Source organism: Pongo abelii, chromosome 12, assembly GCF_028885655.2.
Source record: "Pongo abelii isolate AG06213 chromosome 12, NHGRI_mPonAbe1-v2.0_pri, whole genome shotgun sequence".
NCBI lineage: Eukaryota > Metazoa > Chordata > Mammalia > Primates > Hominidae > Pongo > Pongo abelii.
The window spans coordinates 22,532,638-22,597,656 of NC_071997.2; the positions used below are offsets into that span (position 1 = coordinate 22,532,638).

At 51.3% G+C, this 65,019-nt stretch overlaps 1 protein-coding gene and 1 long non-coding RNA gene across 2 annotated transcripts; one reads left to right on the plus strand and one right to left on the minus strand.

Annotated features, from left to right (window-relative positions):
* The first annotated feature begins 16,584 nt into the window (after nt 1-16,584).
* Nucleotides 16,585-42,978, plus strand: MAL (mal, T cell differentiation protein). The gene is made up of 4 exons (XM_002811633.5): nt 16,585-16,779; nt 36,941-37,108; nt 38,553-38,678; nt 42,361-42,978. The coding sequence occupies exons 1-4, from the start codon at nt 16,687-16,689 to the stop codon at nt 42,433-42,435; spliced, it is 462 nt and encodes a 153-aa protein (XP_002811679.1). The 5' UTR covers nt 16,585-16,686; the 3' UTR covers nt 42,436-42,978.
* Nucleotides 39,192-57,029, minus strand: LOC129057626 (uncharacterized). Its single transcript, XR_008522251.1, has 4 exons — nt 55,329-57,029; nt 43,760-43,883; nt 42,131-42,454; nt 39,192-40,840 (listed from the first exon to the last, which is right to left on the minus strand). It is a non-coding gene; the product is annotated as an uncharacterized LOC129057626 (long non-coding RNA).
* Between the last annotated feature and the right edge of the window lie 7,990 nt (nt 57,030-65,019).

Sequence of the window (65,019 nt, forward strand, 5' to 3'; positions counted from 1 at the left end):
CTCTATAAAGCAGAGTAACCTCTGGTTAACCTTTCCCGTAACAAAAACTTTCTTCAAGGACAACAAAAGGTGCCATGAAGGAGGCCTCCTTTCCAGGGCCGGTCAGAGGAAGCCAGAGTGACCCTAAAGCCCACAGCACTGTGGGCAAAGAAGTGGAATAAAGAATAAAAAGAATAACCATAACTTAAGGCAAGTCTAGTCAAGGTAACACCTGCCTACCCAAGGGGTCACAATCTTTATATATTGCTCCAAAGTTTCATTATCTGGGCAATAATTTCAAAATTCATCACGTATCCCATTATTTAATAAATCTACTCTTCAATTCTTTGTAAGGTTGAACCCTGCTCAGCGCAGGGAGGATTTGCTGTGGGGCTGTGCAGCCTCAGCAGCTGGGCCCTTGCTGGCCAGTCCCTTCCATGGCCCTGCAAGGCGACCTGGCAGTGTGTTCACATAATTATGTGTTGTGTAAATTTCACAGACTGTGAGTATATCAATAACAAGTTTAAAAATGGAATTGCTGAGACCCAGAGGCAACTGAGCTGGTTTGGGGCAGAATCGAACACTGCAGTTAAGACCCTGGACTCTGGGCGGGGCACCATGGCTCACACCTGTAATCCAAGCACTTTGGGAGGTAGAAGCAGGAGGATCACGAGCTCAGGAGTTTGAGACCAGACTGGGCAACATCTGGCAAAACCCCATCTCTACAAAAAAATGCAAAAAACATTGGCCGGCTATGGGAGGTCGAGGCTGCACTGAACCATGATTGCCACTGCACTGTAGCCTGAGTGACATAGTGAGATCCTGCCTCAAAAAAAAAAAAAAAAAAAAAAAAGACAGTGAACTCTGGAGCCCAAAACTGCAAATCCCTCCTCTGCCATTTTCTAACCGTTGTGATTCTAGGCAAGTTGTTCCATCTCTCTGTACCTCTGATTCTTTATCCTTACAGTGGGCACGCCAGCGTGACTGCCCTGGTAGAGCTGATGGGAGCTCATCTACATCAAGACTTGGCCCAGGGACTGCTGCACAAAGACATGAGAGCTCTGAGTGCTGCTGCCACCACTTCCCAGTGGAAATCGGGGGTGTGGGCTCTCTCTTTGGGTCTTAGTCAACTCACGCTGCCATAACCAAATACCACAGGCTGGGTGGCTGAAACAACAGACATTTATGTCTCCCGGGTCTGGGGGCTGGAAGCCTGGAGGCTGGATGGGAAGGCGGCTGGGGCAGCTTACGCAGAGAGAGGAGAGACAGGAGACCCTCCAGGGGTAACGAATGCTGAGGCCGTCCTTTAGTAGCCACTCATATGGGGTGGGCTCAGGACAGGAAAGCCTCCCTTAACCGCTCAACCACCCCACGGGGAAGTACCACCAGGATGCCTGCTTCACACGTGAGCATGAAAGAACTTGCCACAGTCTCCGGATGGTAGAGGGGTCTGGTGTTCATGCCATGTGACCCAGCACCCAGTAGGCCTACTGGAGCTCACTGAGGGCCCATTCCTCAGGCCCTGTTGTCCTTGCCCCCTAAAACACCACTCCCTCCACCTCGAGGTGGCCATTAGAACAGGTTTCCTTTCCAATGCTGCTGGAACCTGCAGAGCTGCAGGAGTGGGGGCCTCGCCTTTCCCTCCTCTCCACTCCATCAGTCCTGCCTTGGGTTCCCTGGGCTCTAGGCCTGGCAGTCTGCTGTGAACAGAGGTCTAGAGGTCCCTGGTGACCAGCAGTACAGCCCAGCACAGGCTGGCGGTGACCTGCCCTACTCCAGCTGCAGAGTGATGAAAGCCCAGATTACATTCCAGGGTCTCTCACTAGGCCATAAAGCCTACAGCCCGTTGGCAGCCCTGCCCCACACACACTGCTGCCTGTGTGCCTCCAGCTCCAGCACTTGGAGCTGTGAGGGCGAGAGGCCCTCCGTGCCTTGGGCTCTGCAGTGGGCAGACGACGCGACGCGGTCATCTGTGACTTTCTCTAAGACCTCAGGCTTGACTCCATGCTGCCATCATTCATTATTAGCTCCATCCTCTTCTTTGCCTCCAGTCTATGGAGAGAGATTTTTTTTTTGTTTTGTTTTTGTTTTTGTTTTTGTTTTGAGACAGAGTCTCGCTCTGTCACCCAGGCTGGAGTGCAGTGGCGCAATCTCGGCTCACTGCAAGCTTCGCCTCCTGGGTTCATGCCATTCTATCGCCTCAGCCTCCCAAGTAGCTGCGACTACAGGCACCCGCCACCACGCCTGGCTAATTTTTGTATTTTTAGTAGAGACGGGGTTTCACCGTGTTAGCCAGGATGGTCTCGATCTCCTGACCTCATGATCCGCCCGCCTCGGCCTCCCAAAGTGCTGGGATTACAGGCATGAGCCACCGCCGAGATTTTTAAAGAGGTTCAGAGTCTGACCCAGAGGCGGGTCATGCAGAGGGGCTGGCATCGGTAGTCAAGGGCTGCTTTGTGCCAGGCACCAGGCACCTCCTTCTCAACTCTTGTGATCCCAATTTACAGATGAGGGGACTGAGGCTCAGGGAAGGGGTAGCAGCCCAGCCTGCCACTGAGGCAACTGCTCAAAGCATTGGATACACAGGATGGTGGCCAGAGGAAAGAGCAGGCTCTGCATTGAAGAAGGAACCTGGGTTCAAATCAGGCTCCACCATTTCTCTGCTGTGTGGGCTTAGGAAAGTCACTTAGCCTCTCTAAGCATCACTTCCTTTGTTTATAAGGAAGGTTGTAAGGTTTAGAGATCACGAGTAAAAAGCCTTTGGCAGTTAATACATGTTGAATAAGTGGCCATGCCCATCCTGTAATCCTCAGAAGGGCAGGTGGGGCTTAGAGGACAGAAGTGGCCATCAGATGACTCTAGCCACCAACCAGAAGCCTGGCAAAGAGCTCCTTGTACCAGCAACCTTGCATGTGAGTCATTGGTCGCAAGGAAGAGCCCCCAAGCCCCAACAAGCTCACGGGTAAGTTATCATTGGCCATGAGATATGCTGCCATCCTTTAGAGGGGCTCCCTACCTTCAGGTGCAGTGGCTTATGGTGGCCCAGGTCATGGGTACCAGCACCTTGTTCTCTTGGTCATCAATCAGCACTTAGATGGGTCTTCAGGTCACCAGTGACAACAACAGAGGGGACGCTCACCTCTTCTAAAGCTTCCTCGTATCTGGCTCCCCAGTGTGGGTCACTGACTCTGACCTCCCCTGCTGCCAGAGTGGCCCAGGACTCACCTCAGTCCTGCTGGTCTCCAGTCCTGCAGACCAGGTGGGACATCCCTCCTGAGAGGCCCACACTCTGGCTCCAGGACTGGCCAGCCCCTCCATAGACTCCTCCTCCTGTTACCCTCCAATGAGACACTGGGGCTTGTTATATTTTTTTGTATAGAATGCACATCAGGCCAGGCACAGTGGCTCATGCCTGTAATTGCAACACTTTGGGAGGCGGAGGTGAGAGGATTGCTTGAGGCCAGGAGTTCAAGACCAGCGTGGGCAACATCATGAGACCCTGTCTCTTCAAAAAAATAAAATAAAATTATCCAGCCATGATGGCATGCACCTGTAGTTTTAGCTATTTGGGAGGCTGAGAAGGAAAAATCACTTGGACCCAGGAGTTCGAGATTGCAGTGAGCCATGATTGTGCACTCCAGCCTGGACAACAGAGCAAGACCCTGTCTCCAAAAAAAAAAAAAAAAAAAGAATGCACACGAGACATCATCACATCTGCACAGAGAAATGCACAAACGCAGAAGAAACCCACATCTGCTCTGTGCTCCTCAGCACCGTGGAGCTAGGGCCACTGATACACACAGGATCACACAGTATGAGCACAGGACCAGGCTACTTCTGAGTGGCAGGAACAGAATCCCAACCCAGAGAGGCCTAAACAATGAGGAACTGAGTGCCACATCCCACATAATGGAAAGGCTGGAGGCACAGCACCCCCAGACTGAGTAATTCAGCAGCTCCACCCTAGTCAGGGCCCGAATCAGCCTCTCTGTTATTTCTGTGGCTTGTCACTCATCTTCTCACAGAGGCTGTGGCAGCTCCAAGCATCATATCTTTACACAATAAGGCCCAAGGACATAAAAAAGCCACGTCCCAGAAGCAGCCCTCTGTGGTGTAAAGCCTAAAACTAATATTATTAATGACATTATGCACTGCCTTGACATCTGGTGAAACCGGGAGGGCCTCGAATGGCCTAACCACAAGTTCCCCCCTGCACACCTCTACCCTCCTTCTCAAGGGGGCCGGTCACAGTTCCTGCTTGTCTCTGCATTTCCATTCCCTATCAGCCCACAGAATTATTCAAACAAGCCAATCACATCACCAGATAGAAACTAGGGCCACCTCATCCTCTTGGTACTGCAAAGTCTGCCTCCCCCAGCCCCTGCCAGGTCCCTCTGCTCCCACCGCAACTCCCATGGGCCCTGCGTCCTCCTCTCCCAGGCTGTGGGCATATAAGGCTTGCAAACTTTTGTCTGTGTCTTCTGTTCAGTGTGACAATGTTGTGTGTTGGGCCATCCCCATAACCCTGGAATGAGAATCCCTCCTTCACCAGCAGGGTGAGTGGGAGGCAATGAAAACACCCTGACCCACAACAGAGCTCTCTGCCTAGGGCAGAAGCTCCCCGAGGAAGGGACGTTGTTCTATCCCGTGTGAATTCCCTGTTCACAAATAGTGCCTAGAGAAGAGCAGGTGCTTGATGCAGACAGAGTAAATGTGCCAGTGGAAACTGAGTAGATCAACTCTATCATTGGCAGGGGCTGTGTAGCATGTCCACACCTGAGCTAACAACTGGCAGGGAGACTGGCATCACCAGGACTGGCCTCGACCTGGGGTCCTTCTGTGGTGTGCAGGGGTGGGCAGGTCCAGGGTGCTGAGGTGCTGCTTCCTCGGGCCTGGAAGAGGCCTCTGCCACCTGAACCAGTTGTAATAAAATTATATATATATATGCTGTCTTGAACCAGTTTTGAGGCCCTGGTTAGACGCCAGTTAGTTTACTTTCCTGAGCAGTTAAGTCTGCATTCCAACCCCTTCCCTTAGGGGGCTGCCACTATGACTATCTCTCCAGACCACCATGTCCCTGCCGTAGCTGCCTGGTGTCAAGTTCCAGACAACCCGGGATGGCTCCCAGCCTCCCGAGCCTGCAAAATTGTGTCAATGAATCAATTCCCAGGGAGCCCATGAAGCCCACCTAAGCCCACCCTGCTTGCCGTGTATGAGCTGCCCAGATAGCCCCAGCGTGCTGGGCTGTTGTCCCTGGGTGAGCCCCCTGCATGGGCCCTGCCTGGCAGCCGGCTCTCTTTTGGAGCTGTAAGTAACCAAAAGCTCCGCCTTTCATCTCTTCCAGAGTGTTTGTGTTGTGTCCACCATCAAAAGAACATTGAAATCTTACAAAACAATTGGCATTGTGAGCAGGATGGCATGGCCGTGACACTGGCCCCTGGACAGCTTCGTCAGGGACTGCCCTTGGCTTGTCATTTTCTCCCAGGCCACTTTGAGAGGGCTTGGGGCAGAACTTGAGCCTGCACTTCAGCCCAGTTGCCTGTTGCTGCATCTGCCGGAGATTGCCAAGTCTCTCCCCATCCAAATGTCCTCAGCGTGGGACTAATCAAAGTGAACAGAGCTAACTGACTAAACTCCAGGACTAGACACCAGCCCAGTAGGCTCACATTAGGGTGAGGGGAGTGATGAGAACCAGAGCAGCTCTTCTCTTCCTGGGGGGAGGCGTTCCAGTGTGTGTGGTGGAGGCCTGTCCTAGGGCTCATTACATCTACAGCGTCAGTGTTTATTATTATTTGGGGCAGAATCCTGGCTTGTCTGTGTCTTTCAAGCAACTCCTGTGAAGGAAGGGGTTGCCAGATTCCCCCCGGTACAGAAGTGAAACCCTGGCCTCATTGCTGATGCTGTTCAGGTGGGGGCTGCAGCCTATGTGTCTCCTTTGTGCTGCACACCTTGCTGCTGTCACCAGCAAACTTCACACTCTCCCGATCCCGCCACCACTCCCATTAGTGCACTCGGAGACTCCTTCCCTGCAGATTCTTTAGCAGCCTCCTCCAGCCTCCCAGAGTCTCTGGACCACTAATGCAGCCATGAGTTGCCTGTGGGCTTCTGTTGAGAAAAAACTGCCCTCCTTGGCTCCACACTGTACACCTTAGAGAAAACATTGCTGGTCACATACTGGGCTCTTCTGAAAATAGAGGCTTTCAGAGCCCCTGAGCCTGTGGGCCTCCCTACAGTTGCCCATTATTCTTTGGATCATGACAACAGCACCCCACAAGCTTGGCACAGCTACCAAGGCCTCCCTGATGCTAGATGGAGCCAAGCCTGCACCCGCTGGTCCATTTCACCTGCGTGAAGTGTGGTCTCCCATGTCCTCAGTCCCTTGTGAGGTCACCCTCCCCCAGACCCCTTAGCTATCTGGAAGCCTCCTGGATTAACTGAGTGAGGCCATCTCTAGACACGAGCTCTTGGGCCAGGGCTCGCAAGGTTTTCGGTGGCTGCTCACCAGACTTGCTTCTGCTTTCCCAGGCAGGAAGAACATGATGATCATGCAGACCACGGTGAAATGGAAATGATACATCAACGCAGGAACAAAGCCATCCACAAAAGAAAGCAGTAAATCTCTCTAAGGCTGTATTCATCAATATGAGTGTAGGAGCAGCTGGAAACCATGAGACACTCATGGCAACAACGCTTGTGATATCGAGGCCTTTCTCAAAATTGCAGAAAGTGTAACCGTGTGTGTGTGCACACTCGCGTATGTGCATGTGTTCAGGCCCAGAAGCTAGACACTGCCTTCCAGACAGATTTCTTAGGGAAATCCAGAATTGGAGCCTCAGAAAACTCTGGTACCAAACTTCTCATTTGTGAATATCAAATTTAGCCAAGCTCAGAAAGTCCCTGAGGACTCTCTTCATTTGTCCACAAGTTACTCAGAAAGTCCAGAAAGCCACTACTGACCTTTGTTAAGAACCACCACCAGGCCCAGGTGCGGGCTCGCACCTGTAATCCCAGCACTTTGGGAGGCCAAGGTGGGCGGATAACTTGAAGTCAGGAGTTCAAGACCAGCCTGGCCAACTGTGAAACCCTGTCTCTATTAAAAGTACAAAAATTAGCCAGGCATGGTGGTGCGTGCCTGTAATCCCAGCTACTGAGGCTGAAGCAGGAGAATCGCTTGAACCTGGGAGGTAGAGGTTGCAGTGAGCAGAGATCACGTCACTGTACTCCAGCCTAGGCAACAGAGAGAGACTGTCTCCAAAAAAAAAAAAAAAAGGAACAAACACCCGCCTGGTATGGTGGCTCACACGTATAATCCCAGCACCTTGGGAAGCCAAGAAGGGAGCATCGCTTGAGCCTAGGAGTTTGAGACCAGCCTGGGCAACATGGCAAAACACTGTCTCTACAAAAAAAAAAAAAAATATACAAAAATTAGACAGGCGTGGCGGCGCATATCTGTACTCCCGACCCCTTCCTCCCCAACACAGAAACATCAGAAAGAACCGAGTCCCTGAATTAGTGCAGCAGGTCCAGGTGCATGGGCAGGACTTCCGTGAACCACGTTCGCTTCCCGGCGATGAAATGGAGCCTCTTGGCTTTAAGCCATCCCTCAGGACCCCTGAACCAGGCCTGACCCCAAGCAGAACGTGCCAGTGGTGAGCCTGCCCTGTCATACTTCTGAGCTGGGTAGGCTCCAGCCCTCCCTCACAGGCCCGAGAGGCCACCGGAGGTGAAACCTTCAGAGCCACCTCAGCAGGTGACTAAGGGCTAATGAGGCCCCGTCAGTGCACCAGGCAGTCCAGTGAGCTGTGGAGGGAGTGAGCCCATGAGAGCTGGGTTCCCACGAAGGCTGGGCTTCCACTGGGGCTGACAGACTTTATTTGCTGATGACAACTCCGGGAGCTTTTTGAATTTGCTTTCCTTCCCTAGCATTGCAAGGCCACAGCGACCCCTTGTAAGAGGTCACGGTGAGGCACTCACATTGTGTCAGCCTTGGGTTTCACTGCAGGCTCAGCTGTCAGCTGTGGGGTTGGCTCACGTGGCCGTCCCATCTTCTGCTGTATAGGAATTCACGGCGCGGTGCCTCCTGCAGTGACCAAAACAAGAACTGCCACTTGCTAGGAGGGTAGGTACAGAAATAGCCTTAGGCCTGGGAGGTGACAGCCTGGAGATGAGGTGGGGATCTGGGTGTGTGTGTGAGAGCCAGAATGTTCCCTAACAGAAGGTGCATTCAAATAGGGGAGAAAACTTTTCTCCTGAGAGTGAAGCTGTGAGACAGGGCATGACACGTGCGGGACAGCGAAGAATCCTGGGGGAGCCCAGGGGGCCTCCATTTATGTCAACACCAGCTGTCATGTCTCGGGGGCTGCCTCATGCCAGACACTGCCAAGGGCACTCACACACATTATCTCGTTTAATCCACAGATAGCCCTGGGAGAGAGATTAGCATCACTATTGTGTAGACAAGGAAACCGAGGCACAGAGAAGTCAAGTAATTTGTCTAAAGTTGCACAGCAAGCAAATAGCAGAAGGGAGAGTTTGTTTGTTTGTTTGTTTGTTTTGAGACAGAGTCTCACTCTATAGCCCAGGCTGGAGTTCAGTGGCATGATCTCGGCTCACTAAAGCCTCCACCAGCCGGGCTCAAGCCATCCTAGAAGGGAGATTTTTAATCCAGGCCCCGAGGTCACTGTAATCTGAGTGCTCTCTGAGGTCTCGCAGAAGGGAGGAATTCTGTCGTACATTCATGATGTGACGAGAGGGAGGATGGTGCCTGTGAAGAAGACAGAGGTGTCGCGCTGACCCTGTGTGCAGCTATCTCTGGGGAAGGCAGTAGGCAGAAGAGAAAGCCAGGGGCCCCAGGTCAGAGGTGTCAGGCACCGAAACAGGCAACCCCTTCTTGGGAAGGAAGGCTAACGCACAGGGCAGCGAGGCCAGCACAGAGGGGCCGCTCACCAGCCCCGGGCCGCCCCGGGACAGCAAACATGCAGCCCTTTCTGCCCAACCCTGCCTCTAGCCCTGCCTCTAGCCCTGCCTCTCAGAGGTTGGGACCATGTGAGGGTGGGGAAAAGAAAGAGGATGTCCCCAGAAATGTGGCATCCGAGGTCTCCTGCCCAGCTCTGCAACACACAGGAGTTCCCGGCCAGGCAGAAGGAGGCGGCCTCCACAGATCAGCAGGCTGGAGCCAAGCTGTGTGTTCCTTTAGTGGGTTTTCAGTGGCAAATTCTACATCCTTTGTCCACGGTTTAACGAAAAAATGACATTTCCTGCCCTCAGCCCAGTGCTTTCTCACCCCCCAATACCATCCTACCATCCTCAAAGAGAGCCGTTGTGAGGAGCGCAGTTTCTGTCCGTCCAGGTGTGCATTTACCTCCGTATCTGCAGACACATTTTATTAGAAGCAAAAAATGGATTACGCTTTAAGCACAGCTCTGCCACTTCCTCTTTTACCTTGAAAGGACGCTGTCCCGGCATCCTCCAGTGTCAGCACATGGACATCCACTGTCCCTTTTCCACCTATGGCAGGGTGTCATCCCACAGCCTGGACACAGGCCTCCTATGCCAAGTGGATTCAATACTTCATGAGAAGGGACCGTTCTTTCCCACATAAAGAGCAAGTGATCAGGCCTGGAGCTGGTGGGGAGAGACTGTCATGTCTCAGAGGACAGGGTAGCGCCAAGATTCTGACCTCTGTGATTTTTTAAGGGGTTTAGGGGAGGTGATGGATCGAGAGGTAATGGGTTCTGGCAAGTGATAGTTTGGAAAGATGGTGGGGTCTGGAAAGAGATAGGCCTGGGGGTTTGGGGGTCTGGGAGGTGATGCAGAGGGGATGGGTCTGAATCCTCCTCACAATGCAATGCCTAGTCCTGCACAGTCAGGGTCGCTCCCAAACAAGCCAGGCTGGTCAGATGAGGGCAGCCCTTCCCTCACAGCTGTGGCTGCCCTCTGCTCCCCAGCCTCTGGTTTCCTACATGCCTCTGAGGTGCACCTCTCTGGGCACCTCCTCATCTATCATCCAGGTGGGGCGGTGGCGAGTCCCCTCCCTTCTTTCCAAGGCTTAGCAGTTCTGAATCATAGACCAAGACCCGGGGCAGCCAAGAGCTTTTCCTTCCTTTTCCTTTGGGCCCTACTGCTTCAAAAACAGGTCTGTTGCCACAACAGGAACGAATGCACCCAAAGGACACACTTTGTGTCATGGGCAGCAAGTTTAGGAAACCAACAGGACAGGCCCTGTGGGGTCTGAGGGTTCCTCAGCTTTCCAGATGCCTGCCTGTGAGCTCATTTTTCCCGCCCTTTCTCCCTGTCCTTCAATAAGCACTCATGGCCCTGCCCATGGGCCAGGCACTGCGCTAAGCACTGGGCACTGAGAAGTGAAGTAGCAATTTCCTACTACGCTCCATGCAAACATTCCATTCTTCTTTTGCAGCAAGTTTTTGCATTCTGCTTTGTTGAGTTTTATGGTTTTGATGTGTTTCTTGATCTCATGCTGTTCCTGATCTCCAAGTCCCCTGGGCCAACTCAGAGACATCTGGGCTGGTCCCTGTGCCCTGTTTCTTCTGGCTGTGCTCCAAGTGCTTGGCCCTGGCCAATCTTTCCAGGGACAGAAGAAACAGTAACCCTCACTGGACCCTGCTTTCTTCCCCTAGAGGAGAACCCACATTGGCCTTGTCAAAGGTCTTGATGGCCCCACCCTGGAGTGCCTACACCTGCACCTCGCAGGCTCCCACATGGGCCTCCCTGTCCAGCCTGGCTCCCTGTGCTCGCACAGCCTGGGTGTGACACTAGGCGAGTGTGTTTGAGGCCGAATGAATGGACAAGTCACCAGCTGGAAAGAGAAGCTCAGAGAAGGAATGAATTCACCTCTCCATGAGTTCTAAAAGATCATGTGCAGAAATGAAAATAGTTGCATTGATTTGGAAGAATCGGGGGCATTAGGACAATGCCATTTTTCTCCGTTTTCTAACTAACGGTGTATTTTTTCCAACAGAAAATAGGAATGCTAAGAAGAAGGGTATCTAGCAGGAGAGCCTCCACTGCCACAGTCTCTCTCCTTGACTATAGGGCCAGGCGGCTTCTCTACAAAGTGGATTCCTGGTCATACACAAGGGAGTGACCTCACTCTAAGAGGGGGGGTGCCTTTGGAGGAAGCCCCAGGTGGAAGTATAAGTTTCAGCAGGAAACGCCTGGGGCCAAGGTCATTGCAGGATGCATCTGCTAAATTCTGTTATTTACTTAACAACCACTCCAGAGTCTAAGAAGGCAGGCAGCAGCTATCTGAGGGGTGTTGTAAGTGAAACCTGAAGGGAGATGTTTTGCACTGGAGCAAACCAGCCTAGCCCCAAACATGCTGAAACTGCATTCCAAAGACCCACTGGCCCAGCCCTGTGGGTCTGATGTTTTGGGCAAGTTGGGCCAAATTCCTGGTGCAACTTGCTGGGCAGGTTGTGAGCTCTCGTGTGGAGGTGCAGGGTCCGGTCCCTCTCTGGGGCAGAGAAGGTGGGCTCCAAACAGGGAAGAAGAGGGATCTTACTCTTGGGGTTCAACAGAGGCAATGGACTAAGTTCAAGGTATGCGGCATACTCTTTGCATTTTGCCTGAGCCCAGCCTGTCCCTGGCCTTTCTGGGTCTGCCCAGGAGCCACCTTCTCACACAGGTCACAGGCCTCCCTGGCCCCAGGACTCACCTGCACTGTCCCCTTGGCCTGGCACCCTCCCTCCCTCTTCCTGCACATCCACATTCCATGCAGCCTCACAGGCCTTCCTCAAGCTCTGATGCAGCATCAGTTCTGTTCTCCTCCCCTTCCAGAACCTGCCCCCATGCCTGTTCCTTCTGCCCTGGACTCCTGTGGTTGTTTACATTCTGCCTCCTCCCTGCTCTATCGCCTTCCTCAGACTTACTGTTAATCTCTGTACGTGCACTTGAAGCCTGCAGTGTGTGGTGCGATGCCAGACCCTCCTCCAGGAGACAGCAAGGGGCCTGGTGTGTGCTGTTCCCGTGTCGGGAAGGCTCTCTCCCTTCACCTGGTAACCGCTGCTCGCCAGTCCAAAGGGCACTTCCTCTCACAAGCTTCCCTATAGGCCAGGCTGGGCCGGTGGTGTACCTGGGCTCCCTGCAGTGTGCTATGCTTGATTGAGATCTGCCTCCCGAGCCTCATGATAAGCTTCAAAGAGGCAGGGGCCCCTCCTCCATGGCATCCCCATCGCCCAGCGCTTACTGAACTTGGGATGAGGCAGGATGCGCTATTGAGTTTACTGTTACATCTGCAGGGCAGGCACAGGGGTACCACCCAAGAGGTGCTCAGAAACAGGGCCCCACTGTGCAGCCTGCCCCCACCCCAACTTTGTTCTAGAACAGTTGGTCCATGTGCCACCTGCTATGATCTGAAAGTCTGTGTCCCTTCCCCAAATTCCTATGTTGAAATCCTAACCCTCAAGATGATGGTATCAGGGCTGAGGCCTTTGGGAGGTGATTAGGTCATAAAGATGGAGCCCTCATGAATGATATCAGTGTCCTTAGAAAAGTGGCCCCAGAGAGACCCTTCACCTCCTCCACCCTGTGAAGATACAGCAAGAAGGTGCCGTCTGTGAGCCAGAAAGTGGACCCTCAACAGACACAGAATCTGCAACACCTTGATCTAGGATTTCCACCTCCAGAACAGTGAGAAACAGGCTCCTGCTGTTGACAAGCCTCCTGGTCTACCGTAGTTTATTACAGCAGCCCAAACAGACTAAGACACCGTCTCTGAGCACTTTGCCTGCAGTCATGGACAAAAAGCGTGCCCAGGAAAGGCCCTGACCAGGTGCCTCTCAGCCTCACGTGCTGTCCCTCTTGGAAAGAGCTCTCCTAGGAAGCAGGGACTCTGTCTTTCCTACTCACACACACTCTACCCTCCATCCCCATCCACAAGACACCCAGACAATGCCAGCCTGTTTTGTGCTCAGAATATCGTGAGGACTTTGTCGGACAGTGGCAGAGTGCCACATCTCCCTGGTTCTAGAAAACATGATCCTACAAGAGGGTGGGGAAAACAGCACATGCGGATCATTGTCCCTGGAGGCAGTGGGCACACGGAGCCCATGGCCCATCAGAGGACAGTGCCCTGGTGAGCAGCCACCACTTCAGATTTTCCAGTTTGTGGATTTTGTGCAGTAGACACAGAGCCTGCCTGCTGGAATCAAGAGGCCTAGTCACCAGCCATGTGGCCTGGGCACATTACCTCCCATTCCTAGCGTGTATGGTGGGTGACACCTGCCAGCAAGCCTCTGTGGGATTAAATGAGGCCATGCAGGCAAAGTGCCTGTGGCAGTGCTGAGACTTAGCAGGCCCTCAGTAACAGGTTCCCCTCCTGCGCTGAGGCCAAGGCAGCTGCGGCTGCCATTCCCCCATCCGCCAGCAGGTGCCCTCACTGCTTCATGCCTTCTATGGAACCCAGAGGGGTGGGTGACTGTGTCTGTGAGACAAATAAAATCCCTAGGGGTAAGTGCGGGTTCAGGGTAGCTCCCTGAACTCATGTCTGCACCCAGCCTCGCCATCCATAAATGGGGATGACGACCCCCACTTCCTTGTGTTCCCAGAGGTGAAGGTCCCAAGCCCTGTCCACCAGGGCAGGTGCCCAGGGCCACGCCTAAGATGACCACGAAGACTGGATTTGGGAGGCTGCCGATGTCTGCATGGAGCTGGCATTTGACTGGCAATTGCCCATCTTGAGCAGGGTTTTCATCGAGGGCTCAAAGCTTTAGAGGTGCAGCGTCACTCAGGTTCAAGGTGCTCAGCAACTCTGTGCCCTTGGGCAGCTACTTAACACTTCTGAGCCTCTGTTACCTCATCAGTAAAATGAGAGTCATCTTACCTACCTCAAAAACCAATGCACCTGCTGTTACAGATGGGCAACTCCTGCCCCATTAATCTTTCCCTGAACACGTCCCTCTCCCCACAATCTCCTCCCTCCCCCTGAACACACACAAGCTGGAGGTAACCTCTTCCTTCCCCAGGCTGGCTCTGCAATGGCAACTTTCCAATTCCTACTTTGTGGAAACCTGCCCAAGGCCACGTTATTAATATTTGACAGAAGCCCCAGACCCACCCTCTTATTCACACCCACTGGGAAGACTGAGGATACTCACTGAGTTATTATTGGCTGAAGTTATTTTTTCATATCCTGCTGGAAACCAAAATATGGTCCTGGGCTTCTGATAAGTATCTACCACCTCATTCATCAGCAGGTGGCCCAGAGCACCTGGGGAAGCTGTGCTGGGAAATGAAGACAGGCCCATCTTTACTTACCAATGCCTCTCTCTTACCAATGTCTCTCTCTCTCTCACCAATGCCTCTGTTTTACAAATGCCTCCTCTCACCAATGCCTCTCTCTCTCTCTCTCACCAGTGCCTCTCTCTCACCAATGTCTCTCTCTCTCTGTCTCACCAATGCCTCTCTCTCACCAATGCCTCTCTACTTATCAATGTCTCTCTATTACCAGTGCCTCACTCCTCACCAGTGCTTCTTACATCCAAACAGGGCACTTCCACTTCCTCCTCCGGTGGTCAAGCACAGACAAAGCTGGAGTCATCCAGCATTGGCTAAGGTTTAATGAGCACTCACCAGAGGCTGGGCTCTGCTTGGGTGCTGAGGATATGCTAGGGTGGGGAAGGAGAGGGGCAGATGGGGGTGGCTGGAGGATGCCCTGCCCAGGGTAGAGTCTGGTCAGGAAGATGAACGTCGAGCGGAGAAATCCAGGTGGGAGGAGGGCATCACAGAGATAGGGACAAACCCCCTTGACCCTGGCCGGGCTGCCTTCCTCATCCTCTGAAGCCTCTTTCAGAGATTGCTGCCCCTCTGCCTTATCAAAGGAGGGCTAGGACTGGTGAGCTCCACTGAGGTGCCCCTGGGAGCGAGCTTTCCCCAAAGGCTCAGGCCCAAGTAGGAATGAGTTAGCAACAAAGGCTTGAAAGAAGTAGCAAATCACCAAACCAAACCACAAACAAAAGCCCTCCAGGCCAGGCAAGGACATTATTAGGAGCTGATAGGATCATCTTGTTTTTAATTAGTATGTGCTGATAGGAAATCTCCAAGCAGCTTTTGCTGGACTGCCTGAGGGTCATCTCACCCCCCTGCAGGCTGCGGCTTTCTGTGGCCACCTTGCTTTAAGGCTTGTTCCCAGGACGGTCTCCTGGGGAGGAAGAAGATGTCCTGTCAGAGGCCAGCAGGTCCAACTAACGAGCTATGAGATGCCCAAGGTGGATGAGGACCTGGGCTCCTAAAGTCCCACAGCCCATTGCGTCCAGAGAGATGCTGCCCTGGGGACCCGACACAATGGCAACTTGGTTGCAGCCATTCGGGCTGGCAGCTCACAGAGGCACAGTGGGGTTTTCTCATTTCAAATGCCTGGCCCCTTTCCAGAGGCGCTTAGAATGGCCAGCTGATGGGCGTGCTACTTTTGCTTTGGAAAATGCGTCCAGGAATGTACTTCTCTCCCTAGGGACTGGGAAGGAGGAAGAATCGTGCAGCAGGGAGAGGTGAAGTCCCCACTGGAGAGAGGGGAGCCCCTTGTCCTGCCTGCAGCAGCTGCCAGTGGAAAGAAAGAAGAGTTGGGAGTCTAAGCTGGAGGTTGCGGGGCCAATTCCCTCTTGGCAGGCGAGAAACCGGACTCGGGCGGATTTCAGGCTTCAGTGTTTGTAGGAGGAAACACAGCAATCACACTATTAATAGTAAATTAAAATAAATGGGCAACTGCTACACGATAATACTTTTTTTTTTAAAGGCAAAAAATAAAAAAACTGTGAAACAGAGAAACAAAACATAAAACACCGGCAGTCAACAGGCAGGCAAAGAACCTGGGGGTGGGGGTAGCAGCGGTCCCACCCCCAAAAGGCCCGGGCTGCCCAGACCAAGAGAAAGCGATGAATCTCTTCTGGTAACGTCTCTTCCTGTCCCATGGATAAAGGCAGACCCGCCCCAGCACCACCACCAGCAGCGTTCTGCTGGGGCCGGCACGGCTGGGAGCAACCTCCTACTCTAAGGCAGACGCGCAGCACCAAGCAGAGAGACCCCGGTGCAGGTTCCCAGCGCCGAACCAGCGCCGGCTGGGTGGACGCGGAAGGGGCTGGCGGCCGGGGCCGGTCCCAGACCCACTGCAGACCCCCAGCCTGTGGCGGTGGTCCCGTTCCGCCAGGAAACCGCCACCTGGAGCTGTGGGTCGCGCACATTAACGCATCCAGCGGACAAATGAAGGAGACCGAAATTCAAAGTTAAAGCAATGGTGACCCGAGAGGTGCCTTGGTGAGAAGGTCTGGGGTCCCGGTTACTGATGGTTATCATTCTTAGGAGATGCTGGTCACCTACGAAGCGAGAAAGGCATGAGGAGCGCCTGACCAAAGTGGTTTTGCCCTGCTTCCCGCAAGAGGTGTCACCCACGGCTGGAACGCAGGAGTCAGACCCGCAGGAGTCAGACCCACAGTCCCCAGCTCTGGACGCCCGCAGCGGGCCCTCGAAGAGGTTCAGGGCGGTGCCCGCGGCTCTCTGGCCGGGTCTCCCGGGGCGTGGGGCTGGGGGCGGGGTTGGGCAGCGGCCGGGGCTCCTCCCTCTTCTGCCCCGGGCTCCCCTGCTCTTAACCCGCGCGCGGGGGCGCCCAGGCCACTGGGCTCCGCGGAGCAAGCGAGAGGTCTGCGCGGAGTCTGAGCTGCGCGCGTCCCGTCCCAAGGCCGACGCCAGCACGCCGTCATGGCCCCCGCAGCGGCGTCGGGGGGCAGCACCCTGCCCAGTGGCTTCTCGGTCTTCACCACCTTGCCCGACTTGCTCTTCATCTTTGAGTTTGTGAGTGGCTCCTGGCCGGGGAAGGGACGGGTTGGGCTGAGCCGTGCGCTCTCTCGGGCGCCCAGCACAGCTGTCGGACGGGATCCGCTAGCTGCGCAGGTCCTGGGAGCATCGGGGCAGCAGGGGCAGGGCGGGGACTAAGCCAGGGAAGTCCCCTCCCACCTCCGGTCGTTTGTCCCCTTCTAGACCAACAGAATGAGGGGAACAGTCTACAGGACTATGGAGGAAAAACCGGGTTCCCAACCGGGGTCAGATGTTGGCAGCGGGCCAGGCGGGGACGGCTCTTGGTTCGCTGGTCCCAGAGCTGCGCGCGGGGCCCACTTGACGCGCGCAGCGCCACCGAAGCTCACGCCGCGCTTTACGCGGTTGGGTAGAAGTGCGCAGCTTTTTCAAGGGAGAAGGTTTCGTTAAAAAAGAAAAAAAAAATCAGCAAGAGAAACGTTAGTATTACCAACCGAGATTTGGAGATGAGAGGGAGCTGAATCTGGTTTATTTTCTTCTGGCCTTTGAAAGTTTCTGGCGAGGGAACGTATTTGCGACCAATTCGATCTGGAAATGAGGCCATCGTTTGCTCGGCCGCAGTCGTTCTGCCCCGTGTGTGGGGTGGGGGTGGAGGAGATGGGGGGTGGGGGGTGGCGGCGAGAGCGATCCGCGCGCCTCGGCTGACCTTGGGCAGGCCTGGGGCCTCTGCACCTGCGGTCGGTCCCGCCTTGCACGCACGGTCTCTGCCTGAGGCTGCAGGAAAGCGCTTCCTACTGAGAACTCCTGATAAGCGCTCACGGTGTCGCGAAGCCGAAGTGACCTCCCTCAGCCTCAACTCCCCGGGGGCCGCTGGCCTTCACCTGGGAGGGGTGTGCCCTGTATATTCTGTGGGTGCGGTCCGTCGCCGCCTGAGGGACACCTTTTCCGGCACCCCACCTTCAGAAGCGTCAGCGTGGAGAGTTGGGCGGGAAAGAAAATGTCGGAGCCTGGCTGTTTAAAAATTGGACCGCAGGTTGTTATTGCCTGATTGGAGGGGGAGGGTGTGAATACCAAAGGGAGCAGGTCAGTTCATCCAAGGAGGGCTTGGGGGCAGAGGCTAAGAGGGCTGCGGCGGCCTGGGAGCAGGGCTATCATTGAACTTGGGGTGAAAGTCCAGTCGAACCCAAACTTGGGTGGAACCAGTGACTTTAAATCCTAGGGATAGGCGGAATCAAAGCAGTTACATTTAGAAGAAACCCTGGACGCCAATGAACGCAGCCCCACCATTTACAGAGAGCCAGCCCCCTGCTGGCCTCCTTTTAGAAGTTCAGCATACAAGAAGGAGTGCCCCTGAGAGCAGGAACAGTCCAATTAGACGGGGCGATCTGATCTGCGGGAAAGGTGACCGGAGGCTCCCACCCAACCCACGAATGCTGCTGAGATTACAGGGGGAGTGGGAAACCTTGGAACCATCTACTACTGGCAGCTTGCTCTTCCAGCGTGGCTTTGTGGCCTGCCCGTAGTGGGGCTTCCAGAAGAAACAACTCCCCCTAGCCCAGAACGCTTCTCTCAGCTGACTTAGAAAGTCACTTCTCCACCTCACCCCTGTTCCCCACCTCCCTTCCTCACTTCCCGGGAGACCCGCAATGCATAGTCATCTCCAGGCGTCTTCCATATGCTCTAGATTAGGGGTGGGCTCGCAGGTGCCTGCCGACCGCAGGTGCAGAGGCCCCGGGCCTGCCCAAGGTCAGGGCTCGCAGAGAAGAGGAGAAAGCTGACCCCAAGCCTCTCAGTTCTCCTCTGCATGGACTGTAAATATGAAGCTGTATATATTTGATGTGTGGAAGGAGTGGAGGATTAAAGGGCCTGAGAAGGCGCTGGCCACCCGGGGAGAGTTTTTGTTTTTGTTTTTGAGACGGAGTCTCGCTCTGTCGCCCAGGCTGGAGTGCAGTGGCGCGATCTTGGCTCACTGCAGGCTCCGCCTCCCGGGTTCACCCCATTCTCCTGCCTCAACCTCCCAGCTACTCGAGAGTTTTTTTAAATTATGGAATATTACAACTCAACAACAAAAAGACAACCCAATTAGAAAATGGACAATGGACTTGAACAGAGGTTTCTACAAAGAAGATATACAAATGGCCAATATGCACATAAAAAGATGCTTAACATCATCAGGCATTAGAAAAACTAAATTAAAACCACAATGAGGCCAGGTGCGGTGGCTCACACCTGTAATCCCAGCACTTTGGGAGGCTGAGGTGGGTGGATCACCTGAGGTCAGGAGTTCGAGACCAGACTGACCAACATGATGAAACCCTGTCTCTACTAAAAATACAAAAAAAAAAAAAAAAAAAAAAAAAAAAAACCCGGCGTGGGGTGGCTCATGCCTGTAGTCCCAGCTACTCAGCGGGCTGAGGCATGAGCATCGCTTGAACCTGGGAGGCAGAGGTTGCAGTAAGCCACGATCATGCCGCTGCACTCCAGCCTGGTCAACAGAGTGAGACTCGGTCTCAATAAATAAATAAGTAAATAAATTAAATAAATAAATAGAAAGAAAGAAATCACTATGAGATACCACTTCACACCCATTAGGATGGCTACTATCCAAAAAATGGAAAACACCAAGTATTGGATGTGGAGAAATTGAAACCCTTGTATGCCGCTGGTGGGAATGTGAAATGGTTCAGCCACTGTGGAAAACAGTTTGGTGTTCCCTCAAAAAATTATCCTCTGACCCAGCAATTCCACTCCTGGGTATATAACCAAAGGATTCAAAGCAGGGACTTTAGTATTGGCACATGCATGTTCATAGCAGCACTCTTCACAATAACACACAGCCCAGTGGCCATCAGCAATGAACTGAATAACAAAGTGGGACATATCCAAACGATGGATACGACCCGACCATAGAAAGGAATGAGGTACTGATACACGCTACAAAGTTGATAAACCTTGAAAACTCTATGCTAAGCAAAAGACACGAGGCACAAAACATCATATAGTGTATGATTCCGTTTATATAAAATACTGGAATAGATAAATCCGTAGAGACAGAACACAAACGCTGATGGTTTGCCAGGGACCGAGGGGAGCAACTGTTTAATCGCTATGTGGTTTCCTTTTGTGGGTAATAATGCTTTGGAATTAGATTGAGTTGGTGGGTGCACAACAACATGAATGTACTAAATGCCACTGAACTGTCAACTTAAAATGATTGGTTTGATGATAGGTGAATTTCACCTCAAGTTTAAAAAACAAAAAATAGAAATATTTCAAATGCCACAGAAGAATATATATAATACTTTAACAGACACCTACATAATTATTGCCCAACTTTGTCAAATCTTAATATTTTGCCTTGTTTGCTTTTATGTATTAAGGAAATGAAGCTTTCAGATGGCATCTAAGCTTCCTAGACACCCTTCTGTTATCTTATTCTCTCTCTCCCTCCATCCTCAGGGCCACCTACCTGTAGGCTGAATGTGGTGTTCACTTCCAAGCACAGTTTAGACTTTTACTGCACACGTATGAACTACACATGGCATTGTTTTACATGTTTTCGCACTTTATGAAAATGCCAGCATACAATACATATCCTTCTGCAACATGCTTTCCAGGCAACATTATGTTCTGAGATTTATACATGTTGACTTTGTTTATCCAGTCTTCTGTTAATATCCAGTCTTCTGTTAATAGACACTTTCGATAGTTCCAATTTGCTGCCTTTAGCTGTTGCAGACAGCATTGCCAAGAACATTCTCATATTTGCCTCTGTAGTTACCTGTTGGAAATTTCTCCCAGAAACACGTGGAGGATGTGACTTGTTGGGTCACAGGGGATATGCACATTGTCATTTTCCCAGATGTTATCACATTGCCGTCCAAAAGAGTAATTCCCATTTACACACCCCAGGCGCAGATTTACTGGGAAGCTGATGTTTAATTAAGTTCAAGACCCCTACTTACTCAAGCCCCTTCCAAGACTCTGCCTAATTTTGTATTCTTTTATAAAGATGGTCCTCCCAATTGTTTAAGCTTCAGGCTAAACCTGGACCTTCCCCGGCCCCCACCAGCAGCACATGAAAGTCGCCATTGTTCCTCACCACTTGGTAGCGTCAGACTTTATAATTTTCTGCTAGTCTGATGGGTGTGAAATGCTTGATTATTTTTTAAATCTGTAGTCCACTGAGTTGTTGATGACTCATAGTTCAGATTCCCATGCCTGACCTCCCAACAGCCTGGGAGGCACAGATGTCCAAGCCGATCAGGGTGGAGCGCCACTTCCATGGTGAGGGGACTGCCCACTGGAGCAAGTGAGGGTGGCAGCTCAGGGTGGGGCATAGCAACCTCTCCTTGGCCCGGCACCCCTATCCCAGACCTCCTGACCTCTGAAAGCTGCAGAGTCCTCACAGGAAGAGGAAGGCAGGCCCAACTAGGAAGTGAGACTGCCTTTCCAAATACCTCCAAAGCCACAGAGGCTGTGCCCTTATTGCAGGTGGCGGGGTCATCAGTGCAGCCCCATATAGGCCAAGGGTGAAATGGTCAATGTTCTCCGCTCCTCCAACAAAACCCAGGGCTTTGCTTCTCGTCTGCTCCCCTGCAAAAGTCCCATCCAGTGAGGAACTTTTCCTTTTGGAGCCACTCTCTGTCTCTGTCTCCTTCTTCATTCTAAGCCAGGGACTTCGTGACACTGGGCCACCATTCAGGGAACGAAAGTCTCACAGGGAAGGCTTTCTGTCTCAGCTGTGGCCCCCAGACGCAAGGTCTCCCACAGAGTGCCAGGAGAGACCCCCTACCCATTCAGGACTTGTGAAGGAAGTGCCTGAAGAGGGTTGTGAGATCATCTACTCAGCCCCCTCCTCCCCGGGCCACAAAGGAGGCATGGTTGTGAGTGAGAGTGTGAGGAATGCCGCTCAGCCCTCCAGGGGCATGCCCTCCTCCTCTGTGCCCCAGAAACACAAAGAGAAGTGCGGTCACATCATGGGTTAGGGTTGGGGTGGGGAGACACCAGCAATCAGTTTGCAGTTTTGACAGTTACAGTGAACTGGACAGAGTAATGACTAAAATGACACCTTTTCTGTGACCCAAAGTGACTGGACTTTTATTAAGAGTGACCAGAGAGGTCTGGGGACTTGTGCTAGATTTCTACCCGGCTGAGGAACAGCCAGCCCGACAGACCTTGGACTGCATTAGGTGGTCCAAGCTGTGGCTGCATTGAGAAGGTGGCATGGGAACTCCTAGGAGACCAGAGATGTAGAATGACAGAAACCTCACTTTCAGAGCTGGCAGGGAACTGAGGCTCAGACAGGGAGCAACTTGCCTGGGTCACCGGGTCTCCAGGGTCCAGCGAGCACTTCTGGCAGTGAGCAGGTCATGCCCAGGCTTCTCCCTTCACCTAAACAGCCACACGAGATTTTGCTTGCACTAGAAAGCACACTGGGATCCTGAGTAGGCAGCCCTGCCCACCTGGCAGCCCTGGGCAAGGCTTGGGTCCCTTCTCTCCCCCAACAGGAATGAAGGGACCGCTCAGGACCACTGGGAAGCTCACACCTCCTCTGGGTCTCCTTGTCAAAAACACACCCTGCAGGTTCTGAGTCACGAGGTCCAGGGCAGGTTGAAGAACCCGCATTGCACTGCACACCCTCCACTGACTCGCTGAGACTTGGAGTGGACATCTGGAGGCCAGGCCACCCTCTTGATATTTTTGTGGGGAACAGAATAGTGGGAACAGTTCTCAGGGAGAGGCTGGGGCAAGCAGCCAGGTGCTCTGAGGTTCTCACAAGTCAGACCAGGGACCTCCTCTGTTCCTGGAGAAAGTTCCCTGCTGCGCTAGCTAGGAGCCTCTCCTACAGGCGCCAGGGAGTGGGGCAGGCCTTGCTTGGCCAGTACGGGATGGTGGCTGAGTTGGCCTTCCCTGACTGTGTCCACTGGCTCCTGGCTCTGTCCCCTCTCTGTAGCTATTTAGAGAGGGCTACTGCCTGATCTGCCATGTTTTCTCCTCTCTTCCTCTCTAAAGGGAGGAGAAGTGTTCTAGACAGAGGTTTCACAGGGGTTTGGTGGAGAAGTAACTTTTCTGGTTTTTCAAGACCAGAGGCTGGCTTTGGTGAGGACTCAGTGACTTTGAGCTGCTCCCTGGAAACTGCTAAGTGTGATGATGGGGCTCAGCTCCACAGGATTGTCAGACATGTGTCATCACACCTGAGCTATATTTTAAAAGATTGCCTTTTAGCTTTTCATAAGTCACTCCCCCACCTCACAGGGATGGGGCAATGCCAGAACTGGTGCAAAGGCACCCTTTCTGTCCCAGTGCTTTCAGAAGTGAGTAGGAAGCCCCACGATGCTGCTGCCAGCAGCACTCACACTCAGGTCGGCCAGGGACAAGGGCTGAATTTTGCACCTATACTCGCCACACCAGCAGGTGAGGGGTAGAGCATATTGTGCTGCCAGCACAGACTAGCTCTGCACAGCCTTAGCAGTGGCTTGGCTTTGTCCTGGGCCCAGACACATTCTCCAGATAAGGGGCTGGGAGTAGGGACTGGACTACCTGGAACCTGCCTTGACACAGGACAGAGCCAGCCAGACTTGAACTAGAAGGGGCTGGGGGCTGACTTAAGCCACTGTGGGGCTTCCTCCTGGCCCCTCCAGTCTCAGTCCCTGGACATGGTGCTTTGGACCAGCAGGCCTCAGGGACAGGTGCTGATAGGACACCCCAGCAGGTGTTCCCTCCTGGTGCTGATGGGTGTGAAGACAGTGGGGGACTGTGCCCCTTGTCCTTGAAGCAGGAACGTTCTGGGGTGTGTGGCCAGCTCCTTCTCACAGCTTTCAGATTGTCTCCAAGGGCATGGAGCATGGAGCAGGTCCCTCGTGGTCTCTCATCAATTTGGAAGGCTCCAAATTGCCTTTGACACCCTGGTGAAAAGTTTGGTTCCCAGTGAGCTCCTAGCTGGGCACGAGCAGTGTAGCCATTTCCCTTCTTGGGGTCATGAATGTACCACACTCTGATTCTCTGCAGCACTTCTCCCCAGGCTCTCTGCCACTGCCACCTCATTCATAGCTAGTGTTCTATGCCAGTATTGGGTGAATCATTTTAATGTACCCAGGCCCTGGGTCCTGAAAAACATATGTAGGAAATCAAAGGAAAGCCTGTCACCAGCCACAGCACCTCCGCAGTGGGAAGAGAAGGTGCAGGGTCGCACAGCCAGCCTCACTGACCTGCAGTTCCTGGCCAGAGCCTCCAGTCCCTGGGAGAATGCAGTGGGCTGGGAGGGGAGGGGCTGGAAGGGCAGGGGGAGGAGACAGAAAGTGAAAGTCCCAGAACCAACTTGGAGGGAGGCCCACGGTGGGGGGGGGGGCCCGGGAGGTGGGCACTCCAGGAATAGGGCTATGGGGAAGGACAGAAGATGACGTTCCCTGACGTGTGAGTGGAGTGGGGAGGGGTGGGGTCTGCATGATGGCCCCTCCCTCTTCTTCAGACTGAACTACAGGCCTGCATCTGCAGAAGAGGGAGCGGGATCCTTTGGCGTTTCATCTTGTGCTGTACGTGTCTTAAACACAAACCTTGCTATTGTTTTCCTCTGAAGGAACAGAGGCTATTGAGACTCATTGTTTCAGTGGCGGGCCAGGGAGGGAGAAGCCGGCTGGGAGTGGCCTAAAGACTAATTGGTTATTCTCCCTCCTCCATGTTAACGCGCCTGTAATCCCAGCACTCTGGGAGGTCAAGGTGAGAGCATCACTTGAGGTCAGGAGTTTGAGATCAGCCTGGGCAACATAGCAAGACCCCATTTCTACAAAAAATGTAAACAATTAGCCAACCATGATGGCTTGCACCCATAGTCCCAGCTACTCAGGAGGCTGGGATGGGAGGATCGCTTGAGCTTGGAGGTCAAGGCTGTAGTGAGCTGCGATCGCATCACTGCCCTCCAGTGTGGGTGACAGAGTGAGAACCTGTCACCAAAACAAAAATCTCATGGCCATTTCCAAAGCTGACCCTAGACACAGGAGGTAACTGTCACACCCATGGGGGCCTGGATCTGGGCCTCAGCCAGCTCGTCAGAGGAGCACCCAGCAGCTGTGGGAACGTGGGCAGGTAACTGTGCCTCAGTTTCTGCATCAGTAAAATGGGGACATAGCAGCACCTGCCTCACATAGCTACTGCCCCATAGCTATCAAGTGCTGTTATTATTAGTTGACTAACAATTTAAGCATCTGCTCTGAAACCAACTGGCCGACCTGTGCTGATGTCAGGGTCCGCAAGGCCCACCCCCATCACCTTTGCCGTAGGTGCCCTCTGTTCTATTCTCAGGCAGGTGCTGCATGAAGATTAGGATTGGGCCAGGCTGTGGAGGGCACACTTGACTTTTCCCAGGGGTCACTGAGTCCTGCACAGACACCACCTTCCTGGGACCTTCCCAGTGGCTCTCCTCTCACCAAGAAGGAACAACTGAGGGCAGAAGTCAGTGTGTCCTCAGCTAAGCGCTTGATGGGGCAGCCAAGGGGTGGAGGACAGGGTGGCAGCCCCAGCCTGCCTTCTGCCCAGGGAGTAGGCTGATTTCTAAGCCTCTCTGCATCACCCTGCCAGCCTGGTGCCAGGATGGGCAGGCAGAGCTTTGTGGATTCTGAGTGTGACACATAGCTACATCTGCCCGCAGGCATAGGAACGAATTACCGGTGGGCTCAGATTAAAGCTTTCAAAAGCGATTTGTCATCAGTGTCAGTGTGTCGGCTGTATGCAAGGGCATCGGTTCAGGCAGGGGGCAGCCTCTGGCAAAAACCTGTGCCCTCACCTCCCCCAGCCTCCATCCTGGCCCCCAGCTGCTTGGCAGGTGGGCATAGTTGGATTGAGGGGCCTGGCAGGAAAGGAACTGCCCAGCTTGTGGGTCTCAGGACTATTTCTAAAACCAGCCACAGACCTCCTTCATCTCCATTTGTGATCAGGTTGGGGGCGGCAGTGGGAATGCTTCTTTGTTGGAGGTGACCGTTTAGGCCCGAGCTAACCCATCACCTCCACCAGGAAGCCCACCCTCCTAGCACCCTTTCCTGGCACTCAGAGCACATCCTGCAGACCTTTGCTTATTGTCTGTCTCGTGCCTACACCCTGAGTCTGCCCACATCCCTGGCACAGATCAAGAACTCTGAAACATTTGTTCTCAGCAAGCATCGGTAGGGAAGGGGCTCAGGTCTCCTCTCTCACCTACCTAACATTGATGAATCATAAGATGAGTCCTTGACCTCAAAGGCGGACAGAGGGTGAAACTGACAAAGGCTGCCAGTCCCCAAGAGACTCTGGGAGTTCCAGCTCCCTTGGACCCTCCCAGACCCTGGGCGGGCAGCCTTCTCTCGCCTCTTGCAGGTGTACACCTGTTTTGTTGGTTTGTTCACATTACTAACCTACCTGGTGACTCCCATAAATCCCTTTTGTTTTTCTTGCATTTAAGCCACTCCTGTCTGGTCTAGCATTTCCACGGATTTTGCTTTTTACAGGTGGCTTACCCGGTATTTTCACAGAACCTCTTGGTTTCTGTTTATCCTGCTGGGTAAGGCCAGCAGATATAGATATGGTAGACAGAATTTTCCATTCAAATGAAGACATGCCTATCAGAAAGCCCCTAGATTTGTGGATCTGAGAGGAGTTTTCATGCATTCAGGAACTAGTGACCGTCCTCTAGCTCGTGAGGGAGGTGGGTGTTAAGTCAGTAGTCACTTTGTCCTGCTGGCGGCATGTGCTATGGGAGAGGCTTCCCTGGGGCTCAAGGGGGGTGAGATTGCAAGCCTGAACAGGGGGCTCTTCCCAGTCCATCTTGCCTTGTTAATATAAACTATGGCCCTCCACTCAGCTCTTAGTTTTTTTTTGTTTTTTTTTGTTTTTTTTTGAGACAGAGTCTTGCTCTCTCACCCAGGCTGGAGTGCAATGGTGCGATCTCGGCTCACTGCAACCTCTGCCTCCTGGGCTCACGCCATTCTCCTGCCTCAGCCTCCCGAGTAGCTGGGACTACAGGCGCCCACCACCACGCCTGGCTAATTTTTTGTATTTTTAGTAGAGACGGGGTTTCACCGTGTTAGCCAGGATGGTCTCGATCTCCTGACCTCGTGATCCGCTCGCCTCCACCTCCCCAAGTGCTGGGATTACAGGCGTGAGCCACTGCACCTGGCAACAGCTCTTAGATCTTTTAATCCCAAATCTCTATCCCCTTCTTCACAAACTGATCCAAACCCCCTGAGTCCTGCTCTTGCCTTCAGTTTAGATAAGGAACACTGTCTAAGGCTAGCTGGGGGTGATGATGGCATGAGGGGTCCCTCTGGGAGGAAGAAGCCTGCTGATGAAGAGGCCAGGAGGGGAGAGTGACTGGTGTAGGTAAACCAAGTCAGGTCCCAGCCCCGCTCCCAGGGTTCTCTTTGGTAGCAGTCCCAGGGGTCAGACTCCCAATAATCTGCCTTTTCAGTTGATGCAGGGAGAGGGTCACCACCCAGAGAATCTCGGACCCCTCCCCCCATCTCTTCCCATGGGCTTAGGTGGGGATCTTGTGCCAACTGCCGGGCTCTGTCCCTGTCCTGTGTGATGTTCAGTATCTGGTCACCATTGCTCAGACACTGACACTTTCACCAGGGCCTGAATCCGCCCTTGGTGGACCCAGAGCTGCTCCAGTGGGGACTGTTGCAAGACTGCATGAGAGAGGAGAGGAAGGGAGAGGTGGGCTCTGTTCATTAAAGTGTGTCTTTGAACGAGATCCATTTCCTTGGGTGTGCCTGCCTTACTGTTGACCATTCCACTGTCAGCATCTGTTAAATGCGTGAGTGAATGAATGAATGAGTGACCAAGTGAGTGAGTCCGTGAGTGAGTAAGAAAGTGAGTGACTGAGTGAGTGACCGAGTGAGTGAGTGACTGACTGAGTGAGTGACTGAGTGACCGAGTGAGTGAGCGACTGACTGAGTGAGTGAGTGACTGAGTGAGTGACTGAGTGACTGAGTGACTGAGTGAGTGACTGAGTGGATGAGTGAGTAACTGAGTGGGTGAGTGAGTGACTGAGTGAGTGAGTGAGTGACTGAGTTACTGAGTGAGTGAGTGAGTGACTGACTGAGTGGGTGAGTGAGTGAGTGACTGAGTGACTGAGTGACTGAGTGGGTGAGTGAGTGACTGAGTGACTGAGTGACTGAGTGGGTGAGTGAGTGACTGAGTGAGTGACTGAGTGAGTGACTGAGTGAGTGAGTGAGTGACTGAGTGAGTGAGTGACTAAGTGAGTGAGTGAGCAAGCGAGTGAGTGACTGAGTGACTGAGTGACTGAGTGAGTAGCTGAGTGAGTGAGTGACTGAGTGACTGAGTGGGTGAGTGACTGACTGAGTGAGTGAGAGACTGAGTGACTGAGTGGGTGAGTGAGTGACTGAGTGAGTGAGAGACTGACTGAGTGAGTGAGTGACTGACTGAGTGAGTGAGTGACTGAGTGAGTGACTGAGTAAGTGAGTGACTAAGTGAGTGAGTGAGTGAGCAAGTAAGTGAGTGACTGAGTGAGTGACCGAGTGAGTGAGTGACTGAGTGCGTGAGTGAGTGACTGAGTGAGTGAGTGACTGAGTGACTGAGTGAGTGAGTGAGTGAGTGAGCAAGCGAGTGAGTGACTGAATGAGTGACTGAGTAAGTGAGTGACTAAGTGAGTGAGTGAGTGAGCAAGTAAGTGAGTGACTGAGTGAGTGACCGAGTGAGTGAGTGACTGAGTGAGTGAGTGACTGAGTGAGTGAGTGACTGAGTGACTGAGTGAGTGAGTGAGTGAGCAAGCGAGTGAGTGACTGAGCAAGTGACCGAGTGACTGAGTGAGTGAGTGAGTGACTGAGTGAGTGAGTGACTGAGTGACTGAGTGGGTGAGTGAGTGACTTGGTGAGTGAGTGACTGAGTGAGTGAGTGACTGAGTGAGTGACTGACTGAGTGAGTGAGTGACTGAATGAGTGAGTGACTGAGTGAGTGAGTGGGTGAGTGAGTGACTTGGTGAGTGAGTGACTGACTGAGTGACTGACTGAGTGAGTGAGTGACTGAATGAGTGAGTGACTGAGTGAGTGAGTGGGTGAGTGAGTGAGTGAGTGACTGAGTGAGTGAGGGAAGCTTCCCTCTGGCTTGCTGGGACTGAGTTCCTTCGTACCAGGAGGTAGGTAGGGCTAACACAAGTAAAGAAGCCAAGCAGTGTTTACTCCTTGCCTCTCAGAACTGGAACAGAGTCCCCTATCCTTCCTCTCAGATGCATTTTCTTAGGGGAAGAGCCGCAGGACTTTGCGGAAGCCTTCAGCATTTAGGGGTCTTGGGTCTTCCCCGACCTCCTGCTCTGTGCATATTCCTTCTCCCACCACCTGGTGCTCGGTGCCCTCTTAACTTCATCCGGGCATCAAAGCCTGTTGTGCCATTTACTTGCTCTACAGTAGCTCATCCTTAACCCAGCTCTACCTGCCTACACACACACACACACACACACACACACTCACATGCACACACATGCATGCACGTGCACACACATATACACAGTCATACACAGGCACATGCACACATACATATAGACATGCATATGCAGCACCATACACATACATACACATGCACAGACATACACACATACATACGTGCATACACACCTGCACACAAAAACTTACACATGCCTACAGAGAAGTACACACATGTGCATACATACACATACATATAGGCACATACATGCACATATACACAAGCACACATGTACACACACACACATATACATACATACGCACAGAAAAATGCTTCCTACCCTCCATCTCACTCCTAGAATGATTAGCTTTAAATCAATCAACCCATAGAGCTGGGCAAAGACTGCTGAGCCTCTCCTGAACCACACAGTTGTTTTTCTGGTCAGATCACCTACACAAAATGTCCTCCTGGCATTGAAATAACCCTTGGCTGCTAAGACGATTCAGTGAGTGAATAGATTGCCAGAAACATGAGTGGGGGTGCTCCTCCTGGTGGCCTTGGGAGGGCACAGAAGGGCTGGGAGCTTCCTGCAGTCCTCCCAGCAGACGGGGATGACTCCACATGCCTCCCTCGTCCGGCGAGGACATCTCTTCTTTTCCTTCCTGGGGAGATGATTTTTGCCACTTGACCTAAGTGGCAGGGGAGCTCAGCAATGGTGCACAGCCTCTGTTCGGTGGCTGGTTTCCTTTACATCTCAAGAATTCAAGGCACAAACTGTTGTTCACATATGCCTTTAAAGGCACACACCACGTGCTCGGTGCTGTTGGGAATTCTGATGCTGGGCTCTGGGGACCACACCACCAGGTGTGTAGATGGAAAGCCTTGCCTGGAAGACCTCTTTGGGTCACGTCTTGATGTGTCCTTGGAAGAATTTCCGCTTGTGGAGGCCCTAACAGAGTGAAATGGAGCCCCAGAAAAATATCCAGAGAATTTGAGCAAGCTCTCTGCATTGCCTCTATTACCCAGCCCTGCAGCGGAAGCACTGGGGACTGTGGATGAAGAGTTCTTTCAGCCACAGGGAATGGAAACTCCAGACGAATCTGAAGAATGTGCCAGAGAATGCGTCTTCCCGTCCTTGATGACCAGGCCCGTTGTTGGAAGGAAGGCTGGCTCATATCTTAGTATCCTTTGTGCTTCCTTGTGCGGGGCAGGCACATTTTTCTCAACTTTTGGTTTCTAGAGACCATAGGTTTTCTCTTTTTGATCCTTTTGAGGTTATTTTAAAATTCTGGCTCTTTTTGGGGTAGTTTTGGAGTAGATGATTGTGTGTATTGAGATCATATTCAGACTGCTGGGATTTTTCACATAGTTACAGAAGAGGCTGCTCCATCTAATGACAATTATGACAGCAAGCGCTTAGTGGCAGCCGGGTGCTGGCTCCCTGCAGATATAACCTGAGTCACAACTACTGTTATCACTACTTTTCAGATGAGGGGACAGAGAGATTCAATAACTTGCCCAGGGACAGCAGGTCACCCACTAGTGACACAGCTCACTTCAAACTCGTCAACCCTGGTTCCAAAGTGCACACCCTTAACCACCTCTTAAGCACCCTGGCTGCTTCCCATGATTAATTTGGAAAGAAAACAAGAGAAGCTTCTCCGAGTTCACACAAGAGCTCCCAGGAAGACAATTCCTGACAGATTTTTTTTTCACAAACATCATTTCATTGGGTAGACCATGGATGTGAACTCTTTGGAAACTTTTTATCCAGTTTTGTACATTATCTCATGTTCTTAGAGAAGCTCAACTCTGCTCAGCACCCCCAACTGGACTGAATTAAAGATGGGTGATTTCCAGCTCTGTCATACCAGGGTTGGGAGGGGCCTCCAAATGCTCATGCACCCCCTCAGTCCCCATCCTCAGACAGTGAGGCTGCATCTCAGAGTTCAGAGGAAACCCAAGGATGAGCTAGTCTCATGTTCCAGGCAAGACAGGGATCCAAGCTCAAGGAGAAGAGAGGAGGGGAAAGGAGAGGAAACACTAGGGCGACATTTTGCACTGAGACGCCGGGCAGGACCTGGAGGGGGGCAGTCGGCTGGCATCGCTGGAAGGCAGGCAGGGCCCTGAGACAGGAGCTGTTTCCTCTTCTTACAGGAGTTACAGAGCATTGCCCATGGCCTTATGTTATGGCAACACATCACGAGGCCTTGGCCAAGAGTCTGGGGCATCTGTCCGATCACTCTGCTTCTTTCCTGGGAATCAGACTCTGGGCATGAGTCCTGGGCTTTGGTGGTTTTTTTCTAAAGGCGCCCCAGGTGACTTAATGTATAGTCAGGGCTGAGGAGGATAGAGTGTTTGCTGAGGCCCCAGTCCCATCTTCTAACTCAAGGCCCTGGGACTCAGAGCACTCAACCCTTGTCCCTCTGCAGCCACCCAGCTGGAGACGTTTGAGATCACCCAGCCAGCTGTCCCATCTCTATTTTGATGGACAGTGACAGGGTGCAGCTGTGGGGTCGGAGGAAGTCTGGCCTGTTGGCAGAAACGAAGGGGACACAGCACCGTGCCTCCAAGGTGCCAATAATGTTTTCAAAATAATTGCCTCTTTGCATTGCCACCTGGAGGCTGGGAGCCACCTGGAGTCTCCCTGATGAAAGGAAATGCTTGAACCCTCACATACTTCCTTGCTCTGAACAAATATTTGGCCAGTGGGGTCCTGAGGCCAGGCTGGAACAGATTGCTCCGTGCCCAGGAGTGCCTTATCTCCCTGGTGTGGGTGCCCTTCTTACTCTGTTTGCTCTCTGTACATTTAGTAGGTGGAGCAGGGCAGGAACCAGCTTTGACTCATGGTTTACAACAAATCTCAGCTTTGCACACAGCGGGGCTGGAGGTTCACCCTCCCTCAAGCCCTACCTTCTGCTACTCCTTGACCCATGCCCGGCTGCCCAGCCTTCAGCCTCCAAAGCCCTCACAGCTGCTTCAGCATCCTCTGAGCTTGGCATGTGCCCTTTCTGCCCCCTGGAGAGCCCCTCCCAGTCCTTTGGCCTGGTTAACCAGTTAGGTCCACCTCTCTCCAAGGCTCAACTGACCCTATGCACCTGTCCAGGCTGCTCTGCCCACTCGGGGCTGGTTGTCCGCCTGCATTTTAAGTGGCTGCTTATGCATCTGTTTCCACTGAGCTGTCAGTCTCCTGCATGAACGACATCTTATTCCCAGGTATTGGTAGTGCTGGGCTCAGTGCCAGAAGCTTCATACTCACATCCGTAGTTTTAGCCAGTTCACACCAGCCCCCAGTGTGGGGAGACTGCTGTGAGTTGCCATTTGCAGAGAGGAAGCTGAGGCCAAGAGGCATGATCACTTGCTGCAGAGTCCCGCGGTGACTTTGGAGGACAGCTCCTCAACGGGAGTCCCCTGCCAAGGGGAGGGGGCCAGCAGGGCGCCTCTGCATTAGAATTCTCCCAGAGAAGACCGCAGCAAAGGCCTGTGCTCCAAAGGCAAGGGGCGTGACTCAGCTGAGGCAACAGCTGTTTCTGTTCCACAGACACCTAGCCGGGAATGAAATCTCTCCTGACCCGGCTGTGCCTTTCCCGTATCCTCCTCTTCTTCTCAGGGTTGCTCTGCACCCTCCTCCGTCCCGCCCCCGAGATGGCCCCTGTGACTCTGGGCTCTGCAGTCCTCCCTGGGCATCTCCTGGGCAGTGCTGAGGGGAAGGTCTACCGCCCCACTGCCCATCTCCTGGGAGCAAACTCCCTGGCTTTCATGATGTCATCTGTGCTGAGACATCTGTGACTACTTTCACCTTCATATGTTTCTGGGACAGGCAAGGACTGGTGTAAGAGCGTCCCTAGGAATGCGGTTCCTCAGAGGCTTCTGGGTTGGAGGCTCCAGGGACATGAGACACACTCACCCAGGGCCCCCTGAATGGTGGGGTCCAAAAGGGGCACTGTGCGGCTGCGACAGTAGAGATATTCTGTGTAAGACCCCTTGAGAGAGAATTTCTCACCTGAAGACATTATACTAAATGAAAGAAGTGAGTCACAAAAGTCCATATATTGAATGATTCCATTCATATGAAAGTTCAAAATATGGAAATTTGTAGAGATAGAAAGTAGATTCGTGGTTGCTTGGAATGGGGGCAGGGAAGCCACAGCTCATGGGATTTCTTTCCCAGGTGATGACAATGTTCCAAGATTGACTGTGGTGACGGACACGCATATCTGTGAATATTCTGAAAACCAGGGAATCATACCCTTTCAATGGGGGAATTGTATGGGCTGTGAATTATAGCTCATAAAGCTGTTTAAGAAAAGAAAAAGATAATGTCTCCCCACCGTCTCACTATGAAACATACCGCTTATAAATATACCATGCAAAGGAAAAAAGTCGGCCTCATTTTTTAAAGGACCCACTTGCAAGGTGATGCCCCCAGAGGCTGGGTGGGGTCCTGAGATCTGTCAGGGGACAGGAACTGGGGTTAAGCCCACGGTGGGTTTTGTTCTATGGACAACTGTGGACAAGTTTCCCACTATAGACTGCAGGAATCTGCGTGCCAGTGTGGGGAGCATGGAATTTCCCAGGGAGCTGGAAAATAGTCTTCATCAGGTTGGTAAAAGCACACACTGGAACAGGGCAGAGAGTCTGGCCTGACCTCAAGGCCCTCCACGCAGCTGCCGGAAGCTCAGAGCCCAGGCTGTGGCTGCAGCCAGCAAGGTGCACACAGGAGGCTGTGACCAGTTCTCCACGCACTGACTTCCCCTCACTTTTCCTGCCCTTGATTCCTCACACCACTCACATCTTAAGCCACATGGGAAGAAAGGAGTGGAGTGAGATGACTCTGCAGACAGAAGCTGAGGACTACCTTCTCAGATTTGCCATTTCCAGCTGCCGTCTGTGCATTAATTCACCTCGTATGTATTTTACAGTTAATTTTTCCCAAAATAATGACATTGCAACCATAAGCATAGAAACAATGTCACTATCCCGTTTACCTTTGCCTATCCGCGCTATTGGAGAACTCCAGACACCTGGCTCCACTCTGAGCCCTTCTTGCCTTCATCAGAAGAACCAAAGAGAGTAAAGGAGGAGGAAAATCGTTTCCTCACTGTGAAATTCAGTGTTCCTCGATAGCATGCGTATTGGTCACCCGTAAGCGCCTCTGGCCCACGGGGTCCCACTGGGGTTCCATAACGGAGTCTCTTCCCAACCAGGTGCAACCCAAGCTGCTCCTTTGGGGTTTGGTTCATAAGTGGCTCTAGTTCAGCCACACCCAGGTACCAGGAGACCAAAGGCCCGTTAGCTGACTTGGACACCGATGCATGGCTGTATGGGTCTTCTCTTGGTCCCCACCAGTGAGGCAGCTGTGAGCAAGGCAGTCCTCAAGCCCACCATCACCTGGTCAGGGAAAGCGCCATGTTATCCCTAACCCAATACACCTGTGTTTGTGCTGCGTGCTACAGAGAAGACGTGCAGGACTCCCCAAGACTGTGTGAATGAGGAAGCAACTTAAATTGGTCCTCCTGGGAGGGTCAGGTAGCCACCAGGCAAAAGGCACTTAGAAGCGGGGTTCCCAGGCCAGGGCCTCCCTCTTCCCGCTGGATGTGCCCGCTGGATTCTCCCATTTCTCCATACCACCCTCGCATGCCTCCTGAATCCAAGCCCCGCCTGTACCAATGCGCTCCTGTGCCTCCGTCAGTGCCCGTTATGGAAAAGGCCACATAATCTGTTGGATCTTAAACTCAACTGTGGATGGAATCTACACACATCCTATTCCATGGTGGTCTGGGCATTTTTATTTAATTGATTTAGCTCCCATTTTTGTAAGATGCACAGTGCATCCCACTGGCCCTGCCACGTGCCTTCAGGCAACCTAAGATCCATCAGCAGAGGACGCTTTCTGGTCAGAGATGCCCACATCTGATTCCTTAGGGACAACTTGGTTTTAATAAATCCAAAGTCTTCATTGCACTGATTTTTCTACCCAAAAGCAATTCTCTCCTGATTGCTTCTCAGCCAAGCAGCTCAGAGAACACCTGTGAAGGCAGCGGTATCTCTCACCCAGCAGGCGGGTAGCAGGTGCAGGGAGGTGGGGGGTCAAGGTGCTATGTGAATTCAAACCAAAGGGGACATAGGCCTGGGAGGGCAGCCCCATCCTCAGCCCCCCAGACACTTCTGTAGTACCTTGGAGACTTTTGGCTGCAAAGGAATCTCCACACAGGCCTGGAGTGCTTCGAGCCCAGTCCTCATCCAAGTGGGGAACATGTGGATGAGGCTGAGCTGATTCTTACTGGTGGGGGTGGTGCTGGGGGAGATGAGGAGAAGGGAAAGAGAAGTGCAGAAAGTCCCCGCTGGGGTTTGTACACGCCTGTCCACAGTGAGGAACGGGGTTTGTATGTACCCATCCGCTGTGGGGAGCGGGTTTGTATGTGTCCATCCACGGCGAGGAGCAGGGCTGGGCTACTGAGGGGTGCTACTGGCCCCCATATCTGCTCCTCTTTGACTGTATGGGGCTCACTGACCCTGGCGACATCAACTGGGGTGTATTCTGGATAACCACGGGAATGTACTTCCCTCGTGCCCATCCTCAGCCATCCAAGAGACAAGGCTGTCCTTGGTCACTCCATTCCAACTCCAAATCTGGTCATCAGAACACTTCCTGGACTTGGGAATATAAGGAGTTGAATCCAGAAAAAGAAATAATGAGCAAGAGAAAGAAAGAGAGAGAAAAAGAAAGAGAGAGAGAGAAAAGAAAGAAAGAGAGAGAGAGAAAGAGAGAAAGAGAAAGCAAGAAAGCAAGCAAGCAAAGAAAGAAAGAGAAAAGGAAGGAAGGAAGGAGAGGGAGGGAGGGAAGAAGAAAGGAAGGAAAGAGAGAGAGAGAGAAAGAAAGGACGGGCAGGGCGGGGAACTACTGACAGTGTGGTTAATTTGTTTTGCCGAATAAAGACCAAAAAGATCTGCTGGTCACTACCATTGCATAAAAGAAAGGACATTTTAATATCAAAGCAAGTAGGAGGGCTAGAATATCAGAAGAAATAGCAGCCCTTCTCATGACAATACCAAATGGCATAAATCCTTTCTTGGAATGATGAATTACTTAATTTCCACCTACCTCAGTTTCCTTATCTGGCAAACGGGTCGGCATTGCTCATAGGGTTGCTGTGAGAATCACTGAGTTATTATTTGTAAAGTGCTTAGGATAGTGCCTGGAATGTAGATCTGATATAAGTGTTTCTTAAATAAAAAATTAAACCCATATTTAAAAAATTAATCAGGTCAGGTGCAGTGGCTCACGCCTGTAATCCCAACCCTTTGGGAGGCTGGGGAGGGTAGATCACCTGAGGTCAGGAGTTCAAGACCAGCCTGGCCAACATGGTGAAACCCCGTCTCTACCAAAAATAGAAAAATTAGCTGGGCATGGTGGCATGCACCTGTAATCCCAGCTAGTCAGGAAGCTGAGGCATGAGAATCACTTGAACCCAGGAGGCAGAGGTTGTAGTGAGCCACACGCCACTGTACTCTTGCCTGGGTGACAGAGCAAGACTCTGTCTCAAGAAAAAAAAATTTTTAAAGTTAATCAGGGCAAGCGTGCCGGGGATTGGGACTGAGATCCAGCACAGGGCCCTGGGGGCACTAACGATGCATTTTTGGAGAGGAAAATGCCTGCCCTGTTCTCTTTGCCTGCTTCCTGTGTTTTTGCACCCCAGTCACCCCATGTGACCGCTGGTCGGGGGCCCTTCCTGGGCTGGGGCTCTCCTCTAGGCCAAAACTCACCCCTCCTCCTCCTCCCCCGCAGATCTTCGGGGGCCTGGTGTGGATCCTGGTGGCCTCCTCCCTGGTGCCCTGGCCCCTGGTCCAGGGCTGGGTGATGTTCGTGTCTGTGTTCTGCTTCGTGGCCACCACCACCTTGATCATCCTGTACATAATTGGAGCCCACGGTGGAGAGACTTCCTGGGTCACCTTGGTGAGTCCAGCCCAGGGCGGCTGCTGGTTGTGGGGGGGCGCAGGAAGTACTGGTCCCTGGCCTGGTAGGGTGGGCTTTTCCAGTGCCAGGTGAGACTTCTCCGTAGATGTCACCCCACCATGTTCCAAGGCTGAGCCTGCCCAGGGCTCCCAGCAGCAGAATCAGGAGAGGCAGGGGCAGAGGCAAGGTCGCCGCTGCCAACCCTCACTGGACCTGTTCTGTGTTCTCCTGCATGACTGCCTTTCCATGGATAACCAGCTGCCCAGCCCCCACACCACCTGTACCCACCAGGTGCCTGCCTGCCCCTCCCATCACCCGCGAGTGCTGTTTTCACCTCAGGGCAGCAGGGCCCCGGAGGCCGACCGAGGTGTTGGGCTCCAGAAACTGGCCCTGGCTCTGAGGGTCAGTCCATGCTTACTGTCCAGCTCCTCAGCCACTGCCTTCCAAGCAGGGCTGCCAGAGAACACTGGGAAACAGAAGCGGCCTTTGGTCATTATTCTGTATAAATTCTGCTTTGAGGCCCATGAAAAGGTAACTTTTACATGTAGGACACTTGCCTGTTACCTGCTGTAGGGGTGGTGGGGCCATTTGGCCAAGGCTGTCACTCTCAAAAGCTCTGCAACTTAGACTTTTGAAATCACTTCCAAATCACAACTACACAAAACCCTGTTTTAGTACCTTTTTGCTTTCATTTATTTCTTTATTTTGAGTTGGGGGTCTCATTCTATCACCCAGGCTGGAGTGCAGTGGCGCAATCTCATCTCACTACAGCCTCGACCTCCCAGGCTCAAGTGATCGTCCTGCCACAGCCTCCTGAGTAGCTGGGACTACAGGCATGTGCCACCACACCCAGCTAAGATTTATTGTTTTGTGTAGAAATGGGGATCTAACTATGTTTCCCAGGCTGGTCTCAAGTCCTGGCCTCAAGAGATCCTCCTGCACCAATCTCCCAAAGCTCTAGGATTACAGTCGTGAGCCACCACGCCCAGCCCTTTTTTGCTTTTAAATATACCAGGAGCCAAAAATAAGCAATGAAACAAAACGAAACAAAACAAAAGAAACAGCATGGTCCTGCCTCACCCTGCACTGGTCAGTGAGGCCACACCCAAGCTGGACTATGGCCATGCACGACACTTCTCAGATCCAGGACCAGCTTTTCCCTGCGACACCCCAAGCTGCCAGCCCCTCCTCCACCTCTCCCTTGACCTTTCCTCAGGGGAGACCAGTGTCCCATCCCCAGCGAAGTGCTCACTCTGGCCCCACAGCAGTGAAGTGAGACTCAGCGCAGCAGGGCAGGCATGGGACCTCCATGACAAGGTTGGGAGGAGTGGGATTCAAAGGAAGTGGGGGGAGAGGCAAGGGGCGGGGGCAGAGGGGACCTCGGCTCTGCATCTGGGTCCCGTCTGTCTCTCCGCATCCCTCTGACACCCCGTCTGCCCCGCAGGACGCAGCCTACCACTGCACCGCTGCCCTCTTTTACCTCAGCGCCTCGGTCCTGGAGGCCCTGGCCACCATCACGATGCAAGACGGCTTCACCTACAGGCACTACCATGAAAACATTGCTGCCGTGGTGAGTCTGGGCACCTGGGGCTGTGTCCACAGCGGGCGGCTCCGTGGCTGGCAGGGCGTGTGCGGAGGCTGCCCAGGCCCTTGGTCTGTTTTCAGCTCACCAACTTTTGAGTGAGTTCAAACCTTGCCTTAATCCCTGGAGCAGGAAAGCCCCCGAGAAGGGCAGTGTCGTGTCGTGCCCAAGACTCCGCTTAGTCGTCCGGCCAGGGCTGCATGCCCCAGGCCTGCGTGGGTTTTGCAGAGGGCAGATGTGTGAGGGGATGTGGCTGCCCAGCGCCCTGTCCGAGTGCTCCCTGAACAATCTTATTTAACATCTATGGCAACCCTACAACCCAGGATTATGACACCCATCTCACAGACGGAGAAGTGGGGCCAGAGAGCGTAAGTGACTGGCCCAAGATCACCAGTCATTGTGGGGCCCGGCATCAACGCTGGGGGCCCAGTCCCCACACTCTCAGCACCAGTTTGGGGCTGTGAATCTGACCTCATGGGTCTCCTGACTCTCCCCAAGTGGCCGTCCATTGAAGCATCCAGCCACGAGTGGAGACACTGAGGCCAGGTGGATTTTCTTCTTAATGGACTGGATCAGAATGACAGGGTAACAGAATATATTGTTTCATCACGTGTTTTCCAGAGCTGTGCATGTGTGACCTTGCACCAGTCTACGATATAAAACAATAAAACATGCTTCTCACCATGGGTATTGTTAAAAAGTAAGAAGTTTCAGAAAGAGCACTCTTCAGGTCTCTAGAACTTGACCTATGAATTATGCAAATCCCAAGGTAGAATGTGGTGACAGATCCTGAGATACCAGCTCTAGTGGCCAAAGCTGTGTCATCCTCTCTTTTTGGAAAGTGTAGGGCAGAGGCTGAGAGAAGACCCACAGATAGGCATTAGAAATGCGGTTGGCGAAGTGCCTCTTCCCACTCCCAGAAGGAGGGCCCCAGGGGAAAATCCCTCAAAGCCTCATTTGCTGGTCCCTTTGCACAGTCCCCTGCCCTGGGGAAACCACACACTGCCCTCAAGCTTCCAGCCTACAACCGCTCCCCTAAAAAGGGCCCCCTCAGGATCCTGGCATCCCCCCAGGGGTTCTGCGGTGTGGAAACATCTCCCGTGTTGGCCTGTCTCCCAACATGGCTGGTTTCCAAGCAGCAGCACAGCCAGGGGGCACCTTGACTGATCTTCCTTCCTGGGGAGGCTGGTGACCCACCCTCCATCTTCTTCACACAGTTCCATCTCATCTCTCTCTCCCAAGACTGCCTCATACTTCCCCCATCCCAACCAAGCCTTCTCTTTTAACAAACATCAGCAAAGTGTCTGACAATAATTTCCATAAAATTGTTGTGGACAAAGGTTGCGAAATGTAGATGGGATATGGTTAGTGGGTCAGCACTTGATGGAAAAACCCAGCTAGGGGAATGAACACCTTCCCGCTGGGCAGGTCTCTAGTTGAGAACCACTAGGCTCTACTGCCTTCTGAATTTTCTCTTTTACCTTTTATCAAAGGCAGCACACAGCCAGATAGGTGTGCAGTTACAAGCCCACAGCTTGATGGATTTCATACAGCGAACTCCGTGTGTGGATGGTGTCTGGACTAAGAATTAGGGCCAGTTACCAGCGCACAGCTTGATGAATTTTCATAGAGCGAAACTCCCCTGTATAGTTGGCATCTAGACTAAGAATTAGGGCCTGATAAACCACTCCCAGAAATCCCCTCAAGTCGTGTCCCCATCACTGTGCACCCCCACCACCACCCAATTCTGATTTCTAGCACCCTGTTCAGTTTTGCCTGCCTTTGAACTTCATATAAGTGGAATTATACAGTGGGTACTCATGTGTGGCTTCTTTCTCTCACCCTTGTGTTTGTGAGATTCACCCAAGTGGCTGGGTGTAGATGCGGGTTGTTTGTTCTCATTACTGTATAGTATTCCCTTGTAGGAATAGACCAACAGCTATTTATCCATCCCATGACTGACCATGTTCCCATTTTTTTTTTTTTAGTTGAGTTGGATAGACACAAATATGTTCATGCAGACAGGAGCATTAGAATTGAGAACCAGAGTGTTCTCAGCTGGCAGATGCGCCCAGATAAAACCACCAAGGGGAAATCTGCACGGTGTTCGATGTAAAGTCACGCCTTTCAACTCACGGTATCAACTGCATCTGTCCGTGAGAGAGAAAGAAGTTGGTTACTCAGGATTCAATCCCAGACCTGCCCAACTACAGCATGCCCAGACCAGGGGATACTTGGGTACAGGGAGGCACCTCACACCCTCTCTCACACAGCCTGGTTTTGGAAGCAGCCAGCCTGCCTCACATCCACTGTGTGGCTACTAATTAGGGTCTGTTCCAAGCTGAGCTCCTCCCTCTCTCCTTTGTGGGTGGCGGAGCTGCTTTTCCAAGGAGACCCCAGGGATGGGTGGAAGTCGCCTGGGGCGAGATGGAAATTTCTGGAGAAATCTGGAGGTTTCTAGATTATACAATAGTGGGCAGTGATGGCTGCAGTTTAGGGCGAGGGCTTTCTGAAGCCAAAATTTGCCCATTCGTGCCCAGCTCTACGCGTTCCCAGTGGGCCATTTCTTGAACCCACTTGGAAAATGAGTCTCCACTGCTCTTCCTGCTGGGGACTTCCAAGGTGCTTCTGCCAAAGGCTTTCGTTGGTCTGGAATGCCCACCTTTTATGGACGGCTGCCCACTGGTGTCTGACTGCTCCTCCCCAGATACGTTCTCTTAAATGTGTTATTCAATAATTCAGCTTACTCACCGCCTCCGGGCAATGAGGGAAAGGGCTTGGCCAGGTGTAGGGGCAGGAGAGCAGGCACCCTGAGGGCTGGGGTTGATGAGCATTTTCAGGAGTCACAGAGGCATAGCCGCCCTAAATGGACGTCGTGCCTGAGCTGGAAACCCTTGACCCCCACCCAAGGTCACAAAACCAGGTGCAGAGATTGGACTTGGCAGCAGGCAGGGCTTCAGGGAGTAGGGTGATGGGAGCAGACAGTGCCCAGGAGGACACAGCAAGTCCCCAGCAAGCAGGGCCATCGCTCCAAGGGCCACAGTGGCTGACTGGATGGTCCCAACAGTAAGGCTTTAGACAAAAGCTCAAAATCCCTCCTCCCCTTCTCTGTCCCTCACTTCCTATGAAGTCTGGCTCCCTCAGCCACACCTGTGATATTAAGAATCCTAAAACAAAATAATGATAGGGCGAGGATGTCCAGGCAACATGGGGACTTTCACCAGGGCCAGCAAACCCAGGTATTTACAATCTCTCAACCGAGCTACCAGGACCACAGCTGGAGGGCGCTGGTCTCACTGGTATTGGGGAAGGAAGTTGTCCCTGAAGAGTTACCTGCCTGAGATGCTTTCATTGGAGGGGCCTTTGAGGACTCCATCTCAAGTCCACTGAAACCTCAAGCTGAGACCAATGTGATGCTGGGTGATAGTGGAGAGTCTTACCTTGCATACCAGGTCTGGGAGACTGTTAGGTCACATGGAGCTCTGTACTGAGAGGATTTGGTGCACACCTGGGCTCAGCAGGGAGGGCGTCCATGTGAGGGGTGAGAAGCAATGACAGCCCAAGCTCTCTGAGTCTGGCCCCCTGCGCCATGTGGGGTTGGATGCAGTGCAGACACTGTGCCTTGCTCTCCCTACACAAACCCATTAACGGCCATTTCTCTTGGTTCCAGGTGTTCTCCTACGTAGCCACTCTGCTCTACGTGGTCCATGCGGTGTTCTCTTTAATCAGATGGAAGTCTTCATAAAGCCGCAGTAGAACTTGAGCTGAAAACCCAGATGGTGTTAACTGGCCGCCCCACCTTCCGGCATAACTTTTTAGAAAACAGAAATGCCCTTGATGGTGGAAAAAAGAAAACAACCACTCCCTCACCGCCCAAAAAAAAAAAAAAAAGTCCTGCCCTGTTGCTTGTGGGTGCCGTGTTTACTCTCCCGTGTGCCTTCGCGTCCCGGTTGGGAGCTTGCTGTGTCTAACCTCCAACTGCTGTGCTGGCTGCTAGGGTCACCTCCTGTTTGTGAAAGGGGACCTTCTTGTTCGGGGGTGGGAAGTGGGGACTGTGACCTGAGAAGGAATCAAAGATCCTCTGCTGACCCCTGGAGCAGCTCTCGAGAACTACCTGTTGGTACTGTCCACAGGCTCTCCTGAGCACCCCATCTTGTGCCATGTTTTAAGTCTTCATGGATGTTCTGCATGTCATGGGGACTAAAACTCACCCGACAGATCTTTCCAGAGGTCCATGGTGGAAGATGATAACCCTGTGAAATACTTTATAAAGTGTCTTTATGTTCAATACATTTGTTGGGTGTTTTTTGGGTTTGGGTTGAATTCCTCAGCATCAAGAATACCATCATTTCAGCTTTCTTTCTGAGGAATCCTTTGACTTAACCTGAATCTCAAGAGACAGCATCAGGTGGCAGTTCAGACGACGGACACTGTGTGTGCCCGGCCACTGCACTCTCAGAGCCCGGTGCTGGGGAGCCCACCCTCCCAGCTACCTGCCCAGATGGCTTCCCCTCTCTCTGGAAACTGGCCAAGTGCCAGCCAAGGGCAACTTCTCCTTCCTACAAGACACAACAGTCTGTGCCCCACTAGAACCTCCTTCCACCAAAAGAAAACATGGTGCACAAGTTTTCATTCACTCATTGTGAAGCTCATCAGCATGCTCCTGGGCAGTCTGCTTTGTTCCCATTGTGCGGATAATACATTATTTTAGAATTTCCTCGGGCCAGTCCATAGGAGAGAAAGGAGAGGAAATTACAGAGTGAAAGGAAGTACAGTGACAAGGGGTGAATGCCACGTTTCAAGTCTGAGATGTCTGGGTTGAAAAGAGATGGGATGATTAGGAAGAAGGCACTCAGTTAGGAATCTGGAAAGCCCAGCTCTGTTATGAAATGGTCCCTTATCCCATGGCTGCGAGAAGTTAGTGCCATTCCAGAGATGGGACGCTGGAACAGGTGCTCGAAGACCCGTGAGCTTCCTGCCATGGAGGTATGTGGCAGAGCATCTGCAAACTCTTGCTGGCAGCCATGGAGGCAAAGATTCAAGCTTCAGGCTGTAATGGTGTCACGTACCTGTGGTCCCAGCTACTCAGGAGGCTGAGGCGGGGGCATCACTTGAGCCCAGGAGTTTGAGGTTGCAGTGAGCTGTGATGGTGTTACTGCACTCCAGCCTGGGCAGCAGAGCAAGACCCTGTCTCTAAAATAAAATGATAAAATAAAATAAAATAAAATTCAAGCCTCAAGTGGTGAGTTTAGTTGACATTTTACTCCTCTACAACGTGGAGATTCTACAACTAAATGGGTCTATTCAGGAGGTCCTTTGTTAATCCAGGATAACTGGTACCAGAAACCAGCCACTCTTAGTAAGTACACTTCAAACAGCCAACATTTCATAGTACATCACGAGCAAAAGGTTTGATTGGGGCTTTACCCTGAAAAAATTAAACTGCAAATGAGAAGTAATAGGAAGTTAGTTACATGTTTAACAAAATTTCCATCCAGTGTTGATTGAGGGAAGTCTCATTTTTCAACAAAACTGTCCACAGGAAGCCAGCAACATGTTAATGGAGCTCACTTTTTACCCTCATCAAAAAGAAGAACAAGAAGGAGGAGGAGAAGGAGGAGGAGAAATGGGAGGCTTAGTTTCCCAAGGGCTTCTCAATGTTTTGACATTTTAATCATTCTCTTTTTAAAAAAATCTTTCATATACTCTTTCTCTATTTTTTCTTTAGCCAAAGGCTTTGCAGATGGTTCTCTGACACCACTTTCTTATTCTTTCTAGCCCTGGGCATATTTTAAATTTGCAGTTTCATTTCACATTTGACTTGCATCCTATTCACATTGGATGTAAATTGCATGGGCAAGTTTTCATTTCCGGCCTCAAAAAATGCCCTCTTCCGGTCTTGCTCTTCCTCCTCACCCCCGACCCTCACACACCACCCCCTGTTGGGTTTCTTTGCTCCTGCATCTCTGTTTCCAGCTCTGTCCCTTTCTGGCTGTTTTGTGCTTGCAGGTACACATGCGTGCTGGCGGCAGCCCTGCCAGCCATGGGTGCTGCTTCCCTGGGAGCCCACGATGCCTGGGTAGGAAGGGTTGGGAATGGGGACATTAGAGAAACCTGCTGGGTGAAGCGGGCTGCAGAGAGGGGCACCGGCTGAGCACCTTCTGTGTGCTAGGACCATTGGGGGGATGGTGTCCAGCCCCCAAAGCTGCTTCTTGCTGGCACCGCTCACCTCTCTGCCTCTGTCTTACACAGGAGGGGAGCTCCTCTAAGGCAGAGCCTGGTGCCACCCAAGGCACTCAGAGACTGCCTGCTTGGTAGCCCTCACTTAGATCAAATGCAACTGCCCAGAAGACCCAAATTCACTCCTGTGTAACCATCTTCCCTGCCATTTTGGGGGCTCTTGCCTTGTGCCAGGCACTCTGTAAGCACTTTCCATATACAGCTTTCTGTCACTCTCCCAGTGGCCACGTCATCCTACGGGTGAGAAAACTGAGGCTGGTGCAGGTAGTGAGAAGTGCAGCTGGACTGAGGGCCGCCTCCCTCTGGCCCTGGAGCCCTGGGCTTGATATGACCTCAAGGCACCCAGACCTGTCCTCATGCGGGCTGTCCTCCCGTCTCCCAGGAAGTGGCAGTGAGATTTAGTGGTTGATATGATGATGCTAGTAGGCAGGGGCCTTCAGAGAGTGATGAAGCCAGGCACTTAGGATAGCCCCAGACCACCAGCAGGGCCTATAGCAGGCCACGGCCACGGCCAGGCCCTGGACTCAGCGTCTCCTGGAGAGGAGCTGGCTGCTCAGAGCTGCACAGCCACGCCAGCTCAGGTGGCTGCTGGGTCCACTTTGCAGCCCCCACAGAGCCAAAGGCTAGCCCAGTCCAGCTGATACTTTGCAAAGGTGAGGAACTGGGTATTTTTAAGCTCACAGAATGAGGAGCTAAATCTATCCACAAGCCTGAGAAAGGATTAGGAAGAGGCCAATGTGTATGCTGTGACTCAGAGCCAAAGCTTGCAGAATAGGCCAGACCATAGTCAGTCACCCCACTGTCATCCCCACCAAGTCGTGGGCCCAGCAGAGAAGAGAACGGAGGGATTTGGACCAACTGGTCCTCGTGGGTCACTGCTAAGGGCTTCCCCCTCCCCTGATTGTCCCTGTAGCTTGTGTGCTGTCCATGGACCCAGGAACGTGCAGTGCCCGGTCAGGCGCCAGGAGGGACACGGGGCCATGCTCAGTAAACACGGCCGCATGAGTGAGCAGGCCCAGCGCCCCAGGGCGGCTCCAGTTGACCTGTGCTCATGCATGTCTGTCCTCTGGCCTCACAGGAAATGACAGTGAGACGAGACCTTGTGGTGGACAGATGCCAGGTGAAAGGGAGTTTCTGATGGGGGTGCGGCCAGGGCTTGGGACAGAGTCTGGGAGCGCTCTGGTGTAGGTTTGACTGGACAGTGATTTGGTCACTGCATTCCCTCTTGCCTTTCATGGCCCTCGATCAGCTCCACGGGGCTTATGATTCATTATGGACACGTGTGTGGGGAGGAGGCACATCACCAGAGGGCAATCAGCAAAAGGTAACTATGAGCCAAATCCAACCAGGACATTTTGGAGGCTATGGCCTGTGACTTCCCAGGCTGTGGCCCCCTTGCTTCAGGGGGCCATCCTGGGAGTATCCTCCTGGTGGCCTTCCCTGTGCAGGGCAGGGTGGCCTGGGAGGTGTCCCAGGGAGCCAAGCTCCTGTCCCCCATTCTGCACATGATAGACCCCCATCGATCTTCCCTTCTGGAGAAGACACGGCTTATATGAGCCGGGCTTCTTCAACATTCGAGAGCCGAATTCTAAAAAGCATCTCGTACCCCCACCCCCGCAGGTTGTAGGACTATTTTTGCAAAGCAGCCCAAATGGAGGATTGAAGGCTGCCTTACGCTGACCTTAAAGAGACAGCAAAGGGTTTGCGCTGCCAGCCGTGGGCTGGAGCGAGCCTGCCTTCGGGGCCCACACAAGAGCCTGTTGTTCTGGGTATCAATTGGGGCCGGTGTGGGGTTACAATGAGGCCTTTCAAAGAGACAAAGCGCCTCTGGACAGGCTGAGTGTCCCTGCACACGTGGGCATCCGCCCAGGGCATTTAAAATAACGCGATTTGAAAAAACAGATTTGAAGTGATTTTTCCCACTCCGCGCTATTCAGTGGCCTTTGTTCTGTCTGCATAATACTCGGCGACAGCAGCTTCTAAGAGCTGGGGGGCTGGAGCAGACACGGGGGTTCCTAGCTTTGGCTACTCTCTTCCTTCACAGGTAACGAGATCATCACACTGCCAGGCTCTCTAGAGGGTACCAGAGAGGTTGGATTCACACAGGGTGCTCGGCTGCCAGGACTTCCTTCAGCCAGAGGCAGGCACCCAGGACATACAGCATGAGATGACTTCCCAGCACTTCTGGGTGCCAGGTGCTGCTTAAAGTACTTTACTTCTTCACTTAATCCTGTGACGACCTTATGTGGTAGATACAATTTAGATGAGGACTCTGAGGCACAGAGAGGTTAAGTGACTTACCCAAGGTCACACAGCAAGTAGGCATGGATCCTGATTCCAGCAGAGTGGCTCCCGGGCCCCTGAGGCTAACCGTCATGCTTCATGTCTCACTGTGACAGGGTCCTTGTCTCTCTGGGAGCAGGGGGCACATGCTAAGAAGTCCTTCATACCCACAATGCTGACTTTACCAATACTGAAAACTCCAAATGGCACTTGAGGAGTGTCAGGAAAACCCAGCCGGGAGCCCAACCTGCTAGGGAGGGATGTCTGAGATGAGGGAGACTTTGCCATACAAAGAAGTCAGAAAGGGCTTCCCTGGGCAGAGCAAGGGTGATCTGGGCCAGGTGTGTGTCGAAGGCTGGGGGGTGAGGGGGTGTCTTAGGAGGTTACAAGGGCCTGGGCTGGTCCTGGAGGCAGAGCTGAGCTTGGCTTTCACCCAAGGGGCAAGCCCTGTGGGGGTATCTGTTGGGCAGTGGCAGCCATCCAGCCGAGAGACGCTGTGGGTGTGGGCGGACAGGCTGGACCAGGGAGATGGGAGAGACGTGGCCAGATTTTGGTGAACTGAGAGCAGCCAAAGGGAGTGGCCGAGGGCATGGATCCCTGAGCCAGCCCAAGTGTGTGGTCCCTCTCAGCCTCAGCTTCCTGTCTGCAGAATGGGAATATTAATTATGCCTCACAGGCAGCTGGGAGGATTTGAGGACTCGGTTCAGATAAGTCCCTGGGACCAAGGACATCTCAAGGAAGTACCGGCCGCTGTTATCATTGTGGGAATGAAGAAAAAGAAGGTCTAGAATGATCCTGAAGTTTCCAGCCTGGGCAGACGATGGCTATTCACATTATGCTTATTCATTAACCATGTTGTTGGCATTCTGTCATGAACTTGGGCTGGTACTTTTGCTTTTTCCCATAGAACTGAACGTTTAATCAGCCATGACATCGTTTAAAATAGTCCCACTTAGGAAACCAAGCTCCAGTGCTCTGGGGAGAGGCCATTCCTGCCACAGCCCCTGACACTGAGGGAGGAGCTCCCAGAGGGCCTGAGAGGGTCACAGTCACCGGGCGGGCCTCTCCACTCCCTCACCCCGGGCATGACAGCCAAGCCAGAGGAGCCTCAGCCACCGGCACAGCAGCACCTGGAGGAGCCCAGGAATTTACAGATGAAGAGCCCAAGCCCCGGGAGGGTGGGAGTCTGGCCCAGGGCACCAGACAAGTCAGCGCCAGGGTGGCCTCGGCCCCGCCTCCCAGGCTCCCTCCCCTGTGAGCCCCTGCTGCCCGCCTCTCCTATGGTACCTCACTGCTTCCCACACTGAGGCAGAGGGAGAGACGGGGGCTGGTGAGAGCAAGGAGTAACCCACGATAAAGACAGGGCAAGGGGGCAAAAAGGGGCTGGAGAGACTCGCTGAAGGTAACTTCCAGGTCTGTTGCCCACTGGGAGTCTGGCCCCGTGGCCTCCACTTTCTAGGGTGAGAGCTGGTGACACCTGTGGATCATGCAGGACAGGCCTCTACTGGTGGCTGGAACGAGGGGCACGGCTGCCCCTCGCATCATGCACACGTCACCCAGCACAGTCCAGGTGTGTTGTACCATGGGCATTAGGTGGCATGACGGTGGTGATGAGGATGTAATCCACTGGCTTAAACCCTGCCCAGCTCACATACTCCCTCCTCCAGGGCGCTACACCTGTCCCACTCCTGCTTCTGGGCATCCTGGCTCCCCACACCCCACCTGCTGTCCTTAAGCCTTCAAGCCCCCACCCTCCAGACCCCACTCCCGAGACTCCACTGCCTCCCAGACACCATGGCTGGGTCTCTGCTGATGCTCACCCATAGCCACCCTCAACAGGCTAGGAGGACTGAGGGGCCCCACGCAGCCCCCCAGGACAGGTGTTGGCCGAGGGAAGAGGAAGAGAATTGACCCTGAAGGCCCCACCCATGGTTCATCCCTGCCACCAAGCCAGGAGACGGTGGCCCGCAGGGGAAGTGCAGGTGGAAGGACAGCATATTTTCATGGACTGCTCACTTCTACAATCGGTGTTGGGGCCTCCAATCTAGGCCCGTGCCCCGCCTTGGACAAACAATAACAGGAATGTGCACCGAGACGGTGTGCCCAGCCAAGCCAGCCCTGGGTGGCCAGATGCTGGGATAGGGCCTGCCCTGCTCTTCACCCCACTTTCTGAGGTGGGCAGTTTTCTGGCTCCGGTGCTGACAGGTGAAGGCGAAAGATGCCCAGTTCTCTGGTGGCTGTCCCCACAGAGTGTGCTCTCGGACACTGGCACTGTCCCTGCTGGAATGGAAGGGGCAGGGTTTCTGGCCTCACCTGGCGGGAAGGTGGGTAGAAAGGGGTTATGGAGGGACAGAGAAAGCTGGCCACACAGTCTCGTGCCCCATCCCACTCGCTCCATCTGCTGAATGTCGTTACCTCCTGTATCAAACATGAGGCCCCACAGCGGCCGGTGTGCATTCTCTATATGACTGGAACTAAGAGCTCCACACGTATTCTCCACTGTCACCTCGAGACAATCCTCCTAGGGAGATGCTATGATCATTTCCACCATGCAGATGAGGAAGCGGTTTCTCTGAGGCTGAAGCGTGCCCGGCTAACGCCACACAGATGAAGCCAGGCAGAGGCATCATGTAGACTTCTGCATCCTCAATGTTCCCTGTCTCCCTGTGAGTCTCTCTTCCCTTGAGCACTCTTCCCACCCTAGCCCCATACGCAGACTGCGCTGGATGCACGCTCTCTGCTGTCCTGGCTTCCCTCTGAGGCTTAAAAGGGCTACTGTTCCCAACAATGCCTGCACTTTGGCCAGGGACCCTCAAAAATCCACAAAGAAGGTGCTCCTAGTGGTGCATGGGGCACCAGAATGGGGAGTATTTGGGGATTTGGAAAGAAAAAACTAATGTTTTACAGTAAAACGTACTCGTGGGGTGCAGTGGCTCATGCCTGTAATCCCAGTACTTTGGTGGGAGGTTCGCTTGAGGTTAGGAGTTTGAGACCAGCCTGGGCAACACAGGGAGACCCTGCTTCTACAAAAAAAAAATTTAATTATCTGAGCATGGTGGTGTGCACCTGTGTTTCCAGCTATTCGGGAGGCTGAGGATCTCCTGAGCCCAGGAGGTTGAGACTGCAGTGAGCTATGATTGGGCCACTGCACTACAGCCTGGGCGACAGAGCAAGATCCTGTCTCCAAAAAAAAAGAAAAAAAAGTGTTTACTATACACCCCAAACAGGAATGGTGCTAATCTTTTGACCTAACAGGACTCAGATGAGACTTTAGTAAAGAAGACAGTTGCCTGGTCCTGTTTTGCTTTCTGTATTGTTTCAGGGGAATAGAATGCAAGCATTTCCCACTCCAGACAGGCAGGTCCCCTGGCCCCAGCAGTGGCCTGGTCCTGACATAGGGTCCAGGTTTGGGAAGAGGCCGGTGTTCAGGTCTGTTCACTCCTTCCTGCTCTGAATCCTGTCTTGCTGAGCCTGTGCTTCCGCAGGGGTGAGAGGACAAACCCAGAGGAGCAGCCCCTCCACCCAGTGCTTGAGGAGCTGTAAGCAAGCCCCAGGAGACTCAAGCAAGCTCCAGTCGAGTTAATTCCCAGACAGCTGTGAGAGAGAACAGGCTGCAGAAGCCATCTGAGGTCTGCAGCGAGTGGTTGGGGACAGAGAGAGGTGCAAGGGACAGGCATGGATGAAAGCGCCCCTTCCTTGGGCACCAGCACACTGACAGCCATGGTTCTGGTGTGCAGCCTTGGCTCCACGGGGCCTCCACATCCACACACAGACCCTTGTGAGGTGCAAAGCCGTGGTCCAGCCGCCTGCCCAAACAGTGGGCACCAGGGAGCCTTCCTTCCTCCCCAGCCAGGGAGACACAGCCCTCTCCCTTCCTCGCCTCCTACCCGGGGTGCTGAGAACAGTCTGTGGCTTCACAGAATTGGTGCACCCTTGCCTCCTACCCAAGCAGGGCCTCAGCCAGCGACTGAAGCATCCTGTGGAACTCACTCACTCCTCAAGCCCCTATTGGTCACTCCCTTTGGCACAGGGAGTAACTTCACCTCCTACTTCTAAAAATAGAAATTTTTTAGTTAAAAAAAAAAAAAAGTTCCCTATTAGAGGAAGGGACCCTTCCTGGACCCCTTCTTCCTGCCTATCCCTCCCCCTCTACAAACCCATCTCCATTCTCCCAGTCACATCCACCCCGCACTGTCAGACTCGGGCCTCCTTCCAACACAGGTGTCCCCACTCCCCCACCCCGTCTTCAGTAGCTGTTCTGCTCCCTGCAGGGTCGCCCCCACGGCATCCAGTCCAATCTCTGCATCCTTCAAGACAACGGCAACACCAACATAACCAAAACCAGATGAATACATAAGCAAAAATGAAAATGCAAAAATCTCACAACACCAAAATCACACCAGACCCAAGAAAACCGCCAATCCCGCTCCTCTTCTCCCCTGCGCAGCCCGACTCCTTGAAAGAGTCAGCCCACAGCTCTGCCCCTTCCTCTGCCTCCAATGTGCTCTCTTCGTTTGTGTTAGTAATCCTTACATTTTTATTTCTACCAAGCATAGATGTGAACATGGTTTGAAGGCTCAAATAGTTCATAAAAACTCCCAATACTCCCTGCACTCCTGCCGTCCTGCACTCTCCTCTTCCCCTAGAGGCAGAGAGGCAGCTGCTTCCACCTCTCATGCTAATCGTGTTGGCATTTGCTCTGTGTGTAAATAACAAGTCTGTGTTGAAGCTTCCTGGGTTTTTAGATTTAGGTTTTCTTGTTGGGCGTGGTGGTTCACACCTGGAATCCCAGCGCTTATCGAGGCAGGGACAGGAGAATTGTTTAAGCACAGGAGACCTGCCTGGGCAACATAGCCAGGCCCTGTTCTCCACAAAAAGGAAAAAAAAAAAAAACAACTAGATTTACAGATTCCTCACTTCCTCACTTTGGATGATGAGAATTGAGCTCTTGTGCTTCTCCATCCACACCTCCTGCATTCAGTTCCTCTGCCTCCACCCTCCTGTGTGGCTGCGTGGCAATCTTGCGCAGGTCAGAATTCATCCTTTGTAGCGCTGTATTAAGCTATGTCATGCTATTCAGAGACAAGCCATTCAGTGCACCAGAGCTACTTCTCCTTTCTTCTGTTTCCCATGAGGCTAATAATTGCCTGCGGTTTGGGGTTTTGTGGGGTTTTTTTGTTTTTGTTTTTTGTTTTTCAAGAGAAGGGGCTTATTTTCTTCTATTTACTTATCATTAATTCAACTGAAATCTGGTGACAATTTTTTTCTCTTTTTGAGACAGAGTCTTGCTCTGTTGTCCAAGCTGGAGTGCAGTGGCACGATCACAGCTCACTGCAGCCTCAATCTCCCAGGCTCAAGCCATCCTCCCACCTCAGCCTCCTGAGTAGCTGGGGCTACAGATGTGCACCCACAGGCTCGGCTGATTTTTTTCTTTGTAGAGACAAGGTCTCGCTATGTTGCCCAGGCTGGTCTAAACTCCTGGGCTGTGACCATTTTTTAAGTCTCCCTCAAGATCATCAGACACATCAGGTATTATTCTTCCTCCTCCTAGGGGGTCTCTCCCAGAGCCTTCCCACCCTCACTGGGTGCCCTCAATGCCTGGGGCCTGCGGTTCCTGTGTCATCTTCCTGGGTGCCCCTCCTCGCCCCGTGCCCCTCTCCCCTTTCCTGCTGTGCGCACAGCTAGCTCTTGCTCCTGTTAGGCTCACTCATGCGAGGACACGTGCTCTGGTGACCTCCTAGGAAACTGTTTAATGGGAGTTGAGATGGCTGGGTTTTAGACTGCTACTGCTGGACAATGTTTTATTCTACCTTCACCCTTGATTAATAGTTAAGCTGAGAATAAAATTGGGGTTAAAAGTAATTTTCTTTCAAAATGTGAGGGGCATAGTTCTGTTGCATTCAAGCTTCCAGAGTTACTATTTCTTCCATGATTTCCTCTGCTCTTTTTCTGTCCTGTTTAGGGCTTTCTATTATTTGTGTATCCAATTTTCTGAACTGGCTCTCTAAGCTTCTTTATTTTACTGTCTCCTTTTTTTTTTTTTTTTTTTTTCTGAGACGGAGTCTCACTCTGTCGCCCAGGCTGGAGTGCAGTAGCGTGATCTCGGCTCACCACAACCTCTGCCTCCCTGATTCAAGCAATTCTCCTGCCTCAGCCTTCTGAGTAGCTGGGATTACAGGCACGCATCACCACGCCCGGCTAATTTTTGTATTTTTAGTAGAGACAGGGTTTCATCATCTTGGTCAGGATGGTCTCGAACTCCTGACCTCGTGATCCACTCGCCTCAGCCTCCCAAAGTGCTGGGATTACAGGCGTGAACCACCATGCCCGGCTATTTTACTGTCTCCTATCTTTTTGTCATTTTGCTCTACTTTCTGGGAAGTTCCTCAAATTTGTCTTCCTATTCTTCTACTTTTTAATTTTTATTGTTAATTTTTAAAAACTTATTTCTAAGAGCTTTCTTCTGTGCTCTGATTTTCCTTTTCAAAGTCATCCTTCTTTGCTTCATGGATCTGTTATCTTTCCTTTTTTCCCCTCCTAGGCTATGAATAATTGTATGGATGTTTTCTTCTCCTTTATATTCACTTTTTGTTTCTTTTGATCTCTCTGTTTTATATTAAAGGCATTCCTAGGATTTCTGGAAATCTTTGTTTAATAGCTTATATTTTAAAACCAGCCTTATTGGGGCTGGGCACAGTGGCTCACGCCTATAATCCCAGCACTTTGGGAGGCCAAGGCGGGTGGGTCACCTGAGGCCAGGAGTTTGAGACCAGCCTGGCCAACATGGTGAAACCTCATCTCTACTAAAAATACAAAAATTTGCCTGGCATGGTGTTGCGCATGCCTGTAGTCCCAACTACTCGGGAGACGGAGGCAGGAGAATCACTTGAGCCCGGGAGGTTGCAGTAAGCCAAGATCACATCACTGCACTCCAGCCTGGGTGACAGAGCGAGACTCTGTCTCAAAACTAATAATAAATTAATTAATTAAAACAACCTTATTGAGGCACAATTTGCATTTGATAAAAGACAACTATTTTCCATATGCATTTTTATAAGTTTGGCACATACGTGCATGCATGTAACAACCACGACAATCAAAAGAAAGAACATTTCCGTCACATAAGACAGTTCCTGTGCCCTTTCCCAGTCAATCCCCACCATCCTGACCCCTCAGTCCCAGGCAACCACTTATCTACTTTCTTCACTATGGATTAGATTTGTCATTTCTAGCATTTTATATAAATAAAATCTTACACGGTATACTCATACAAAGTGTACACAGTGCCTGCATTCTTTTGTTCAGCATGATGTGCATGAAATTCATTCATGTTGTTGAGTGCTTCAGCAGTTCATTTCTTCTTATTGCTGTTTTTCCCCCAGTAACCCATTGTATGAATATGTCTTTATTTATTCATCCATCTGCCAATGGATATTTGGCTTGGTTCGGTTTTAGTTATTATGACTAAAGCTGCTAGGAACATTCACATAAAAGTCTTTGTGTGGGCATATCTAGTTGTAGAGTGGCCAAGTCAAATTGTCAGTGAATCTTAGGTTTTTTAGGAAACCATCAAAATGGTTTCTGAAATGGTTGTACCATTTTCCATTCCCATCAAAAATGTATGAGAGTTCCAGTTTCCCCACATCTTCTATTATCAATCTTTTAAAATTTTAGCCATTCTTATGGGTACATAGTGGTAGCCCTTTGAGGTTTTAATATGCATTTCCCCAACAATTAATGATGTTGGACAATTTTTCATGTGATTATTGGCTGTTTGTGTAGCTTCTTTTGTGAAGTGTGCATTCAAATCTTTTGCATATTTTCTGTTAGACGATGATAGATAGATAGACAGACTCAATTCTTGTTAACCACAGTAGTTATGTTCTATAAACTCAACACAAACACTGAATTAGAGAATACTGAACTGCTGCTTATACGATAAATATAGGATTAGGTTCTTATGAGCCTATGGTCACAATATTTTTATCAGCTGAGAAATATGTAACCTTGTTTTATGTGAATTTCTGTTTAGAGACACTCTTATTTAACATATGTCATTGATTCATTAACATTGAAATAATAGTCAACATCACTGTAACTCATGCCTGAACAAACCTGGTCTAACACGTGTATTTTCTCTGCAAGCACACTCAAGCATTCGACAGCACTTCAGCACTGTGCTTGAGGGCCATTGAACACAAAACCACCAAATGTGAAAAAAGGGGCACTACGCAGGCAACAAAAAGAACACTTGTTTACACTGTGAGCTCACAATGTTGGGTTTGGCGATGACTGCTTGAATATGATACCAAAAGCACAGGGAACAAAAGAAAAAGTAGCAGATTGGACTTCATAAAAATTTAAAAGGCCAGGCACGGTGGCTCAGACCTGTAATCCCAGCACTTTGGGAGGCCGACGCGGGTGGATCACAAGGTCAGGAGATCGAGACCATCCTGGCTAACATGGTGAAACCCCATCTCTACTAAAAAAAAATACAAAAAAATTAGCTGGGCGTGGCAGCATGAGCCTGTAGTCCCAGCTGCTGGGGAGGCTGAGGCAGGAGAATGGCGTGAACCTGGGAGGCAGAGCTTGCAGTGAGCCCAGATCGCGCCACTGCACTCCAGCCTGGGAGACAGAGCGAGACTCTGTCTCAAAAAAAAAAAAAAAAAAAAAAAATTAAAAGTTTTGTGCACCAAAAGGCAACATGAACAGAGCAAAACACAACCAGCAGAATGGGAGAACATATTTGCAAATCATGTATCTGATAAGAGATTCATATACAGAATATATAGAGAACTGCTGAAACTCAGCAACATGAAAAGAAACAACCTGGCTGGGCGCGGTGGCTCACACCTGTAATTCCAGCACTTTGGGAGGCCAAGGCGGGTGGATTGCCTGAGCTTAGGAGTTCGAGACCAGCCTGAGCAACATGGTGAAACCCAGTCTCTACTAAAATACAAAAAACTAGCTGGCCGTGGTGGTGTGCATCTGCAATTTCAGCTACTAGGGAGGCTGAGGCAAGAGAATCACTTGAACCTGGTAGATGGAGGTTGCAGTGAGCCGAGATCATGCTACTACACTCCAGCCTGGGTGACAGAGCAAGACTCTAGGGTGTCTCAAAAAAAAAAAAATTCTTTCAGCAATGTTTGGTAGTTTTCCTTGTACAAATCTTTCATCTCCTTAGTCAAGTTAATTCCTAAGCTGCTTTGTAGTACTATTGTAAATAGTATTATTTTTTCATAATTTCTTTTTCAGATTGTTCATAATTAGTATACAGACATGCAATGGGTTTGGGTGTATTTACTTGGTACCCTGCTACTTTGCTGAATTCATTTATTTTAACAGGTTTGTGTGTGTGTGGAATCTTCAGGTTTTCTACATATGAGATCATATCTTCTTCAAACAGAGATAATTTACTTCTTCCTTTTCCATTTGGATGCCTTTTATTTCTTTTTCTTGCCTAGTTGCTCTGGCTAAGACTCAGTACTATGTAAATAGAAGTGGCCAAAGCAGGCGTCCTTGCTTTGCTCCCTATCTTTTTTTTTTTTTGGAGACAGAGTTTCACTCTTGTTGCCCAGGCTGAAGTGCAATGGAGCGATCTTGGCTCACTCTAACCTCCGCCTCCCAGGTTCAAGCTATTCTCCTGCCTCAGCCTCCCGAGTAGCTGGGATTACAGGCATGTGCCACCACACCAGGATAATTTTGTATTTTTAGTAGAGGCAGGGTTTCTCCATGTTGGTCAGGCTGGTCTCCAACTCCCAACCTCGGGTGATCCGCCCGCCTCAGCCTCCCAAAGTGCTGGGATTACAGGCTTGAGCCACCGCGCCTGGCTGCTTTGTTCCCAATCTTAAAAAAACGTTTCAGTCTTCCAAGGATTGGTTTCGCGCTGAAGCTGCTTTCCTTGGCTTGCCGATGGCTGCCCCCTTGCTGCCTTGTCACATGGTTGGCCCTCTGTCCACTTGTACCCCTTGGTCCCTTGCACGTCCAGATTTCTTCTTATAAGGTCACCAGTCATATTGGATTAGGGCCCACCCTAACGGCCTCATTTTGACTTAATCACTTCTTTAACGACTTTGTCTCCTAATACAGTAACATTCTGCAGCTCTGGGGATTGGGACGTCAACATGTGAATTTGAGGGAACAAAATACAGCCCATAACAATGAAGAAATGGATCCATGAAAGGGATGGAAAGGAGGGCTCACATGCAGCTCTGAGGGGAAGCAAGGAGGCCATGACCACATTTTCTCCTAAAAATAAAAAAATAAATAAACCACAACAGATAAAATTAAATCCCTCTTCTCCCATCACTCCCCCGCCAGGACCTCCCCAGAGGTGGCTGTGGTCATCTCTTTGGTGCACAGCTGTCCAAACCTGACCCCCTAGGCTGAAGGATTTCATCAGCTCCTATCTGTAAAGTGAAGTGATCTCTAGGCGGATCCATTGGAAGGGTCTGGAGAGGCACGCACACTGATATTTTATTTGCTTATGGGCGGGGGCGTGTTTGTGTCCCACAAGCTTGTTTTCAGACACTTTTCTCCACACGATCATATGTCCTACAGAACTCTGCACGTCTGGATAGATGCATATTACACATTGTTGATGAGGACTTTTGTCAACAGTCATTTAATTGTTACCACTGTTTAAAAACAGTACCAGGACTATCGTGAATCCCTTCTGGGAGCATTTCTCGGGGTAGATGCCAAGAAGTGAAACTTCTCTGTAGTAGGTGATATATGTGCATTTTAAATTTTGACAGATAATGTTAAATGTGACCCCAAAATGTATAAGTCTATTTCGTTCTGTCTTCTCACCAACACATATTATCAATATTTTTAATTTTTGTAAAAAAAATGTCATTTGAACTCACATTTTTCTAATTGCTGGTGAGTTTCTGCACCTTTTTCATACACATATTGGTTATTTGTGTTTCTTCTTACGAGAATCATCTATTTATATCCTTTGCCTACTTTTTTACTGGGTTGTCCTTTCCTTCCAATCTGTCCCTCATGTTTTAACATTGAGGATGTAATTTGTTGCGGAAAGTTTTTAGCATGGATGTCAAATTGTCAATCGTGACATCATGGCTTCGGATTTTTTGAGATTAGCCAACTTTCCCTATTTCTAGGCCACAAGCATATTCATTTAGTTTTTTACTCAAATTACAATAAATACTTTATACACATGTTATTTTGTTGAAGGAAAAAGATTTTTCCTTCTCCGAGAGAAAGGCAGAGAGATCAAATCAGGACCCATGAACTCAGGCAAGTTCCATCATGATCTGTGATCCCCTTCCTGGGAAGGTCAGCTCAGGTTGCTGCGTCATGTGGGTCTGCAGTTTCCTGGTCGGATCCGTCTTTGGATGCTGTGTTTGCTTATTGTTTAGTGACCAGATACCCACTTCAGGTGCTGGAGGAAGAAGTCAAGCAAGGCTATGGCCCAGACCTGTGCTTTCTGCTTTCAGGGCTATAACCAAGCTCCAGAAGACCCCATAGTCTGAGTTCACATCCTAGGCTCCTCCACTCACTAGCTGACAACACCGGGCGGGGACCTGACCTGCCTGTGTCCACTTCTCAGGGCTGCTGTGAGGATCAAATGAGATGATGCAGGGGAGCGCCAGGCCCACACAGCACTTAGCGCACTCACAGATGACTGCTGTTAACTAGCATACCAACCACTAACAGGCATACACATTAACAATTATTAACATAGTGGTATTAACAGTGGAATTTGGTTATCATTGCTTTTACTTTTCCATGAAGTTAATTAGTCAGTATTGTGGGGTAGGAGTCTGACTTTATTTCCAAATTGGATAAACAATTGCTCCAACAGATAACCTGAAAGATCTTCTAAATTCCCATGCATATATAGTAAACATTCCAACTGTCTATCCTGTTCCATTAATTTCTTTCTTTTTTTTCTTTTTTTTTTTTTTAGAAGGAGTTTCACTCTTGTTGCCCAGGCTGGAGTGCAATGGCGTGATCTCGGGTCACTGCAACCTCTGCCCCCTGGGTTCAACAGATTCTCCTGCCTCAGCCTCCTGAGTAGCTGCGATTACAGGTGCCCGCAACCACGCCCAGATAATTTTTGTATGTTTAGTAGAGACGGGGTTTCACCATGTTGGCCAGGCTGGTCTCGAACTTCTGACCTCAGGAGATCCGCCCACCTCGGCCTCCCAAAGTGCTGGGATTACAGGCATGAGCCACTGCGCCTGGCCTGTTCCATTAATTTCTTTGCCTATTCTGGAAATGATGCCAACTTCTTAAAGGTGTTGCAAGAACAGAATAGTCAACACACTGAAAAGAATGTCTGGCATTGAGTACTATATATATATATATTAAATATATATATAATATATATAATATATGTATTTAACATATGTTATATATATTAAATATATATAATATATTATATATTTAATATATGTTATATATATTAAATATATATTATATATATTTAATATATATTATATATTAAATATATATTATACACATTAAGTATATAATATACATATAATATACATATTCAATATTAAATATATATTATATATTATATATTAAATATACATTGTATATTATATATGATATATATATATTTAAATTTAAGAATACTTAACCCATCCTGGCTAACATGGTACAACCCCGTCTCTACTAAAAATACAAAAAATTAGCCGGGCGTCGTGGTGGGTACCTGTAGTCCCAGCTACTTGGGAGGTTGAGGCAGGAGAATGGCATGAACCCGGGAGGCGGAACTTGCAGTGAGCCTAGATTGTGCCACTGCACTCCAGCCTGGGCGACAGAGCAAGACTCCATCTCAAAAAAAAAAAAGAATACTTAACCAACAAAAATTGTATATATTTATGGTGTACAACATGATGTTTTGATATATGTGTACATTGTGGAATGGCTAACTCAAGCTAATTAACATATGCATTACCTCACGTATTTTTCTGTGGTGAGAACATTTGAAATCTACTCTCTTAGCAATTTTAAAGAATGCAATACATTATTATAGCTATTGTCACCATGTTGTGCAACAGATCACTCCTGAATTTATTCTTCCCCACTGAAATTGTGTATACTTTGACTACTATCTCCTCGAAGTAACCACCATTCTACTTTCTGCTTCTATGAGTTCAACTTTCTCGGCTTGCACATGTGAGATCATATGGTATTTGTTGGTCTGTGTCTAGCTTATTTCACTTAGCATGAAGTCCTCCCGCTTCCTGTGGTCTCTGTAACTTGTGTTCCATGCCTGGGATCTCTTTTATGTTACTTTTTCTAACTGGCTATTGCTGGGGCATTGGCCACCTTATGATTTTTTATGGGGTCACCTGTATCGGGCCACCTTGAGCCTTACTTGTATTTGCTCTAAGAGTCTGCCATTGATCCTCTTGGATTATCTGTGTGGACAATCATGTCCCCTGGAATGAAGACTGCTTTGTTCCTTTCTGTCCCTCCTCTTGGCTTGCTGTGCTGGGTCAGCTCCCAAGACAGAATTGAGTGGTTAACGAGCAGGCATGCATGCCCTGTTCCCTACAGCAAAAGAAGAAATGTTTCTAAGGTTTCACCATTCAGTCCCAGGCTTACTCTAGTAAGCACCATTTATCTCAACAATGTTCCCTTCTACTCCTAGTTTGCCAAGAGACTTATCAAGAATGGGTGTGACTTTTATTAGTTTTTAGGGGTCTTTCTTGGAGCAGATTGATCACAAGGCTTCCTTCTTTTAAACTGATGCCCTAGAAAATTACAGTCATAGACTATTGTTCAACCAGTCCTGGGGCCATTGTTCTGGCAGCCCTAGGGACACCCCAACCCCATCATATGAGGACTTTTCCTTCTCAGGGAGAAAGGCTGAGAGATCAAATCAGGGCCCATGAACTCAAGCAAGTTCCACCACGATCTGTGATCCCCTTCCTGGGAACGTCAGCTCAGGTTGCTGCGTCATGTGGGTCTGCAGTTTCCTGGCTGGATCCGTCTTTGGAGGCTGTGTTTGCTTATTGTTTAGTGACCAGATACCCACTTCAGGTCCTGAAGGAAGGAATCAAGCAAGACTATGGCCCAGACCTGTGCTTTCTGCTTTAAAAGTTATAACCAAGAGCCAGAACACCCCATGCCCACCAGGTCCCACTCTCAGAGCCCGCCTGTGGATTGCAGCCAAACCCATCTGTGTCCCCCTGTGGGGCCACATGAGCCGCCAGTTCTGAAGTCCAGGACATTTAGGCTCAGGAGAAACTGCACCTTGAAAGAGCGATGACCAGAGATGAGCAGCCTTTTAACTGGCCTCCATCTGTTGGTGTCTCAAAACTTCATCTGTCAGATACCAAAGGAATCAAAGAAAAGCTTCACCCAGAAAAGGGAATAATTCTTATTTCAGAAAGTTCCACCACAGGACTACTGTAATGTTCTATAGATGTGCCATAATTTTTCTGGGATTTTCGCCTTTGGATGCATCCATGGAATTCACATGCCATTTTCTTTGTGTGTTGCCTGGACTTGGGAGCTTTAAAAAATGCAGCCCAGGACCCAAGCCTTGGAAATTCTGATCCAGTTGCCAGGTGATGGACATTGAAAACTGCATTTTTTTTTTTTTTTTTTTGAGACAGCATCTCTCTCTCTCTCTCTCTCTCTCTCTCTCTCTCTCTCTCTCTGTTGCTGAGGCTGGAGTGCAGCGGTGCAATCACAGATCACTGCAGCCTTGAACTCTTGGGCTCAAGCATCCTCCTGCCTCAGCCTCTTAAGTATCTGGGACTACAGGTGCATGCCACCATGCCCAGCTAATTTTTATTTTTTGTAGAGACATGGTCTCCCTATGTTGCCCAGGCTGGTCACAAACTCCTGGCTTTAAGCAGTCTCTCTGCCTCAGCCTCTGAAAACGCTGGGATTCCAGGGGTAAGCCACTGCACGTGGCGAGAAATCTGCATTTTTAAAGAGCTCTTTCAGAAGGTTCATTTATGGTCAGCCAGGTTTGAAAACCACTGACTGAGAAGGTACTGGAAGGTCCTGGCCTCAGCCTCATCATCACTGAGATCAAAGGGCTCCTGGAAGGTCTCAGAGATGGCATGGTCACCGCTAATTCTAGCCCAAGTGGAGCAGGAATGTGTGTGTCTGGGTGCACACTGCTGAGTCCAGCTCTCACTGGGGACTCAAGGGGACTCTAAACCTGTGGCTTCCATCCTGAGGGCTCTGGGAACTAGCTCTGCGCATTCATCTGCAGTCCAAGCCCCTTATACCCTCCAGTGTTGTTTTTCAAAATGTATACCTGTGTTCATGGTGCCTATGTTAAAAATACCGCTAACCTCAGAGCAGCTTTTTACAAACCTATATCTCCATCGACAGTTACTAGAAGTGTACCTACTATTAACATCTGTCTTGGGTAGAGGACCAATGTGCGAATTTAAAATATATGTCTATTAAACAGAGCTCTTCAAGCATGGACAGGGTGGGAAGTCCTGGGGAGAGGGCCTCCCTGGAGCCAGTGGCCGCCTCTGAGTTAATGAGCAGCTGGGTGGCTGCTGCCCTGACCGCTGGGCAGGCAGTCACCCCACTCCCACCCCACTTGGGTGACAGCTGGCCCGGGGGCGGTCCAGGACTTGAGTCATCCCAGTCTGTGACAGGGAGGGCAACGTTAGAGAGGAGGGCCTGGGACAGAGTGAGCCTTTTGACCATGGAACTGCCTGGGGTGAGGGTGAGGGCACCGTGGCTGCCATTCTAGTGAAGCCCCACCCCACCCGATACTTCAGGCTGACTCCTAGATTCTTAGAAGAGTTTTCAGCCTGCCCAACATTGAGTGGAAGGTCTGGGTGTTAATGGCCTCAAAGGCTTCTGTCAGGCCCACAAAGACACCATGAACAAGTCCTCAACACCTGGCCAACCGCATGGCTGACCCCATGGTCCTTCCCTAGGCGTGGGCAGGGGCTATGGAGGGTGATCTGGCCAGCGTCTGATTCATAGGTGCAAATCAAAACAGCCACTGAAGCCCACGTGGCTTCCTGCGGGGAGGAAAGGAGATTTCACTCCTGCGCAGCCCAAGGGCACAAGAAGCCATGGCCATATGGCCATCTGGAGAGGAGAGCACACCAGACACCTGAGGCTGTGTGAGGTGAAGGCCAGCAGTGTCCGAATGCTCTCGGATGCCCCTGTGCTCAACAGCACGATCCCCAGGCCCCAGGCGCCCAGCTGGGAAATTCTGCTTGGTCCGTGGCAAATGCCCTTTCTGAGAAGCAACCACGACCTTCTCAAGAACACTTCAGAGGCACTTTTGCTCCTTCTCCATCAACCGACATCCTGTTTTGCTGGAACTCACGAGGCAGAGCGCACACAGCTTTGTTCCTGCACCCGCCCTCAGAGCTTTGCCACCTGTTTTCAGGCTGCCTCCGCCTCCAAACCCTGCGGAGCCCTCCCTGCCCCGGGCTTTGAAGCAGTTTCTTTGGAAGCTGCTGCACAGAGGTAACAACAAGCAACAACTCAGATCGCGTTCTTGTCAACGGAAGGGAGGGCCAGGTGGAACCGCCAAGGGGGCCATTTCTGGCTCTGCTGGAGGCTGTCAGCTTCTGGTGGGAGCCACAGCCTGAGGGCAGCCAGGATGGCTCTGCTGGGAGGGACACCCTGCCCAACCCTGGGAGCAGGTGACGAAGGCTCCTGGAGGCATGATCACAGCCCTGGGTCCCAGAGGCAGGAACAAAGCCCCCAGGGCAGGTGGGTGAAGGCTGCTGGGGGTCGGAGGGGAAGACTTGCTGCCTAGGAGCTCAGGCCGGGCTGAAAAGGGCAATGCCACAGAACCCCTAGAAGGAGCAGGACAGCAGTCAGTGTTCCAGACGAGACTGCAGAGGGCTGGGGAGCCAAGCACCAAGGGGACGTCAGGAGGGGCCATGAGGCCTCCTCTGAAGGCCACTGTGGCACCAGCATTCGTGAAGGGCCTGAATGACTCCTCTTTTAACGGACAGGCATCCAAGGGCTTCCTGAGAACCACAGAAAGCCTGGCACGGAGGTTGCTGCTTGCCTTCTAGGAATGATCTTAGATGTGCTGGTGGCGATTCCCCCTCCCTTTGGTGACCCCCCTGACATCTGCCCCAAGCGACTTCTCCAGGGCCAGCCTTAGAAGGCAGAGAGAGCCCGCTCTGGACTGCTGTCCCAGGCCCTGAGGGTGCCATTGGGTTACATGTGTGTTTACATGAGTCTATGAGTTGAATCCCCATAAGCCTGGGGGAAGCACCATGTCTGAAGCAGCAGCTGCATTTGTAAGTGAAGATCTGAGCCAGTTTTTCATTATATCTGCAATGTTCATCAAGAAAGGGCCTCCGGGTTTGTGTTTACTGGACATGAATTGAGCTGCTCTCCAGGGATAAGAAAAAAATATTACAGCCCTGCTATGTGGGCACCCCATGGCAGCCCCCGGGGTTAAGGGGCAGCTTTCTTTCCAAGGAATCCCATTGCCAAAGATGAACCTTCAGGTAAGGGCTCAGAGCTGCTTGCTTGGGCAGATACTTCCAGCAGGGTTCCCAGGGATGTGAGTCCATCTCCCCACAAAGGAACCTGTGCTCAGGCGCTGTGCCCAGGCAATATCAAGATCTGCACCCTGGAAGCCTAAGGCTGTAGCCTCAGCCCCAGTTAAGGATCATGTGGTCTGGTCTGTCCCTTTGTTTTACAGATGGGGAAACTGAGGACCCAGAGGAAGCAAGAGCAGCCCCAGGCCACACAACCCTCTTTTTATTATTCATGCACTGACTACGCTGCAGAGGTTGGACCCATATCTCATTATTTGAATAGTAAATTGTTTTTTCTTCCTAACCCTTGGTCTGTTAGGTCT

What these genes read in the sequence shown, in the direction of transcription:
- MAL (XM_002811633.5), top strand. Translation starts at nt 16,687, where the DNA reads ATGGCCCCCGCAGCGGCGTCGGGGGGCAGCACCCTGCCCAGTGGCTTC. An exon ending in AGACTTCCTGGGTCACCTTG is followed by an intron (nt 37,109 to 38,552) that starts GTGAGTCCAGCC and finishes TCTGCCCCGCAG; the next exon opens with GACGCAGCCTACCACTGCAC. An exon ending in ATGAAAACATTGCTGCCGTG is followed by an intron (nt 38,679 to 42,360) that starts GTGAGTCTGGGC and finishes TCTTGGTTCCAG; the next exon opens with GTGTTCTCCTACGTAGCCAC.